Source organism: Adiantum capillus-veneris, chromosome 22 (assembly GCF_014529385.1).
Source record: "Adiantum capillus-veneris isolate H3 chromosome 22, ASM1452938v2, whole genome shotgun sequence".
Classification (NCBI taxonomy): domain Eukaryota; kingdom Viridiplantae; phylum Streptophyta; class Polypodiopsida; order Polypodiales; family Pteridaceae; genus Adiantum; species Adiantum capillus-veneris.
The window spans coordinates 107987801-108059889 of NC_140952.1; the positions used below are offsets into that span (position 1 = coordinate 107987801).

At 43.3% G+C, this 72089-nt stretch overlaps 1 protein-coding gene and 2 pseudogenes across 2 annotated transcripts; 2 read left to right on the top strand and 1 right to left on the bottom strand.

Annotated features, from left to right (window-relative positions):
• Positions 1-3862: 3862 nt before the first annotated feature.
• On the bottom strand, positions 3863-35393 carry LOC147429989 (uncharacterized). Of its 2 annotated transcripts, none has more exons than XM_086496177.1 (5): positions 35019-35393; positions 34719-34936; positions 31740-31868; positions 4314-4445; positions 3863-4221 (listed from the first exon to the last, which is right to left on the bottom strand). In XM_086496177.1, exons 1-5 carry the CDS (start codon positions 35335-35337, stop codon positions 4108-4110), a joined length of 912 nt encoding a protein of 303 aa, XP_086352303.1. In that variant the 5' UTR covers positions 35338-35393; the 3' UTR covers positions 3863-4107. The 2 variants fall into 2 exon arrangements, with proteins under 2 accessions (XP_086352303.1, XP_086352304.1); XM_086496178.1 differs by having other exon boundaries at positions 3882-4221; positions 34719-34919; positions 35019-35202.
• A 1180-nt stretch (positions 35394-36573) lies between these two features.
• LOC147429990 (uncharacterized) lies at positions 36574-37535 on the top strand (annotated as a pseudogene).
• A 233-nt stretch (positions 37536-37768) lies between these two features.
• On the top strand, positions 37769-38409 carry LOC147429991 (uncharacterized; annotated as a pseudogene).
• Positions 38410-72089: the final 33680 nt, after the last annotated feature.

Sequence of the window (72089 nt, forward strand, 5' to 3'; positions counted from 1 at the left end):
TGTTATGAGTCTCTCACAGTGAGATCAAGAGGCCATTACCCCTCCTTATCAAGTGTAAAGTGTGTTTCTTTTTTAAAAAAAATCCTTTTACGCTTATGATTAAAAGGCCATCAATCTTTCTGATCCAAGTCGAATCTTTATAGTAGGTTGTAAAAGTAAGTAGTTACCCCATTTTTGTAAAAGAAAGTATATATATTAATTAAATTTAGTTCTGATTAAAAGACCACCCCTTTTGATCCAAGTGTTTTACCCATTTTTATCCCATGGTGCCTTTTTGTCAAACTACTTCATGTTTGATGTTCTTGTTTCCAATGAAATCTTAAGGTCAAAAAATGGTTATTCACTTCTTAGTCAAACATCTGTGGTTTAATCACTTCTTAGTTTAAAAATGGTTTTTATGCAATACAATTGACTAGTTTTCATAAATATAGTTCAAAAGTTACAAATGTTAAATCATTCCTAATCAATAACATATGTACAAGCTAGGTAGCAAAAGGATTATCAACCAAGTAATTTGCAAGTTATGAATTAGCAATCATTAAAGTAATATCATGTCTAACATCAAAAGACTACCGAGTGGGAAGCCTAACAACCCCAAATCAGCCAAGTATTCGAAGCCATGAAGTGGCCATCAACAAGTATCCCAAACCAGCAAGTGGCATTATTTCCATCTTTTACTCAATCAACCCCATTAGTAAGGTCCACTCTCAGTGTTAACCAAAAGGTATGCCAATCCACTACCCAGTAGTTTAGCCAATAGTTATGCCAAGCAAAACCTACATGTGAAGTAGAAATCTCCCATTTTAGAGTCAGTAAAACTATATGCTAACAGCCAACATGCACCAACTAATTAATGCAATTATGCAATACACCTAAAAGTTTTAAAAAATAAACTTATGAGTTAAATCATTCCTAGTCAAATCATCGGTATATATAGTAAAATAACCATGAGATCATCGGCCAGAAGTATAAAGGTGTTATTATCTTGTCATTAGGCAAGTTATGAGCCATCAATCACCAAAGTATGTGCTATTGGTTAACATACCCTTTAAATCCTCTCTTTTTTTTGACAAATATGAGTCTTGTAAGCTTTGACAACCACCTGGCAAGGTTTAGTTAAACCCAAACCACATCCATACTTATCAACCACATCACAACTAGCCAGCATCTCAAGTATTATCCCCAAGGGAATGAGAGTATCCACCAAAAGATCAAACCATATCATGTTTTAAAGACCATATTACAATGTAAAGAGAATATCACAGCAACCATTCCTCAAGTGTAAGTCACCATTCCTCAAGTGTAAGTCTGGCTTCACTAAAAGAGACCAATAGAGTATAAACTCAGCAAAAGAGACCAATAAACCAAAGTATAAGGAGAATCATTTAAGTATAAACCAAGAACCAGTAAAGCCTTTCATTGATTTTAGATCCTATCCATCCTAGTTTGATCAAAGCAAACCTTAGAGTGCAAACTCTAGATCAAACTAGTGCTACCAAGATGATTTATAATTCAACTAAGCTCAGAAATAAAACCATAATGTCTATTTGTATGAGCCAACAAAGGAAACCAACTATTCTCAAAACATCAATATAAGCCAAAGTTCTGACCGTGAGTCATAATCCTAGCTATTCAAACCTATAGCCAGATTGAATTTCTTCAATGTCATAACCTATGAAGACGAGAATCGACTCTCGATAATGTCCTGCCATAGCAATCATTGTCCATGTAAGCTTCGACAACCAGCTAGCAAAGTTTAGTTAAACCAAAACCAAAACCAACCTCATTAACCACAGCCAAACTAGCCAACCATCCCCAAGTGTAACCGCTACAAGAGTGAGAGTATGCAAAATCAAGCCTATTGTCAAATGAAGGAGAAGCTTATCCCATAATAACTAAAATGTAAATTCGAGGACTAGTCGAGATTCCTAGTAGCTATCAGATCAGCAATATAGAAGGGAAAATTGGATCAAATTACAATTATAGTACAAGTGTCATAATCAGCAGCATGGGAAGCAATAGTCAAGCCATGATCTTTACCTATACATTAGAAGTAATAACCATCAAAGATATGCTAAGTAATTGCAACCAATCGCAAGAGTAGGGCCTAAGACTGTAGTACAAAACTCGGAAAAATAAATCTCATTCACATAAGATGAGCACATTCCAATATCAACAATATAAGTGATCCCCGGTTTTGTTATGCAATCTAAAACAGCAATATCAACCCGAGTTCAGTTTATCCCAAAGTCCTAATGCACCTTGCATATTTCCAAAGTAAACCTAGCCCTAGATAGGTTTTGAAATAAATGTCACCAAGGTATGCAACACGGGTAAGCCATGAGTGTTGGTAAGCAAGTAAAACAATCCAAGCCAACAATTGGTCAGCATCATAGAGAGAAGTATTTGAATTTTTCAATTAATCACAACCACTACGACTGTATATCAAATCGAGAACTGCCCAAAGTAATCCCAAGGGAGTAAATGATCCAAGCAGACCACAACCACATCAGCATGAACTTCGCCTTAAAAAGTGGAAAATTTTACCCAAATCTGAGAGGGATCAATGGGAAGGAGGCAACATTGTTCAATCAATCCAAAAAAAAATGTGTTAAAGTAATCAAACCGCAAGTCTCCTTGTCGTGGTAAGTGCAAAACCAAAAGATAACAGAGATTATAACTTTCTAAACAGCAGCATGCGGACAGTATACAACCCAAAGATGCCCAGAAGCATTCCCTCAAAGCGGCCATGACATCGTCACCAACCAATCCAAGCAACAACCATCAAAAGCACAGCCAAGAATGGTGTTAAAAAAAAAAACAGACCAAAACAAAGAGATCAGTTCAACCTCAACCAGTAGAGAAAATGCATCAGCACAGAAGTCAAATCAATGTGGGGAATCATTTAATGCTAAATAAATCAAATCACAGCTGCCATGGTAAAAAAACAACAGTATAAAGAAATTTTGGCACCAACCTAAGAAGAATCTCCCTACTCAAAGATCTCCATAGCAAACGAGTACACGGCGACCCTCTCTCATAAAATGCAACATAAAGCAATCATTCAAGGCTAAATGAGGGGAGAAAGCCCTCACCTTTGGTTGAATAGGTAACTTATCCACCCTCACAATTTCGAGACCAGGAAAGCACCCAGGAATCTAGTAGGGCAACATAAATAATGTTCCAGATCCGACGAATCTAGCAACATTGCAAGCATCGACTGTGTGAGTAATGCCAAAGCTTCGGTACAAGAGAGACAACCCATATGCAGGGCCTGACACGAGTATAGAGTCTCAATCCGTCACACGGCATCTGAAGATGCTATGCATAGAGGGGAAAAGGAGGGTGGTACAAAAAAATGCTACAGATCTCGTCATCAAGCAAAATAGCGCAGCAAGCAGTATTACGGGTGCACAATGAAAGGCATGAGGAAGCGGACGGTAATGAACGCTCTATTTAGCATAATGCCACCAAATGCTAGGTGTAAAAACTCTTGGTATCACACCCAATGGAAATGTTAATTGTTAAGGGAAGGTCAAATATGTGCTTAAAGTTAATAGTCGGCGGGGTACCATCAAGCACTGCTTAAAATTGACTATAGCTTAAGCTACTATATAATCATGCAAGGTCGTTAGGTGCAAAAGCTGACAGGCAGCTTAGATAGACCAAGCTCAGGATAGGGCCCACTAGAGGTGAGAGATTTTAAGGCCTTTAAAAGCACCAAGTGGGTCATACTTAGTACTGGGGGAATCCAAAGTATAGGGTATGTCATTATTAAGCCACACATGCCAGTGACCTGTGGGTGTGTGTGTGTGTGTGTGTGTGTGTGTGAGAGAGAGAGAGAGAGAGAGAGAGAGAGAGAGAGAGAGATTCCACGTTACTTTATTAAGTCTGAAAATTCTTTTGATTCCATGAAGAACTCGTGACACAGCACTCAAGTATGTGTCGCTAGATACATGATGAACCAACTTTGCCCTTGTAGCTGAAGCCTCAGATTTTTCCACAGTTCTGGCACAAACAACCTGAAGTCTGAGTGGCATTTATAATGACGTCTTTACACTCATGCAAAAAGGACTGCAGAGAAGCTCGACAAAAACAAGAGTTCCCTTAAATAGCTCCTAATTCCTTAAGCAATGAAGTATGCAAAGGGCATGGATCACTTAAGCCAGAATTTAATGCCTTCTTTGAAAGCTCGTAAAACCAACCGTTCCTCCACTCAAACTGCAAAAGAAAGCCTCATTCATGTTAACCACTATCACAGTTCTCGACACAGCATTAACCCGTAGAAACCGAGTACAACCAGAAAAGCTCACCTCTTTCAAAGCAGTTGGAAAATGAGCTACTGAGCGAGCATACGCACATAACCTCGCTTCCACTCCGGCATCAAACGTCAGACTTTTAGCACTGGCTGCTGCTTCAGCAAGCTCCTTAATGAGAGCAACCACCTGGAGATGAAACAAATGAGATAAGTACTTGTTTACCAATAGTTAATTTTATGCAAACACTGTTCCTGTTCTCGAAACAGGAAATCTTATCCGATGGGAAAATTAGTTTGCCTCTCTCTCATGAATCAAACTTGCCAGCAGAATGGTAGCTCAGCTGATATGGTGCGTTCAAGTTGTGGGTTCTCATGCTAGAGTTTTGGAGGTCATCTTTGGAGGTCATCCAGCTGGGATTTTGTCCCGGTAGGCCACTTGCAGGCCTACTGGGTTCTCATGATAGAGTTTTGGAGGTCATGCGTCTAGATCAAGTGACTGAGGGCTTCTTTATCGCTGTGCCCACCCTTGTAAGGCTTTTCTAGGCATGTGGGAGGATTTTCCAAAGTTTATCCCAGTAGGCCACTTGTAGGCCTTCATGTTGGGAGCCCTATTTTATGCTTTTTAACTTCATATTCCAATTTATTTGGCATGGGGTATTTGTAGGTAGTCGGCCATTTTGTCTAGACCCCTATTATAGGGAGGGCACCCCCATTCTGGCAGAGTTATACAGCCTTGTATCTCTCTCTCTCTTAAATGCAGAGTTTGCTCAGCGGGGCTTGTCTTCTCTATCTCTTTCCTCCCCCCCCCCCCCCCCCCCCTCTCTCTCTCTCTCTCTCTCTCTCTCTCTCTCTCTCTCTCTCTCTCTCTCTAAGGTCTCTTGGGATAGTTTCCTACGACATTAAAACTCTCTTCTTCTTCTTCTTCTTCTTCTTCTCTTGTCACCACAGCTTGACATCTGAACCCCCGGCTGGCCAGCTCCTATTGCCTTTCAACATTGTGGCTGGCAAACCAGCACTACTAAAAGAGGGAGCCTTGCTTCGAAAGTAAAGCCTCAGCCACTGCAAAGTTTCACAGTGTTTTGTATAAGTCATGTTTGTTCCTTGCCAGACACAATGTGCTTTGAACTCCGACCCACGGGTCCAAATCAAGTATTGGAAGCACCACTTGCCCCTCTCTACTGCTCACATTCCTCTCTTTGGCTAAAGCATGTTGCATCACCCACCAACAAACTAGAAGGATGCAACTTTTGCCAGTGTAGACTGTGCCGCACCGGCAAACTTCGTTGAGTCCTTGGTAGAATCATTGTCACTATTGTCCTTTTCAAGCTTGCCTTTGCCTTTATTCATTTGCAAGCTCTTACCTTTGCCTTTCGATATACATTCCCAAGACAAATGACCACAATTGTAACTCTGGCTCCGAGACTACTTTTTAGCCTCCAATACAGCATGCATTGATTCATCACTTCTCGAAACTTGAAACTTGCCTTGGGAGAGTAAGGTAGCTTCCTTCTCGACGAGAAAAGAGCTAAGATCATCAAAATCCAGCTTTTCCTTCTTGATTTGCAAGCGTAATGCCCATGCACTATCTTTGTCACGTGACACATCCAACCCTATGTGTCCGTGGACAGGCTACACCATAGCAGGGTTCCCGTCAGTCCAGTCACTTTAGATTAGTAGTGATCTGGCACTTTTGTGAGTCTATTCGTAGACCGTGCATGTCCAGTCACTTAGTGTAGATGCATATCCTCTGGTTGCGCACCGCATTAGCATGAGCATTTCCATCAGATTCCATCAGAGTCAAATTGGGGATTTTTCAAGTGACTTTATCCTATTTTTCCTTATATTTAACATTTTTCATTTATTTATTAAGTGACTTTTGTTGGGTACTCAGTAAGGCAAATTGGGTAAGTTAATATATAAGCAAACCCAAGTTAGCACAAATTGGCAGATGAACAAGGAGCACAGCAGGCTTCCCCAAGCAACAAGTGTCGCTCCCTCTCTCAGCAAGACCCTCCCCAAGCCCTTGGCGAGGCCACTCCATCAGCCAGCGTTTTCACCATCGCTTGCCCTCTCCCTCCCTTGGCGCTTCCCAGAATCAGCCCATCGCCATCCATGTCCCCACTTGCCTGGCGTTTTTACCATCAACCGGCAGCAGCTCCCACAGTTTACTAACGCTAGCAACCCTTGCAGATTCTCAGCGAATTCAGCCTCAAAACGCAGCAAAGCTTCAGCCCTTCAGCCTGTGGAAAACCAGCGTTTTTATCTTCAGTTTCAGCCATTGAAAAACGCAGCAGATCCTCAGCGTTTTCAGCCGGCAACAGTCCCATCAAAAACGCAACCTAACCCTTGATCTCCGCGTTTTATTTCAGCCTAGAACCATCGGCCAAAACAGGGATTTTCAGCCACAAGAATCAGTCCCAAGATCACCCAAATCTTCAGCCATCAAGCCTTTGTGGACAGCAGATAAAAGAGCATCGAATTCAGCCCTAAGGTCTTCATCGTCGTCATCGACAGAGCCCCCATTTGCATCAGTCCATTGCATATGCATAGTACACCTTTGTGCAATCAAAGTAGACCACTCTCGCCGGCGAAAGTGGGGCCTTCGGAGGAGGGTTTTACAACCTCTCGGGTGTCGTATCTCTTTTCTCTCCTTCTCTCAGTCTCATTCACTGGCACGCACAATATCCACTCACTTTGTTCGTGATCATAGCACTCTCCATAAAGACGGAAGGCTCTCTCCTTCCCTAAGAACTAAAAGGAACCTTGAGCAAATATAGATCACTAATCTTGAGAAAATACAACATTCATTCCGCTGCACCTTACATTGGTATCAGAGCTTTGGAAGTGTTATGCATTACTCAAGAAAGAACCACAAGAATATTTTTTTTTCTTGTTACGGTCGCACGAACCCAAGTTTACTTGGGCGTGGCGATTCCTAATCGTGTTTTGTTGAAGAGTGACAGGAATCCCAAGAAAGAAGGGCTTGTCCAGCCTCCCCTTGTGTCTCCTTTCACTCGTTGAGAGCGGACCGTGCACTTAGCGGCCGGCCAATCTACGTGAGGTGGGAAAAAGCAACCTTGGTGTGAGCGCAAGGCCGCCAAGGGGTACGCCCGCAGAAAGGAGTAGAACTCAGGTGAAGAGAAGATCCTTCTCCAACGCGATTTGCAAGCAAAAGAACACCTCAAGAACCTCAAGAACCTCAAGATCCTCAAGAACCCAAGATTCTCACGAATCAAGGACCTCAAGAACCTCAAGACCCTCAAGAACCCAAGTTCCTCGCGAGCTTAAGACCCCAAGATCATAGTGCATGGTCGTCACCCGAAGCGGAATGGATACTTCGCATACAGGTGATGAGCATGAGAGAGGCGACGAAAACTCGTCCCCACCCGGAGATGATTTCTTCAACCCTCCCCCTTCGCCATCTATGCCACCAAGTGCACCAAACCCTATGGAGGCAATGGTCAAGCACATGATGGCCATGATGGATAGACAATAAGCAAATCGCCTTGCTCAGGAACGTGAGCGCGATGAAAGAAACGCAAAACTTGCCGCAAAACAAGAAGAAAATCGACTTGCTTTCGAACGCGAGCGCGATGAACGAGAAGCTCGAAGGGAGATTCGCAATCAAGAATTTATTTCCCACATGCTAGCCTCGAAGACCGAACCACCCAAAGATCGTGGGAGTTCCTCTAGTGGTGCAAGCCACGATGCGGATTCCAACAACCCAGTCACCGAAAAGTTGACTTTCAGTAAGTATGATGGTAAGATGGATGCTACGGTGATTCATTCTTGGTTGCATCAATTTAATGTTTATTTTGCGACAACTAAGAGAACAAGAAATAGCAAAGTTTTGACGGCAGCTATGTACCTTGCCGCTGATGCCATCAATTGATACCATGCATGGCAAGAGGCACGGCTAGCCGCGCACCTAGAGGCAGCCGACGATTTCACGCCCCTCTCTTTTAGTTGGGCTGATTTCCAAGACAAGCTCAAGGCGAGGTTTATGCCACCTCAGAACCTCGCACGATTGAAAGAGGATTGGCGTAATCTCAAGCAACATGGTATGCCAGTAATGTCTTTTTCTAACCGTGTTTTGCAGCTAGGCACTCAATTACGCAAGTCGGATGATGAGCACAAAGAGGCTTTTCTCTTTGGGTTAGACGAATACATCAAGTTTGATGTTGAAGTCTTTGACCCTGCAGATCTCAACAAGGCAGTAGCAATCGCTCTCGCCCAAGAGATGAAGCACAACAAGGGAAAGCCTAAGGAGAACAAGTCTTCTCAAGGGACATCTCAGAATTCCCAGAACACACAAAATGGTAAGAACGGTAAGAATGGTAAGAATGGCTAGCCCTTCTTCCTCTAATTCCTCGGAAAAGAACTCTAACAATGAATCTAAGGGTAAAGCTAAAGCACCTGCAAAACCTAAGCTAACCCCTGATGAAAAAGCTTCACAAGGAATTATAGGAGGATACATCACAGCTGAAGAACAAGAGATTTATGCTAAAGAAGGTAGATGTTTTCAATGTCATGTCAAGGGTCACATTAAGAAGGCCTGTCCTAAGACAGTCCCACCTAAGGAACCAAAGGCACCCACAACTACCACAAACTCTGTCACAACACAACTTGCATCTTCTCATGACTCTGACACACACATTGATGAATCTCTCTTGAAGTGTTATGGTCATGTAAAAGGGTAGCGTTTTATCATATTGTTTGATCCAGGCAGTATGCATGATGTGATTAGTCCCCTTCTCATTGAGAGAGCCCGCCTAGAGGTTAGTCAAAAAACTCCTCTCGAGGAGTCTGGCTTCGCTCCTAGTATGGACTCTTTCATCACGAAGGAGTGCCTTGATGTGCTTTTTACCGTTCAACAAGCTTCTTTCCGTAGGAAATTTCTTGTATCTCCTCTCTCAGGATGTGATATGATTTTAGGCATTAAATGGTGTTGAGCGCGCGGCGGTGTGTACAAGTGATAGAGCACGCGAAGATGTGCAGGCCTTGAGGCTTGAAGCAGAGGCACTGTGCTGCAGAAGGGAAGCGCTAGCAGAACGAAGAGGGAGAGAGAGAGAGCTCACGTTTTTGGGGAAAACTCAATAAGTGAGTTTTGGGTTTTCCCACTTTTATTATAAGTGACCTTTAAAAAATGTGTCCAGGTTCAATATGAACCTGGACAATATTGAACCTGGACAAAGTATAAAAATGTACAAAAAGGGGTTATTTAGGCCTTTAACCCAACAACCTCCCACTTAAAGGCATAAATGACGCCTTTAAGTTAACCAACTCCCACCAGCTGTATGCAATGCTCATGTTGAGCCTTAGCAAGACTCTTGGTGAGAACATCTACAGGGTTATCCTGTGTGCGAATCTTAGTCAAGGTGACTAGACCATCCTCCAATACCTGTCGTATGAAGTGGTATCGCACATCAATGTGCTTTGTCCGTGCATGAAACATGGCATTCTTGGCCAAATAGACAGCACTTTGGCTATCACATCCCAAGACAAGAGTACTAGCAGGCATACCAAGCTCTTTGGCAAGTCTACCCAACCATATGGCCTCTTTAGAAGCCTCAATGGCTGAAATATATTCAGCCTCACTAGTACTCAATGCCACAATTTTCTGCAGTCGTGAACACCAAGAGACAACACCACCAACAATAGCAAACACATAGCCACTAGTGGACTTCCTGGTATCCAAGTCACATGCTATATCTGCATCACAATAGCCCTGCAACTTCAGGTCACTTTTGCCATAGCATATACACCTAGATTGTGTACCTGACAAGTATCTCAAAATGCATTTCACAGCTTCCCAATGTGCTTTGCCGGGATTGGACATGTATCTACTAACAATTCCCACCGCATGGGCAATGTCAGGACGAGTGGCAACCATAGCATACATAAGAGAACCACAAGCTGATGCATAAGGGATTCCCTTCATAGCATTCACTGCCACGTCATCCTTTGGGCAATCGGCTTTGCTAAGTTTTGTGTGTGGAAGTAAAGGTACTCCAAGTGACTTAGCTTCAGCCATGTTAAACCTGTCAAGTACTTTAGCAATGTACTTTTCTTGAGATAAGAAGAGCAATTTCAGCTTTCTATCTCTCTTGATTCTCATGCCCAAGATGTGCTCAACATCACCTAAATCCTTCATTGCAAAAGCTGAATTCAGCTGACGTTTAAGAGCATCAATGGTAGACTTATGCTTCCCAGCAATCAACATATCATCTACATATAGCACAAGGATTATAAGACTTCCATCATTATCCTTCTTTGTATACAAACAACGGTCTGAATGGCTGCGTTTAAAGCCTTGAGACGGCATAAATGTATCAAACTTTTTGTACCACTGACGTGATGACTGCCTCAAACCATACAGTGCCCTTCTTAGTTTGCATACAAGTTCCTTTCTATCAGAAACTACAAAACCCTCAGGTTGCTTCATGTAGATATCTTCATCAATGTCACCATGAAGAAAAGTTGTATTTGATTCAATTCTAAGTCGAGCACTGCAACGAGAGCAAAAAGGACACGCAATGTCGTAAGCTTTACAACAGGAGAAAAGATCTCTTGAAAGTCAATCCCCTCTTTCTGTGCATACCCTTTGGCAACTAACCTTGCTTTATACTTGGGCTTTCCATCAACACATTTGACCTTGTAAACCCATTTGTTAGGAAGAGCCTTTCTTCCTTTAGGCAATGGCACAAGATCCCAAGTATTGTTTGCATACAAAGATTTGATTTCCTCTTGCATCGCAAGCTCCCACTTACTGCTTAACTCACATGATTTTGCCTCTTTATATGTAAGAGGCTCTCCCTCATCTCTCAACATAACATGATGCAAAGAGGGGTCAAAGCGTTGTATCAACCTTCTGACACGAGTAGACCTACGTACCCAATGATCTACATTCTCAGGCACAGGTTCTACATCAGGAGGCAACTCATTTTCAGCATGCTCATGCTGCTGAAAATCATTTTCAGCCATGACAGGTGGCTGTCCATCCTCATTTGGGCATCTAAACCATGTCCTACCTCTTCTGGCTCAAGGTTAACCGGCTGATTATCAATTTCAGCTTGCGGTAATGCATCCTGAGGCTCTTTTTCAACATCAATAACTGGCAAGAGAGGCTGAAATTTGACCGATTTCTTGTCAATTTCAGAAGATGTAGCATTTTTCAGCAATTTAGCCTCATTGAACACTACATCTCGGCTGCGTACTACCCTCTTAAACTGAGGCAACCATATCCTGTAGCCCATTTCACCCTCTTCCCCATAACCTAAGAAGAGTCCTTGGATGGACTTGGCATCTAGCTTTGTCCTCAAGTCATTACGAACATGAACAAAAGCCTCACAGCCAAACACTCTCAAATGATCATAAGAGGCACGTTTGCCATACCAAACCTCCTCTAGAATGTCATTTTTTAGCGTACTATTAGGAGAGCGATTGCATACATGAACTGCAGTTTTCAAAGCCTCTCCCCAAAACCCATGAGGGAGATTAGCCGTGGACAACATGCAACGCACTCTCTCACATAAAGTACGGTTATACCTCTCAGCCACACCATTAGAAGATGGATTATAAGGGGCTGTCAACTCCCTTTTAATCCCATATTCTTCGCAATAACGCTGAAATTCAGCAGACGTGTACTCTCCCCATTGTCAGATCTCGGACATTTAAGCTTACTACCCTTTTGCGTGGTCACAAAAGCATGAAACCTCTTAAATGCATTAAATGTCTCACTCTTATTCTTTAACAAATATGCCCAGCCTTTCCTAGTGCAATCATCAATGAATGTAACAAAGTATGATGCACCACCAAAAGACTTAACAGGCATTGAACATACATCGGAGTGAATTAAATCAAGAGCATTAGCTTTGCGCGAGACACCATAATAATAAGAAGACTTCCTTTGTTTACCATACAAACAGTCGTTACAAAAATCTAACTTGGTGCCCTTTACATCAACCCTCTTCAAAAAGAAGAGCACATCAAGTCCCTTCTGGCTCATATGGCCAAGTCTTTTGTGCCACAACTCCAAATGAGAAGCAACTTCGGCCACTGCAAGAAACTTGCCAGGCAAAGCTTTGCCATGTAAATAGTACAATGTACCACTCTTGCATCCCTTGACAATGAGCATTGATCCCTTAAGCAACTTCTATGAACCTCCAACAAAAATGGTTGTATAACCCTGTGCATCCATCTGGCCAACAGACAATAGACTCTTCTTGATGCCTGGTACATACCTTACATCTTTAAGCATAAACTCTTGGCCATTGTTTAATGCCAAGCGCACAGTGTCCATTCCTTCAATGTCACAAGCATGGTTATCCCCAAGGTAAACCTTGCCATACTTGCCTGCATGATAAGAAGCAAAACTCTCCACAGATGGAGTCACATGAAATGAGGCACCCGAGTCTACTATCCAAGACTGTGTAAGGCCATTTGCACTAAGCAATGCATCAATGACATCTCTACGTGAGATAAGCATGTCTTCTGCATTTGCTACAACAAAATCTGAAGAGCATGAAGCTACAACCAAGATCTCCTCACTGTCGGATAACTCTGTGATAACCACACTAGAGGATACATTGACAGTCTCCGAGTCCTTGGAGAAGGTACCTGTTGATTTTTCCCCTTTCTTATCTTCTGTCTTCTTCTTCTCCTGTGATTCCTTCTTTCTTTCCTGCTCTTTCTTGAAATACCTGCAATCTGGCTTCTTATGGCCTTTTCTGCCACACTGGTAACAAGTCACATCCTTATCCCTAGACTTGCTTTTGCTCCTGTTTTGAGTCTTGGTACCTGTATTTTGCTTCTGACTTCTGCCTCTTGCATTGTAAGCAGAATCCAACTTCCCCACCACTACACTTGCGTCTTCCTCATTTAAGATGGAGCCTCGCCGGCATATCCTCAGGCTTTACAGCCAAAAGGCCATCCTCACAATCCTTGAGGAACAAAATCCCCTGCATCCTGTCCTGCCATAGGTCGAAACCTGTACCATCAAATCGCTTGATTTCCATCAAGCTCTTGGTATCAGACGACAAGGAAGTAGAGGCCATTTCCACGGATAAAAATGCAGCAGAAAGTGTCTACACAAAATCAGAAAATTTCCAGTGATCACAATGTACCGCACGTTGCATACAATGTGCTGAAAATTTCAGCGATTAACAAGTATCCCTAATGCGTACTTGCATAAACCCACAAAAGACGTACATAAACCTCAATTTGTGTACATAAAAACAATCCAATTCTGAATTTTCTGCAAATTTACTGTTTTGGCGTATCAATTTGCATCAAATGGACCTATTTTGAGTGGGAAAAGCAAGGGGCATTCACGGGAATCGATTTAGAACACCTGCGTTTTGCTGTTTTGACCTATAATTTTCTGGTTTTTACATGTTTTGACCTAATTTCAGCCTGTTTTAGGCTGTTTTGGAAACCCTAATCACCCTAGGTGACACCGGAAGCTAGGGGCTTCACGATGAAAGCGGAAATTTGACGCGAGAGAAGCCTTTCGCCTGCTGTCCAGCCACCTGCGCAAAGCTTCTGAAACCCTAATCTGGCTCTGATACCAGTATTTGAGCGCGTGGCGGTGTGTGCAAGTGATAGAGCGCGCGAAGATGTGCAGGCCTTGAGGCTTGAAGCGAAGGCACTCTGCTGCAGAAGGGAAGCGCTAGCAGAACGAAGAGGAAGAGAGAGAGAGCTCACGTTTTCGGGGAAAACTCAATAAGTGAGTTTTGGGTTTTCCCACTTTTATTATAAGTGACCTTTAAAAAATGTGTCCACGTTCATACAAAGTATAAAAATGTACAAAAAGGGGTTCTTTAGGCCTTTAACCCAACAAATGGTTTCATGAACTTGATCCTCACATTAAATTTGGTGCTAACACGATCACTTTACATTCCGATACTGATTCCCCCCTCATTATTCGTGTTGAGGAGGGCTTGCATTCTTTGTCTCTCATCTCGCATGTACAGGTAAAGTGTGAATTACAACGAGGAGCGCAAGCGGCATTCATTTATGCTGCTCCAGTTTCCCAAAGCGTTCACGCTCCCGGTAAGTATTCGGAGTTGTTTACGAAGTTTAAACATCTCTTTTTGCATGATGATCTTCCACCTCGTCTCTCACCCGAGCGGCCGGAGGACCATCGCATCGAGCTTATGGAGGGAGCACAGCCTGTAAGTAAGGCTCCCTACAGTTTGAACAAGTCAAAGGAGGAAGAGTTAGAGGGACAACTCACGGAGTTGGTGGCTAGAGGATTCATACATCCTAGTGTAAGTCCTTTTGCTCCCCCTATTTTGTTTGTTCGCAAGAAAGATGGTTCGTCTCGTTTGTGTGTTGATTACAGGGCATTAAACAAGATGACCGTCAAGAACAAGTTTCCGATGCCTCGCATTGAGTATATCCTCGATAAGCTCAATGGGGCAAAGGTTTTCAGCAAGGTCGATCTCAAAAGTGGATACAATCAGATACGGGTATTCAAAGGCGACATTTTCAAGACCGCCTTTCGGCGTTCGCACCGAGCGAGGGCAATGGGAGTATATTATTATGCCTTTTGGATTGACAGGAGCCGTGGGTACGTTCAATCGTCTCATGGTAGGTCGTTTCGGCGATATGGTAGGTGTATGCATGTTCATCTTTTTAGATGACATTCTCATTTTTTCTGCAACGTGGGAGCAACATGAATTAGATGTTGAAAGGGTACTAACTCGTTTGGATGAGTGTCAGTTGTACATTGCAGCTAAGAAGTCGGAATTTTTTCTTACTGAAGTCACTTATCTGGGTTATATCATTTCTAGACCTCGCGAAGGTGGAACGGGTTCGTAATTGGGATTTGCCCAAAACTGCATATGATGTGCGTTCTTTTCTTGGTTCGCACATAGAGAATTTTGCACGCGTTGCTGCACCTATGACTGATGTTTTGAAAGGGATAAAGACTCGTCGTCAGCGCGTAGACTTGCCCCAAGCAGCCATTGAGGCTTTCACAGCTCTCAAGGTTGCGGTGACAGAAGCACCGTGTCTTATCCTTCCCTCTTGGGATGACCCCTTTGAGGTATGGACAGATGCGAGCAATGTCGCCATAGGCGCTGTGCTCCAGCAGCATGGTCGCCCAGTAGCTTTCCTTAGCCGGAAGCTCAATAGTGCGGAAAAGAATTATTCGGTTTATGATAAAGAACTTTTGTTTGTCATTCACTCTCTTAAGCATTGGAAACATTTTTTGTATGGTAGAGAGTTTTCAGTGCGCACAGATCATCAAGCCCCAAGTGGCTCCAGTCTATGCCTAGTGCACATGGGAGTGATCGCCAAGCGCGGTGGTAGCCTCAAGGTTGCGGTGACAGAAGCACCGTGTCTTATCCTTGCCTCTTGGGATGACCCCTTTGAGGTATGCACGAATGCGAGCAACGTCGCCATAGGCGCTGTGCTCCAGCAGCATGGTCACCTAGTAGTTTTTCTTAGCCGGAAGCTCAATAGTGCGGAAAAGAATTATTCAGTTTATGATAAAGAACTTTTGTCTGTCATTCACTCTCTTAAGCATTGGAAGCATTTTTTGTATGGTAGAGAGTTTATAGTGCGCACAGATCATCAAGCCCTCGAGTGGCTCCAGTCTATGCCTAGTGCACATTGGAGTGATCGCCAAGCGCGGTGGTCACAATTTTTTGAGAAATTTGGCGGTTTGATTGAGTATGTGCCTGGCAAAGCTAACCCTGTTGCAGATGCGTTGAGTCGCAAAGGACAGATTTTGTCTGTTGAGTCAAGAACCACATTTTCTATACAGGGTGAGTCTTTTGACAGCATGAAGAATCAGTATGCAGATTCGGAGTTTGGTAAGTATTGATTGCAGGCTCTTGCTTCCCAAGGGCCCAGCAACTATCTCATTCGTGATGGATTGTTATTTTTTCGTCAGCGTCTATGTGTGTTGCCCTCTCTCAGGCCAACCATATTGCATGATGCACATGATTCTCTCACGGGTGGACACAAGGGAATGAACACCACATTGGAAAAGATTGAACGTTTTTTTTATTGGCCTAAAATGCGGAAAGACGTGTTTCGTTATGTCACACAGTGCACCATATGTCAAAAAGTAACCGCTCCTCGGGGTAAGCAGCAAGGCCTCTAGCTTCTGCTGCCTATTCCCAAGGGACCCTTTCAGGATATCTCTATGGATTTTGTGACTAACTTACCACCAAGTCTGCATTCAAGGAACACTCAATGTTTAACAATTGATGATCATTTCAGGAAATTTTGCATGTTGATTCCTTGTAAAGCCACAGTTACTGCACAAGATGTTGCACGATTGTTCATCAAGCATTGGTACCCCCTCTGTGGTTTGCCAAAGTCCATTGTTTCAGATAGGGATGTTAAGTTTACGTCCAACTTTTGGCGTGCACTCTTTGAAAACTTTGGCACAAAGTTGAATTTTTCATCCGCTTTTCATCCACAGTCAGATGGTCAAACCGAAATTTATAGTCAGTTGGCTTTTGATGTGTTAAAATCTTATGTTCATGATTAGCAGTCCCAATGGGAGCTCTATCTCCCATTGGTTCAGGCTATCCTAAATGATTCCTTCTCTTCTGCTATTGGTCGAACTCCGTATGAGGCAGCTTTTGGCTGTCCGTTCCAGTCACTTTTGACTAGATCGATCAGTCAAATGCCTGATGCCAATGCTGAGAGTCAGTCATTGGATGAGATTTCTGAGAGTGTGAAGCTTCGGCTAAGCAAGGCTCAGGAATCTTATTCTAGACAGGCTAACAAGCATCGTCAGGAGGTCTCGAACAAGGAAGGGGATTGGGTGTATCTACGAATTATGAAACAGCGTCTTAAGCAAGTTGGAAAGAAATGTCCTAAGTTATCTTTTCGTATGTATGGTCATTTCCAGTCATCAAAAAGATTAATGAGGTTTCAATGAAATTGAAGTTGCCTAACTCATGGTCAATGCACAACGTTTTCCATGTTTCTTGGTTGAAAGTGTTTCAGGGAACACCTCCAAAGGACGTTTCCGAAGAAGAAGAACCGGAGATCATCGATGAAGCTGAAGTCATGGAGCCGGAGCAAGTCTTGTTGCATCGGTTTCGCCATGTTTCGAAGAAACAAGTACGACAATATTTTTTGAAGTTCAAAGATCGAGGAACCCACGAAGCCGTGTGGGTAGACGAAGAGTTCTTCAAGGATTATCCAGAGTTGTTGGCAAACTACATGGAAGCCATGCAGCTCGGTACCACTACCTCACTTTAAAAAGAAGGGGATGTCACGTGACACATCCAACCCTATGTGTCCGTGGACAAGCTACACCATAGCAAGGTTCCCGTCAGTCCAGTCAGTTTAGATTAGCAGTGATCTGGCACTTTTGTAAGTCTATTCGTAGCCCGTGCATGCCCAGTCACTTAGTGTAGATGCATATCCTCTGGTTGCGCACCGCATTAGCATGAGCATTTCCATCAGAGTCAGATTGGGGATTTTTCTCAAGTGACTTTATCCTATTTTTCCCTATATTTAACATTTTTCACTTGTTTATTTAGTGACTTTTGTTGGGTACTCAGTAGGGCAAATTGGGTAAGTTAATATATAAGCAAACCCAAGTTAGCACAAATTGGTAAATGAGCAAGGAGCACAGCAGGCTTCCCCAAGCAACAGGTGTCCCTCCCTCTCTCAGCAAGACCCTCCCCAAGCCCTTGGCGAGGCCACTCCATCAGCCAGCGTTTTCACCATCGCTTGCCCTCTCCCTCCCTTGGCGTTTCCCAGAATCAGCCCATCGCCATCCATGTCCCCACTTGCCTGGCGTTTTTACCATCAACCGGCAGCAGCTCCCACAGTTCACTAACGCTAGCATCCCTTGCAGATTCTCAGCGAATTCAGCCTCAAAACGCAGCAAAGCTTCAGCCCTTCAGCCTGTGGAAAACCAGAGTTTTTATCTTCAGTTTCACCCATTGAAAAACGCAGCAGATCCTCAGCGTTTTCAGCCGGCAACAGTCCCATCAAGAACACAACCTAACCCTTGATCTCAGCGTTTTATTTCAGCCTAGAACCATCAGCCAAAACAGGGATTTTCAGCCACAAGAATCAGTCCCAAGATCACCCAAATCTTCAGCCATCAAGCCTTTGTGGACAGCAGATAAAAGAGCATCGAATTCAGCCCTAAGGTCTTCATCGTCATCATCGACATAGTCCCCGTTTTCATCAGTCCATTGCATATGCATTGTACACCTTTGTCCAATCAAAGTAGACCACTCTCGCCGACGAGAGTGGGGCCTTCGGAGGAGGGTTTTACAACCTCTCGGGTGTCGTATCTCTTTTCTCTCCTTCTCTCAGTCTCATTCACTGGCACGCACAATATCCACTCACTTTGTTCGTGATCATAGCACTCTCCATAAAGACGGAAGGCTCTCTCCTTCCCTAAGAACTAAAAGGAACCTTGAGCAAATATAGATCACATTCATTCCGCTGCACCTTACAATCTTGTACTCCTCAGGAAACTTCACGAGCACCAAGGCAATTAACTAAGTACTTTCCATAGCCGAGAGTTGGATGACCTTTGCCTTCATCAAAACTAACCGCATGGAAATCCCAGCTTCGGAAAATAATTGTCCAAGAAGGGTGACATCAAATTGTAGAGTCTCGATCAAACATTTCTCTCAGCTTTGACCAGAGTTTACTGGCAAATTCGAGATTCTATACCGCGGGATAAAATTCCTTCCTAAGTGCCTGAAAAATGGCCTATATCGCCTTCGCATTGCTCACATCCCAATCAACGCATGTGTCACAAATTGCTGACGTGTCAAGCCGCTGAAGACCTAGGCTGACTTGCAGATCCCAATCGAGGGGCCTAAACCATAAAAGCAGTAGAAGCAGCAAAAGATCCCACCAACTTACAATTCCTCACCGAGTGGACCAAGCATTTCAAAAGAGTTTCCAAATTACTAAAGTTTTTCTGGGACCCCGTTCGATGGGGCCCAAGTGCCTAGGGACATAATAATAAAATAAAGCAAGACTCACAAACACCAAAATTATTGCGCGAACTGGTGACGTGTCAGCACATGTACGGACTTTCCGTAATCACGCTGACATGCCACATGACAGCAGTACGGACGCTACAGGCAAATGGCGTGGCAAACTTTACGGATTTCCGCGTTGGCATATTTTGGACTTAAAGCTTTGAACTAGCTACATGCTTTTTACTTGATGCTTTTCATGTTTATTGCTTTTCAAGGCCAAGGGCCTTTAAATATGTGCCATGGGCTCATTCTTTGGCACAATTCCCAACGTGGAAGTGCACACCACGGGAATATCGGGTTGTACTAAGTTGAAGCAATATGAAGAAATACCGAAAGGGGCACCAGGGTTTGGGGCCAGTGCTCTCTTGGGGTGGAACCTCATTTTTAAGAGGCATAAGCCATAAAGAACCCAAGACCACTTGTAAGAGGAGGAGGAGATGAAGAAAAAGGAATTGGTCTTGACGAACCCTACGCATAGATGCAAACGAATTTTGATGCCGACAATTTTGAAAAATTAAGGTTTTCAACAGCAAATTAGGAATTTTGCCAAAAAAAATTTGCTTGAAGTATAAATACCTTCCTTTGAAGAGCAACTTCTAGCAGAGTAGAGGACGCTCTGAAATGCTTGCCACAGACACCCTAATGAATTACAACCAGAAATTCCTAGACATCTACTTTTTGGTGTCTCTCCTTAAGCTTATAATATTGGAGGCCCGCTGTGACCTCTATATCATTGGACTACCATTGTCACAAACTGGTGACGTGGATGCCTGGTACACACACCCTCCCCGTATGGACAGCCCTAGGAAATGACCCCTGCTGAATGGCTACGTGGCAAGCACCGTACGAACAGGCCCGCATTTTGCGGCGCATATCACGGAGATCCGTACAGCCGGCGGGCAGCTTTTGCGGCAGATTTGGGTTGCTTTTTGGTCTACGCAGTAGCCTACGCAAGAGAGAGGAAGAGAGCTTCTATTTTTTTTAAGCTTTTGCTTAATTCTCTCAAGAAAGGGGCGCCAGTCTTTGGGGCCAATATCTCTAGGCACGAAACTCTGTCGGACCAATGTCGAATCAATTGTGAACTGAGAACTGTTTTGAAGTGAATTCTTGTGGTGCCGCAGTAGATTCTCGAAGTGTCCAAGTCTATTACAGTGGTATCAGAGCAAGGCCGATTTCTCTCCTACCGGGAAATCCGCTCCTTTTTACGCGGTACTTATGGCTTCAGACAAAGATCAGTCGACTTCCTCTGCATCCGGAGATGCAAGAAGAGATCACAACAAAGATTCACGCGAGGAGTATAGCCCGCCTTGGCCTACTCATGCGGAGATCGAAGAGATGGAGCGTCGACGATTGATCGGCGACGCAACAAAGATGATTCTAAATTTTGCGAAGGACCCGAAATTTGCAAAATTTATGAGTCAGACCTCCTTCGACGAGGTGCATGAACAGTGGCAGCAGACCACAGAACCACCCCTCAAACCCGCACTGAAGAAACCTCCTACTCCAAGGATGTATACAGAGGAAGAATTAGAAGAGGTGGTTGATGCACGAATTGCTCAGCTTTTTGACACGCAGAACAAAGCAGAAAAGCACGACAAAAAGCAGAAGAAAGGAACTGACTTCCCGGGTTATTTGGGTCGTCAATCTAAATTTGCCTCGACAAGAAAGCAAAAGAAGCATGTTCGATTTGAAGGAGTACCCAGTTCTTCTTCTTCTTCTTCTAGTTCCTCTGACTCGAGCGAAGAAGACAGAAAGGGCAAAAAGCGAAGCAAAAAGCAAAGCTTCGGAAGGGGCAAGAAAAGGGCAAAAAAGACTAAAATCTCGCCCAATTGTTGACAGTTCTACAAAGGACTCGTCTTCAGATAGTTCGGACTCTGACGACATCAGCTTTTATCCAAAGAAGAAGAATTTTTATAAAGCCAACCAATATGACTTTTCGGAAGATAAAAGCAATAAAGTCCGAGAGTTCAAAGAAGGTGGACAGTCAACTAAATTTGACACATTTCGAAGGCTTAGTCTTTCATACAGCAATTTGACATAGCTTTCTCTGGAGGGCGTTACTCAGAGCACTCCAAGATTCGAAGGGCTACCTCTTACCAAGGTGGTAAGGTACGTAAGGTACGAACGTATTCGGTACGACCTGTACGTAGTACCGAATGGATAGAGTTGTTAGGTACGTAAAATTCGTAGGTTTTTTTTTTAAATGCCAAAAACCTACAATACGGTCTGTACTTGATAAAAAATTCATAAGTATCACTCCAAGGATGTTAGTTCACTATCCTACAAACCAAGGCAAAGCTTTCATACGAGTTCCTGATGTGCTTGCCCTCCTATATTCACCACCGCAATGACGTTCGTGTGTGCTCTACAAATGCAAGTTGTGTCGAAATGTCTACAAAACTAGGTGTTGGGATAAGACTAAAGAAGGGCAAACCAAAAATTGCTGCCACAATAGGGTTTATTTCCACACATTACCCACAGCACCACCCGACCCCCAAAAAAGAAAAAAGAACGTAGAGTACGAATCCGTATGGTACGGTACCATACGGTACATACGGATCCTACCTTGCCTCTTACTTCAAGGGAAATGCTCGAACTTGGTGGTCCACGCTTTTATTGAGCAAGACAGTGCCAGTTAAATGGCTGAAATTCAAAAGGCTTTTTATTTCTTCTTGGCTGTCTCGAGAGTACGAACGCGACATACGAACTGCTTGGAACCATCTTCGGATGACCAAGAAGGATACTTTGGACACATATTGCAAGAGATTCTGGAGCTCTTTTCTACCAGCCTCTTAAGATCTCGTTCAAGGAACAGATTGAGCGGTTTACCTTGGGTCTTCCTACAAAGATCCGAGATCACTTGTCACAAGACGGTCACCACGTGCCAATAGAAAAGAGCAGACTGAACAGACTTTTAGCACTTCAATAACAACTGAATTGAAAGAGAGAGACGACACGCGACGCGGAGTGGCGAAATTCCACCCCAGAGAGTACTGGCCCCAAACCTTGGCGCCCCTTTCGGTGTTTCTTTATATTGCATCAACACAGTACAAGCCGGTACTCGAGACTCTGCACCTTCTCGAGGAAGCATGCCAGAGAATGAGACCTAACCTCATATTTAAAGGCCCTTGGCCTAAAAAGCAATTACAGTAAAAAGCCTTCAAACTTAAAAGCATCTGGTCCAAAAGCAAAGCCAAAAAGCTGTCAACGTAAATCATGGAAATTCGTACAACCTGCCACGTCATCAGCCTGCGGAATTTTTGAAAATCTCCCTATTGCCCTTAGGGTTAGGGTTAGGGTTTTTGCAATTTTAGGGTTTCTGGCAGCAGAATTAGGGTTTGCAAGTTTTAGGGTTAGGGTTTCCAAAATTAGGGTTTCAACAGTTAGGGTTTCTTGCATAAATTAGGGCTAGGGTTTCTGCTCTCGAGCAGCTACGTCATCACTTTGTGACAGTTTAGGCCCCCCGGCCACATCTATAAGTTAGCTCCATTCTTTAGGCTTTGACACGTCAGCAATTTGTTACATCACTGCTTAGAACAAAAGTCAGATTCCATTCAGGAACTGATGAGTCATGCGCAATGGGGTTTAGTCATTCACTCAGACAGTTTGACCTACCCCACTGATGAAATCATGACGCAAAGGACCGAACAGAGTTCGAAAAATGAAAGTAGAAAGAGGAAGAGTAACCCAGAAAAGAAAGAAAAAGATACACTACCCAAACACACTCCTCAAGAGAGAGCTCTTTACATCAAAGAGGGGAAGTGCTTTGGATGCGGGGAAACTGGCACATATCCGCGAAGTACCCTAAAAAGGCACCGAAAGAACAGAGCGACAAGGATGAAGACAGGCCAGAGAGTTCGAGAGCAGCTGAGGAACGTGGACGAAAAGGCAAGATGAAAACAGGACTAGTTCCAAATTGCGTGGGTACTGACCCCAGCACGATGGACGAGAGTACAAAGTGAAAGACCAAGAAGCCCTGATTTTCTTTGACGGAGGAGCCAAGAGTAACTTCATTTCACCTGAATTGGCGGAGCGGCTCGAGATCACACCCGATCGGATGGGACCACTAGTAGAGGCAATTCTAACGGCACCCGGCAGGAATGTAGCCATTACACCTGTCATTGGCAAACTTCGGTTGCAGTGTCAAGGGTATATGGTGCATGAGACCTTCTACATGATGCCCTTTGGAAGGTTGTGATGTCCTCTTGGGAATTCCCTAGTACCACAAGAACAACGCCATGGTCGACTATCGGGCGAGAAAAGCGACTTTGACTTCAGAGAAGGGCAGAACCATTGTACTTGATGTAAAACTTAAGGGCGAGTCTATCCCTATTGTATCGGCTTCGGCCATTTCAAAACTAATGAAATCCGGTCTGTTTGTTTACTCGATCTTCTTGAGGGAGATGAATGATGAGAATAGGACAAATATGTCTGAACTTGATAAAGAACGCCAAGATTTTCTCCACACTCGTGCCGATTGCTTCTGAGAGGGCCTGCCTGGCGAGTTACCACCCGCTCGTCCAGAGGATCGTACTATTGATCTGATACCTAGAAGCACACCACCGAACCCGCCACCTTACCGTGTGAGCCGAGCCCAAAACAAAGAAATTATGAACCAAGTGAAAGACCTCTTGGAAAAGGGTCTTGTCCAACCTAGTACTTCACCGTTCTGCTCTCCTGTGTTGTTGGTTTTGAAGAAAGACGGATCTTGGAGAATGTGCATTGATTATAGAGCTCTCAACAAAATCACCATCAAGAACAGATTTCCGATTCCTAGAATCGATGATATACTTGACCGACTACAGGGATCCTCGTGCTTTAGCAGGATCGACTTGAAAAGCGGATATCATCAAATCCGAAGATGTCTACAAGACAGCTTTTCGGACGACTTTTGGGTTATTTGAGTTTTTGGTGATGCCTTTTGGCCTAGCCAATGCTCTTGCGACATTTAACCGGATGATGGACAGGATTTTTCGAGAGTATAGACTATTTGTTGGCACTTTCTTTGACGACATCATTGTTTTCTCCAAGGATGAGGTAGAACATAGAGAACATCTGCTTCAAGTCTTTCAAGTATTACGAGATCACAAGTTGGTGATTAATGCGAAGAAAAGTGAATTTTTCCTTCCAAAGATACCCTTTTTGGGACACATTGTCTAGGCAGCAAGAGAGCAGATGGACCCGGCCAAGATAGAGACTATCTGTAGCAGACTTGGACACTCCAAGTCAAGAATCAATCACAACAGCACCAAATAACCACTTCAAAACAAATTCACAGATCACAATAGATTTGCACTGGCCCGACGGAGTTCCATGCCTAGAGATATTGGCCCCAAAGACTAGCGCCCCTTTCGATATTTCTTTATGTATTAATCAATGATCAAAGTACAAGAGAGCGGTTAGGGTTTCACTCTCAGACTCTACGTCCAGATGCTCTGCAGAGTGAGCCCAAACCGCTAATTTAAAGTTTACAAGGGATGCCAAAAGCAAAGCCCCAAAAGCAAAGTGTTCTCTCTCTATATCTCACACAAACTCTCTCTTGAGTTTTGTAAACAAAGCAATCAATTCTCTCTCTCACAAGCTCAAAATTGTGTCGCCAGCATAAAGCAAAAGCTGCCTTTTCCAGCGCCGCAAAATCCGAAAATCCTGCCACGTCATCAGCAGTGCTTTATCCGGAATCATTTCTTGTTGCCTAGGGATAGGGTTAGGGTTTAGGACAGGTTTTAGGGTTAGGGTTTTTGGAAGATTTTAGGGTTTGCAGGTTTTAGGGTTAGGGTTTGCAGAATTAGGGTTCTCAGCAGCAGTCGAGGCTAGGGTTTCCCGCATGCTCTCGGGCAGACACGTCATCACTTTGTGACACTGTCCGTGATTGGCCTGATTTGAAGAATGTCCATGAAGTTAGAAGCTTCTTGGGCTAGGGTTCGTACTACAGGCGGTTCATTAGAAAGTTTGCAGAGGTTGCTTCCCCTTTGCATATCTTGGCACACAAAGGAGTCCCTTTCTCGTGGGGACCCACAGAGGTGACTGCCTTTCAGACATTGAAAGAGAAATTGACTACACAACCAGTTTTGACTTTGTCGAACTTGCAGAAGTCATTTGAAGTATATTGTGATGCTTGTGGTCGTAGTCTGGGTGCGGTCTTAATGCAAGAAGGCCATGTCATTGCCTACAAAAGCCGATTGTTTTCAAGGCCTGAATTGACAGCACAGATTTATGAGAAAGAGCTTTTGGTGGTCACTCACCGTCATCCATCAAAGTTTATGCTACTTCTTGTCACAAAAGCAACTATCGGAAAAGCAGCGGGGTGGGCGAACATCTTGTCACAGTTTCACTTCCAAATTGTCCATGTGCAAGGACAGAAGAATTTGGTGGCAGATTCTTTGTCTCGGAAGCCGTTGGTTCTGGCTATTTCCGCAATTCATCATAGGAGCTTCGAGGATATGGTCGATCAGTATGCCACACATATAGATTTTGCACACATTTTCACACGGATACGGGATGGGAGACAGTAGCGGGATATTCCATTCGGGATGGCTACTTGATGAGGAAAACCATGTTGTGCGTTACACAGCCATTGAGGAAAAAGGTTATGACCGAATGCCACTGTCCACCTTTTACGGGTCACCGCGGCATTGCTACCACCTTGAAAGGGGTAGAGAGATACTTCTTTTGGCCGAGACTCAAGAAGGATGTGCGCAGTTGCTTGGTATGCCAGAAGGTCAAGTTTGACAAGCATAAAGCACGGAGATTGTTACAACCTTTGCCCATACCCACCCGCCCCTGGGAAAGTAATGCAATGGATTTCATTTTTGATCTCCCGAGAACACAGAGTGGTCACGATGGTATCTGGATTGTTATTGACAGATTTAGCAAGCACGCTCACTTCATTCCAGTGAAGAAACCAGTCAAGCCGGATCACTTAGAGGAGACTGTTTGTGGCCCAGTCTTCAAATTACATGGCATGCCCAAGACGATTGTCTCCGATAGGGACCCCACATTCACGAGTTTGTTTTGGAAGGCTATTTGGGAGAACATTGGCATGCGGTTGCAGTTCTCGTCATCTTTCCACCGTCAGACTGACGGGAAATCTGAGATTGCCAATTCAGTGGTACTAGATTTATTGAAGTCTTACATCTCGGATCAGAAGACTCGATGGGAAAAGTACTTACCTTTGGTGGAATTTGCCTACAATAACAAGGTGCACTCTTCAACGGGGAAGGCGCCATTTGAGATTATTGAAGGTGCTACGAAGGTTCCACCCTTCCTAAGCACGAAAGATAAGATTTTTGAAGGCGATGAGTACACACGAGACTTGGACACGGCTTTGGCCAAGGTCCGCAAGGCTTTGCAGAAATCTCAGGAAAGACAGAAAAAGGTAGCAAATCGCCATAATCGCAATTTGAAATTGAAGGAGGATGATTGGGTACTCTTACGTTTTGAGAAAGCACACCTGAGAAAGAAAAAGGGAAAGGAGAGGCTTTTTCCAAAGCTCAGTATGCGGTACTACGAACCTTTCCAAATCTCCGAAAAGATAAATGATGTCTCCTTCTAACTAAAGCTGCCCGACACTGGAGGATTCACAATGCTTTTCATGTGAGTCTCTTGAACCTTTTAAAAGGTGATGTGCCTGAAGATGGGGAGCCTGATGAGCAACCCGAAGTGGAAGAAAATGAGGAGATCCTTGTTCCAGAACAGATATTGGCACATAAGGACAGAAAGATTAAGGGTAAAGTGAGAAGGCGATTCTTGGTTAAATTCAAGAACAATCCTGCTTTGGATGCGAAGTGGATGGAGGAGGAGGACCTAGCAGATACTCCTCAGATTGTGAAACTTTACCTTGAAGCTTTTGGTTTAGCCTAGTCTATTCCAAATAGAACCCCAAATTCACCTTGGCCGGATATCTGGTGAAGTTGGTATGCACAAGAGGGGAGTTACTCCGTTCCTTTGTCAACAGATGCTTCGATTTTTGATACTAGAGTCACTGATGTCTCTTTGAGCTTCAGGGATACTGAGAGCTCACAGTGTGACTTTATGAAATGGAATTCCGGATAATATGATACTGATTTGTTCTTGACTTGTTTAAGTGCAGGAACTGATAGACGAAATGACTGCAACATTTTGGTCTGAATGATCTCGATAGACATGGTTGCAATCGGGATTAGTCAATCGCGCATCTATGAGATCTTGAGTGGATCTAGATGCGATTGCTAATAGCATTGCCAATAAATCATGGTCTCAGATCCGAATTAATGTTGAATGTGATTTGTCATGTGATGTCCTGTGAGGTCAAGTGATGTCTTGTGATATCGTGTGATGTGACTGTCGATTGGTACATGTGCTAGATGTGTGTTCCTAGTGCGTCGGTACTAACAGTCAGTGTCTGCTAAGAAAGTTTATGGCTTCTATCTGTTTTGCAGGCGTACTCGAGGGCGATTACAATGCTTTCAAGAGGGGGGTATGTCACAAATTGGTGACGTGGTTGGCCTGTACACACACCCTCCCCGTATGGACAGCCCCAAGAAATGACCCCCGCTGAATGGCTGACGTGGCAGGCACCGTACGGACAGGCCCGCATTTTGCGGTGCATATCACGGAGATCCGTACAGGTGGCGGGCAGCTTTTGCGTGGGAAGCTTTGGGTTGCTTTTAGGTCTACGCAACAGCCTACGCAAGAGAGAGGAAGAGAGCTTTTAATTTTATTAAGCTTTTGCTTTATTCTCTCAAGAGAAGAGCTTGTGAGAGAGAGACAGCTCTTGATTTTGAAGCTTTTGGCCTCTGCTTTTTGGCATCCCTCGTAACCTTTAAATAAGTAGACAGGCCTCCCACTTCTCAGTGCATCTTGACACAAAGTCTAAGAGGGGGAGCCTCCCACTCACTTGTACTTTTGCAACACATTAATACAAAAGAAATATTGAAAGGGGCGCCAGTCTTTGGGGCCAATATCTCTAAGCACGGAACTCCGCCGGGCCAGTGTCGAATCAGTTGTGAACTGTGAACTGTTTTGAAGTGAATTCTTGTGGTGTCGCGGTAGATTCTCAACTTGGAGTGTCCAAGTCTGTTACAACCATCACCGCTTCAGGCACGCTGTCTGTCCAAGCAAGTTTCGACCAATCCAAAGCTTATGAACCATGTTGCCGCCGGCTACACCCTTATGAAAGAAAACTAACCGTAATTTTGGTACACGTTTCAAGATGAAAAGCCAGTCTTCTTTTTGAGGTCCACTAATGTCGAGAATGCTTTTGAAGTTTAAACTTTGTTTGAAATACTGCTTGGGAAATTGTTTGAAATGGATTGTATCTATTTAAAACCTGTCTTGTGTCGATTTGAATTGTTTGACTTTGGTTTTCATACTGGTTTCAATGCTTGGTGATTTACTGTTGGGTGTAGTAGTGAGAAATACTTTTGATATTGTCTGAACCTCAAAATGAAGCAGACGGGATGTCTAGGGAGCGTTCCATTGTATGCTTGAAAACCTCGGACGACGCAGACGGGATGTTTGGGGAGCGTTTCATTGTCCGCTGAAAAACCTTTGAACGACGCAGATCGGAGCCTTGGGAGCATTTAGTATGCTTGAAACCTCCAAGAAACGCATGGTGCGGTCTCAGGAGCATTTAATTGTATCGGTCCCTTGAGCTCATTTTAGGTTATTTGCGGGTGAGTGACGAGTAGTCATTAAGTAGCTCATACCATAGACCGTTTGTCTGAGGACAATGCTCAAGACCAAGTGCTTAGCGGTGTTGTTTGTTGTGTCTTGTAACATGCATATGTGAGCATTTGTGCGGCATTGTGATGTGTCAACCATTGAATATTCCTAATTGGGTGAGATTGCCTAGGTATGTAATTTTAGTACATCGAGACCGGTTATAGATCAGCGCGGCCTGGGTGTGATGGCTAATTTTGCTACGCCGGAATATCAAGAGCTCCGATCTAGAATGAGAGAATTGATTGTCCCTCAAAATGACCCTCGAAATTTTTTGAGCTAACTTGAGTTCTTTTGCAGATATATTGTAATCGCGGACAATTACTCTCTTTCAAGAAGGGGGATGTCACAAATTGTTGGCGTGTCAAGCAACTGAAGACCTGAGACAACTTGCAGATCCCGGTATGGGTCTAAACCCTAGAGACAGTAGAAGAAGCTAAAGATCCCACGAACTTATAGTTCCTCGCCGAGTGGGCCAAGCATTCTAAAAGAGTTCCAAAATTACTAAAAAAGTTTTTACCAACTTATAGGACCCTGTTCGATAAGGACCCAAGTGCCTAGGGACATAATAATAAAATAAAGCAAGACTCACATCCCAAAATTATTCCGTGGAGAAGTGATGACGTAGCAGCACCTGTACATACTTTCAGCAAATTACGATGACATGCCACGTGGCAGTAGTGCGGATTTCCGCATCTTGCGCTACAGGCTAATGGTGTGGTAGACTGTACCGATTTCCACACTGGCAGCTTTTGCACTTAAAACGCTTTTGGACCCAGTTACATTTTACTTGATGCTTTTCATGTTTACTGCTTTTCAAGGCCAAAGCCTTTATATATGCGCCATGGGTTCATTCTCTGGCACAATTCCCCACGTGGAAGTTCAAAGCAAGGGAGTATCGGCTTGTACTGAGTTGAAGCAATATGAAGAAATATCGAAAGGAGTGCTAGGGTTTGGGGCCAGTGCTCTCTTAGGGTGGTCCACCACTCTCTATCTCATGGTGACGTGCATCTCTTTCAGTTCAGTTGTTAATTGAAGCGCTTAACGTTGTTCAGTCTGTTCTTTTCTGTTAATTGGTGCCCTCCTGTTACAACATGATTGAAGAAACTCGTCATCCTGAAGTCGAGTCCACCTATTCTTGCAACACCTCGCGGGTCTTGCCTCCCAGCCATTGACAATGTCCTACAAGCCTTTGAGTAGAGACCACAGCCTGCATTATCAATTTCGAATGGGCATAGTCGTCTCAGGTAAGTTTGTCGTTGGCGTTCAAACACAAGGGAGCCATCTCAGTAGCAAATTTTGCCAAAAGGAGTAGTTCCAGAAGGTATAGTTACAGGGAATGGCCATTTTCACGTCCCCGTTCCCATCCCAGTTTCCCGTTCCGGATCTCCATTCCGTGTTTCAAACGTGAGTATCCGAAACAGGGAATCGCATTTCATGCATGTTACTGTTCCCCGTTCCCCATTCTGATTTCCCGTTCTGGGTAACTATGCCAGAAGGATTCCCTTGTTGCATGTGATCAGGGGCTTAGAGGTTTTTAATAAAACATTGACTTAGGGCTTCAGGTAAACCATAGCCAGTGTTGCTACCCTCTTAAACAAAAATCCACGTGTGATAGCCATAGTCACCTGGGAAATAACGCTTGGGAAAAAAAAGGGCTTCATCGCTACCGATCAGAAGCTGGCAAAAAACAATGCTGATAACTCTGCTCCTCCACCTGCTCCATGCTGAAAAGAACACTGTCCTTCCTCCTCCTATTCGTGCACACCGCTCTCCCACGATCAGAGCTCTGATGTCATGTCAAAGTCGACAATACAGAAGTGTAGAGAATGCGTGAGAGAGAAAGAGAGACAGTTGCTCGAACCAACTTGCCAAGGCAATGAACTATACAATGGGGGCAAGTAGTACTACCCAAGGGGTCCTCAGTACCCCTCACATGAATTGCCCGACTCAGACCCACGAAAAAAGTCACACTAACAACACATACAAACACGCAAGAGACGAGTAGCCAAAGGAAACCCTGTAACAGTCAAAATAAATGCTCAATAAATTATCATACTAAACGGACAGAAGGCATCTTAGTTTAAGAAAAGGGCACACCGACAATGTCCAATGAGGCACAGCTAGTCAATACGAGAACAATGCATAAAATTATGCAAGCACAGCACACAGTTAGTACCTTCTATCTAACAAGAAACAACCATGAAGAAATGAATACAATTGTAAGCGTAAACAAAACAAAAAACCTAATCATGGCGATCAAAAGTAACAATGTAAACATAAATAAATGTTATTGCATTTGCAATAATCTGCTTAAAAATCGAAAGAAAAAGTTAACAACAAGTGCTAGATATAAAGTCAGCTTGGCATTTGCAACCTGTCTTGAGTCGCAACAGAAAGAGAAACTCGCTTCTGAATTGGAAGTGTGTCCAATACTGAAGTTGTGAATACATCCTTGATTGCATTAAAAGAGACCAAATAGAAGCGTTCATTATCAAAAAGTTGATGAGAGGGTATAAACAAGCATAGACAAAGGGCGGACACAGAGAGAGAAGAGAGCCCAACTTCTTGCGAGCAAAACTTTTACCATTTCTGCACTTAGTAAAACTGTATTGAAGTATGCCATTGTATGGTTTTGGTGATTAAAATGGTTGAAGGTTAGCACAAAAAAAGTGGTTATATAGCCTTTTTCCACCCTCAAGCTTCTAATACACCCGTATCACGCTGTCTCAAAGAGAAGAAATTATGAGTTATAACATCTATGCTATTAGGATAAAGACCAACAAGCACAATACCTCATCATTGTAATCTTTCTCAACCACTCCAACAGTGGATCCTGGGTGGCGAGCTCCTACTAGCATAAAAGCACAAATCCATATAAGCTTTTCCAACATAGGCTTTTGAAATTCGTTGGAACTAAGTACCTACAAACAACAACAAACATAAGCATTCAAAAACAAAAGCAATAAATTGTAACTAGAGGATACAATAACACGTTGCAGGAACTTTTATTTCATGATAAAAAACACAAAGATAAGCCAACTACTACAATTAATAACTTAACATCTCTTACACAAGATTATCATTTGTAAGGGAATTTAATGTCAACTTACTGGTCAATCCACATACAATTTTTAGCAAAGAAGATGTCAATTTTGCTCTCCTTTGTACAACGATTGTAAATCAAGTCATATTCTTCCGGACCGGGACCGGAAGTGTTAGGTGCAGCGGAATGAATGTTTCGCTTTGCTCAAGATGAGTGCTCCGAACTGTGCTCAAGGTTCCTTTTGTTCTTATGGAAGGGAGAGCCTTCCATTCTTAATGAGAGAATGCTATGATCACAAACAAAGTGAATGGACACTGTGCGTGCAAGTGTATGAGACTGAGGGATAAGAGAGAGAAGAGAAATACCACACCAGAAACGTTGTAAAACCCTTCTCCGAAGGCCCCATTCTCGTCGGCGAGAGTGGTCTACTATTGATTTCACAATCTGATACAAATGGTATGCATGAGACTGATGCAAGTCTAGGCTATGTCGACGATGACGACGGGGATGACGAAGTCGACCTAAGGGCTGAAATCTGCAATCTTTCTACTGCTGTCCAAAAACGCTATGGGCTGAAATCTGCAAATCTTAAATCTGCTGAATTTTGACTCTATGTCGATGACGGTGATGCGACGACGACGCGCTGAAAATCTGCGTTTTCCGGGCTGAAACTGTAAACCTTGCAGAAACTGACCGTGCGGCAAGGAACTGCTGCGGGAAGGTGAGATCTGCGAGGTTCGGGACTTGATCTGCGGGTACTAACTGTTGAAAACTGATAACGCTGATGTCCTTGACTTTCCGTCGCGGTGAATCTGTAAAACATTAGGGTGTTTAGCAAATGCAAAAACGCTAGGGCTGAAAATCTGTGCTTCTGTCACCGTGAATCTGCAAATGCAAAAACGCTAGGCTGATATGAGGTGCTGTTGTCGCCGGGATCTGCAAAGGCAAAACACTCGCTGATCTTGTAATGAAAACGCTAGGTGATGCTTGATCTACAAAACGCTAGGTCTCCTGAGGGGGGGGGGGGGTGTCTGCTGAGAAGGTGCCTATTGAGCGTGGAACTCCTGCTGCCTCTTCTGCCAAATAGTGCTAGCTCTAGTTTGCGTATATACAAACTTAGCAAAATTGCCCTTCCTACTTTTGTTGGAAAGTCACTTAAATTAATAAGTGAAAAATGCCAAAAATAGGTAAAATAGGCTAAATGTACTCGAAAATTCCCTGCTGGAATCTGATGGATTCTAGTGGGAATACTGATGATCATGCTATGTGCAACCAGAGGATATGCATCTATACTAAGTGATTGGGCATGCACGGTCTATGAATAGACTCACAAAAGTGCCAGATCACTTCTAATCTAGACTGATTGGACTGACTGAACCCTGATCATGCTGTAGTTTGTCCACAGACACATAGGGCTGGATGTGTCACATGACAGGAAGGGTCTTCAAATCAAGTTTTTTGTGAGTACTAGAGTCAAAGGACTCTAATACTACTTCTATTCAATCACACGGAGCTAAAAAAAGTATTACTTGGGTGTTTTTATGCCTTGCCATTCCCGTTTTGGACCCCTCTGCCGTTCCCCCGTTCCAGGGGGAGCCCGTCACCATTCCCGTTCTGCATTCTAGGTAACTCTAGCCCATTCAAATGGAAAAATCTGAGATTGCTTTTCCAAATTTCCAGCCCTGTTTTTTGCATTGAAAAGTGCCAAACCGAGGATTTTTGAGCACCTGGATTTTAGGGTGATTGCTTTTTATTTTCACCCCATAGGGCCTATAGGAAGAAGGCACATAAAGCCACTTTTGTAACAACAACTATACCTGAGAGGATCGCATGCTCTCGGAGGGTTCCATGCAAATGCACTCAAGTGCTCTCTTGGCTGATATATAAGGACTCAGGAGACCTTAGGGTCAATGCTCTTCCAAGAGGAACTACGCTGGTGAAATTACGTTTCTCCTGATTTCCTCTCGCCTCTAAAATTGAGTTACATGGATCTAAGAGGCCCTCCAAAAATCTGCTCTCCAAAGCCTCCTGCATAGAGGCCTAGGGTCTCCACGAGGCCCTCGCTTCTCCCACCGCGAAACAATGGAGACATGGGAGGAGCACAAGACGTGGCGGCAAGCACAAAGGGGGAGAGAGAGGGAGAACACAACCAAAAACGTGAAGATGAGAGACATCAGGATAAAACTTCCATGGAGTGATGCCATCCAATCGAGTAGATAAACCGATGTCATCACAACTTCATATTTCTTCTAGTATCACGAAAATAATCCAAAATTGAAACCTGATTGACAATCCCTCAATCAGTGAAATAATCTTCCTTTGGATGAGGAGGAATGAGGTTCCAAATACATGAGGAAAACCTATCCTCAGATATAAATCTGCAATATCCGCAACCATTTACTCCCGTTCCTTTGGGTCGATATGCGTTAGCCAAGGCCAGGAAATATTTCTTCAGTTTTGGCTTCTTGTTAATATTAGTAAATGGCAATGTGTAAGCTGACTGTTATGTTAGGAGAGAAAGAGGTTTGTCATCATTAGCTAGCCATGTGGCACCAATCGACAAGCTTTATCCATCGGTCCACAATTGCTCCCAATTTATCCCATGGTTTACTAAGGCCTTATGCAGGCCAAAAACACTCCATGGTTTACTAAGGGCTTATGTAGGCCTTGTGCATGCGAAAGAAGCACAGTAATAAATATACATTCATGAAGTGAAGTTAGGGCTCACCCGGCATGAAAGACCTGCAGAGTGTAAGCGTGCTGCCACAGCAGGCGCCCACTTTCCAGATGCAGCAGTGAGACCCTCTGGGTTGGTATCAGTTTTGCCATCGATGGGCGGATCACCCAGCTTGGCAACAGCAAAGTACACCAAGACTTGAGAAGCATCTGGAATACCTTTACTCTCGAGCCATGGCTCCAGCATGCCATTCTGGACAAAGACCAAGTCTGTTGAAATTCACTCAGAACAGAGAAAAGGAGTAAAAGGGAGCAAAAACACCATGTCTCTTGAGAACCCTAGAGCACCTACCTTTGTAACGATGCGGGGGCGTCGCTTCAAAGACGGCATTGAGGACGTCATTGCGGGTGCAGACAAAGATGGGGCCGGAAGAGTCGAGAGGGACGTTCTCACCACGCCTCACTATAATGTCCTTGCCCCCACCCATCTTCTCAAGAGCGGAACCCACACGCCCCCCGCCCACTATTACTGCTGGCACCATGGCCTGCTCCATGCTTGCTCTGCTGCTGCTGCTGCTGCTGTTCCTCTTCACAATCTTCGGGGTAACTGAGCTCCTACTGAGCCTTTCTGAAGAGACTAAACCTCGGGATTGTGCCCACAGAGTCGCCATGACCGCGCGAAAGAAAGTTGTGGACACAATGTCGTCATCTGTCAACCTTTCTGATCTTGTGCGTTTATGTGGACGTTGTTAGCACCATCGCTAATAACAAACCTTGACTAGGTGGTGGCCTTTTGGCCGAAACCACTTAGGGTGGGTTCAGACTATGCGGCGGAAGAAAAATGCAAAGGGGCGTCCATCCTCCATGGCGAAATTTGATTGGTTGGAGTTGAGACACTCTTATGCAGGGCCCTCCATTTTTCTTCCGACCCCCCCCCCCCCCCCCCCCCTCGGAAGAGTTGATGGCCTCTCTCAGCTCCCTTCACTTTTTCACTTTTCCTCCTCCACACTGTTCACATTAAGCGGCGGCAGATTTGCGAAGGCTTGTTTCTTCCGTCGGTTTAGGGTTTAGGGTTTGAAGCCTTCACACTATCTCGCATGGGTGGCTTCAAATGGGATCTATGGTTGAGGTGATTCGGACTGTGAGATGCACATTTGTAAATTCGGGGAGAAAAGTAAATTCGGGGCAGTACGCACCCCATGTCTTGAACCCGCGACCTCCCCACTGTGAGCCATGTGCACTAACCACTACGCCCGCATGTGTTCGTTGAAATATAGGAGATTCGAGTATGTCATATTGTAAATGTGGGCCGATTAGTAGGGGCAACTATCGAATCTAACGGTCCACGATTGGCGCGCCCCGCGTTTTCCTCCTCCATCATTGATCCCATTTAAGCATGCCCGTGTGATATAGTGATGAGGGCCCGCTAGGGAGTTATGAAACTAGCAATTTTAATTTAAAACGCTTAAAAGCTAGTTACGCTTCGGTTGTCCTGTTTTAGCAAGATTATAACGAAATGCTCGTAAACCATTTCGTTCTTCTTTTTTCGCCAGGATTTTCGATGGCTAACAAATCAAAAAACGCTTGAAGCAGACTTCGGTCGTCACAGCTACCGTCTGACTGCCACTTGAAGTTAAAGCTTCCACAAAATCATTCTCTCTCTCTCTCTCTCTCTCTCTCTCTCTCTCTCTCTCTCTCTCTCTCTCTCTCTCTCTCTCTCTCTCTCTCTCTCTCTCTCTCTCTCTCTCTCTCTCTCTCTGTGTGTGTGTGTGTGTGTGTGTGTGTGTCTCAAGTCTCTGCCTATACACAAAGCACTGATTTTTGCCACAATCGGGGGTGGTTTCATTGGTAGCACACATCCACTGCAATCGCCGTTGGTAGCGCACATTCACTACAAATGATGCCAAAGGTCACCTTCTGCAAAGAGTCACGTCTCACCTCACTAGCATGGAAGGAAGCAATAGGCGATCAACAAGTATGGCATATCTTTGAGTCTCGCTTTTTGCGTGCGCTTCTCTTCGATAAGATCTGGTTTCTTTCTCTCCTGCTCCTCCAATCTGAGATGCCTCACATTCAGTGTCAGTCCATGCAAAGAGATCCAGTTTTGATAGCTTGAGCCAGAGACAGGACTGAGATAGTCCATATATGATCCTGCCACTCTAGAAATGCTGTAACATAATTTATAGGTCATCTATTTCGGGATTGTAGTTGAATATATGTTGATCATTGGTCATTTTGTTTCGAAGCGTTTTGCTACAATTCAATTTTTGCACTGCTCTGTCGTTCTTTTGTGATGGCATGAGCTTGAACTCTATGGCATAGTCCACATTTGATTTTGTCATTCCGTAATTAAAAGACGTAAATGATGCCCTGCTCTCATAAGGCCTTTCTCTCTTCATTTTGGACTTGTAGGTGCAGGAACATTTTTCCCCCCCTTCACGTTTGCGGGTTCGCCCATCATTATGCGTCCCTTGCGGCCGAGATAGCCAGCAAAGGCTCAGTATGGGTCTATATCAACCATTTTGCAACAATGCAACCCTCTCACTTCTCCAACAAGCCAGCACAACTTGCAATCACTGATTGATTCCGAGGAAGTTGTCTATGACTCGCATCCTTGTACGAACTTAGCTTTTGATCTCAACTCTCAAGATCCATCCCCAATGGCTTTATCTGTTGTGGATCCCAGGACCCCCATTACAAGCTCTCCCTTGTTGGCTGAAGGAAGTCGTGGACTTCAAGCAAACAATGCACCTACTCCATCTACACAAGTTCCAGTTCCAAAGTGTAGAGGACGGTCCCCCAGTAAGCCATCAAACAAAGGAGAAGCCTTCTACAGGGCATTTCCATTGGGACATTCGAAATACAATAGTTCTTATTGAGACAAAAAAACAGTACAATGACAAGAGATTTCATTCAGGGATAGCTGAAAAGTCAAATACTATTGAGGAGTGGTGGAAAGACATTGTTGCCTTGTGCGCTCAATGCCACTTCCATGTTGATTGGAAGACCGCATACGAGAAGTGGTGTCGCATGTATCAATGCTACAAGGACATAAGCGACTGGGAGAGAAATCCTCCATTGGGCAAGTGTAGCTATTGGGCCATGTCACCCAAAGAGAGGGCAATCGAGAAAAAGTTCTCACATAACAGTTTTGAAGCTGAGTTGTTTGAGATCGTGGAAAGATGCATGGGATACGATCCTGTGTTAGACCCCCCCCCCCCCCCCCCCCCGCTTCCATCATGGATACTTCCAATGGTATGTCAAATGCCTTTCTGGTTATCTCATCTTGTCTTTAAATATCAAGTCTTCAAAACATATTTTTTGCTAGTAATCCCAATGTGTTGTCATGCAGTGACCTCTGGAAGACAAGCTGCTCCAACTACACCTACTGCAGATGCATCTCCTCACCCATCACCCTCTATGAATGCATCCGAGGAGAACTCTACATTTGATAGGACCCCTATAAATGGTGGAGTGCCCAAGAAAGCTTGAAGGAGAACACATATGTTGGATGTAGGGTTGCAGGAAGCTACAAGGGACATGACCAAGGTAATGGAAGAGGCTGAACATGGAAGAAGGGCAAGACACGGGGAGTCTTTGCAAGTAGCAAACCTATTTGTGAACGCTATGGACGGCATCTCCAGCGCGCTATCGAAGATAGCGAACAAAATTTAGTTGTCCCAAACATTTTAGAAGAGCCATATTCAAGAGTAACAGGACCATTGTCAGTAATTGTTTCGTAGTGTAGTCGATGCCCCTGATTTGGGAGCAACAACTCTAGTGTATTTGCAAATCATTGATTCCTGCATTTATAGGTTATGTTTCCTTGTTGTGCTCATTGAACATATGTGCAATGCTGTAACAATCCTGGGAGTTATTTAAGGTTGTCACAACCACTATTGTTACTAGTGGATTGAAATGAATACTACATGTTCTACAAACAATTGAATTTCATTGGTAATTCATACTATTTCCTTCTGCACATGTACGATGATGGTTGATTAAATTCTCCTCCCGTTGTCCAGTCAAGCTAATCTTCTCGTTGTATGTAGACCAAATAGTCCATCGAAAGCTGTATCAGGAGCCAGAGTCCACTCAAACACTGGATTCACCATGTTCTTTGCAAGTCAAGCTTCATAGACAAATGAGATCAATTTCTCCACAACTGATGAATTCAATAGCCAGCAAAGAACACCTTCTTGTTACTATAAGAGGTTGTATTTTTGCGACAGAATGACACAACATCCAATACAACGATATTACGATCCCGAGAGTTCTCAGAACCAAATCGTTGCCATAGCATACACACAAACTACAGTAAAGAACAACTATGCAGATCAGCTTGAAAGACATGATTGAGATTCAAAACTGAGTTTCAAAGTATAGTTCCACTTCCACAAATTGCTCAAATAGAAAAATCCAATGAAGACAAAAATTATATTGCATTGTTCATTCAAACATGAGGCTCGGTATGGGTCGATCTATAAATGAAAGCATTATAAGAGAAGTAGTGTCTTCCTTCATACACATTGCATGTCTATGTATTCCATCAATTCACTTCTGGCCTTCTCTCCTTCCAATGTATCTAAAAGGTCAGCTCTCTCCGCTTGAACAAAGTGATTGTCCACGAGAGGGCGTTCACATCCAACACTCCTTGATCCATATATGGCTCATCATTGATGGTCATGTGCAGGTTATAGAGTATGCAACAGGCATGTATCACGAATGGTAGTGTTGCCAAGTTAGGGGATCGTATGGTCCGCCCCAAAAGCTTCCATGTCTCCTTCAATCGACCAAAATCTCTCTCAACGACCATTCTGGTCGAAGATTGCATGAAATTGTATCTTTTATGTTGTGTGGATGTCAACATCGCCCTTGGGAATGGAATCATCATCCACTTCACAAGCACATAACCACCATCTGCAACAATGTACTCTGGTATAGACAAGTCTAAGAATTGAAATGTTGGCCCTGATAACCGCTCTCTTGATTGAGCCATCCTATAGAAGCCATTGTTGCGCAATATCCTCTTATCATTGCATGAACCCGACCATCCGATATTCACATCCATAAAATACATCTTGTGGTCCACAATGCCTTGCATTGTCATATTGTAGTTTCCCTTTCTGTCAAACCAAGCTTCATTCCTCTCATTCAAGGGAAAAGTCATATTGAAGTGTGTCGCATCCATTGCCCCACAACAATTTGGAAGCCCTCGAAATGATTGAAACCCATCTTTGACTTCCTGTATCTCACCTTAGATCTCTAGCCAGCGTAATAGACGGCAAGAGTTCCTGCAAAGCGAACCAACAAATTGATGCAAGAACTTGATAATGTGGATCTTTCACAGCCGAAGGTGTTTGTTGTCATAAAATATAATACCTAACTTTACCAAATGATTTTCTCATATTAAACTGATCATTTAATACAAGAAGATAAAAGGGGAACAAGAGTTAGGATATAGATATGTGATTCTAGACCTATCTCAACAGGGGACCAAAAAGAGAAATGGTTGCATCTCAACAAGGGTCCAAAAGGAGACGGTCTACCAAAGAGCAATGTGCAATAAGTGCTTCTAGATTTACCTCAGTAAAGGACCAAGAGGAGAGATAGTTACATCTCAATAGGGGTCCAAAAGGAGGTACTCTATCAAAGAGCAACGTGCATCTAATGGAGCTTAAAATACCTTAGGGTTAGCTTCATTAAAGACCTCCAAAAGTTAGTGTTAAAAAGTCCTTTGACCTTAGGTAAGCTAGGGCTGACCTTGAGGTGGGAATCCTACCCAAGTATGAGGTGCTTGTAGGCTTGCTAAGTGTTTGTGGGAACCTTGCCCAAAGCTTGAGGCGACTTTTATGCTTAAATGGCTAAGGTTCTTGAAGTGTTCAATTCAAAGATAAACTCTGAAGAGGCATAAAACGTTTCCATGCTTGATTGACTAAGTGCTTGAAGTATTCAATCCAAACTAAATGTCTTAGGAAGCATAAAAGACACATGTTCAAATGATCCTCCACATATGGCCCTCATGATGTGCTTGAATCCTATTGGATAGGTTTTAAACGGGTTCAATGAGAATTTAGACGCATAAAAATACATAATAAAGTTCTTTCTCTCAAAGAGGAAAAAGAGGACACGTGTCCAAATGAAATAATACGAGAGAGAGAGAGAGGTGTGGACCAAGTATGAGAGGGGAGTATACTCTCCTACACACACACACACACACACACACACATTCACTCATTGTGTGGAGTGCAAAGTGCAAGAGCTCCATCTCCTTCTCCAAGCTTGTTGAGAAGTGGAGAGCCTACACCAACACTCTTGGCTACGGAATGCAAATCCAACCAAGAGCCATGCTTCAATGCTTAAGCTTGCCATCTTCATTACTATGCTATTATGCTATGCTAAACAAGAAGAGTGATGATAAGTGAGGAACTATTTCTTTCTCCTATGAATGATTCTTCTTCATCTTCCCTACCCTCATTCCCCGCTAGCTCTCTCCACCTTCGAAGGTATTTGAGGCCTTGGGACTGAGGCTTGGCATAGTGAATGATTTTTAAAAAGTTTATGCTATGCTCGTGATGCATGAAGCTTTCCATCTTCATAGCATCACAAAGGTCACGAGGAACACAAATATTGTATTGTACCAAGTCTCTCTTGATGGGAGAATCTATAATACAAACGCCTTTTGGAGGGAGACCGGCTCCAAGTAAATTTGGTCCTCAATTATTGTCATGTTCTCTAATACTCTCTCTCTTGCAAAAGTATTGTTCATGCCAAGTTAATTAAGTACTATGTTCATGTTGCTACCATCAATTAAGTTCACCCTCTATGTTCTCAAAGTAACCTCATAAAAATGCTCACTCTAATTCTCTTAATTTCACTATTCTCAAAGTTCATAGGCCATTCCCATTACATTTGCAATGTGGTATTGGTTGTTTCCATATGCACGAACCATAATTGCAATTCCCACCTTCTTCTCCACTGAGAAAATTCTTCCTGGAAGTTGACCTAGCTGTTGTGGGATGTCCCTTTGTTGAAGGTCTTCACAAACCATGTTGACCACTTCCTGGAATAATTGATAAGGCAATCGAAAGATCTCTCTCCAATGCTTGTCATCTTCTCGAGCGTAGAATACAAAATGATGCCACCATAGGATGGACGAACTTGGCTTGATGTACCACTGAACACAACTCATTGCGAATTGGGTTTGGGAATGTGGCACCTTGCGTGTTGAACCAGCACCCCATTGGAGAAGAAGGAAAGGTGAGAAGCTTTCTTGCAGGTCATGCTCTTCACCATCGATGTCACCATCTTCCAACAAAGCGAAGAATGTCTCCCACATCCGCATGATTGTCACAATGATACATGTCATTGATGCAAGTAACAGTTGAGTATGTCGAGGATTCATGGTCTATCCAAAAAGCAACAAGAATTGTGTTAGTCAGGATGATTGTTCCTGATATGCATTTTGCTGCTCCTAGATCATTATTGACCTACACACACACACGTACTTTGATGCCCATATATATTTTCATGTACAAGTGTTGCCCCATATCTCTCTCTCTCACACACACACCTTTTGTCTGCTCAACGCCATTTCATGAAGTGAAAATTTGTTCAAAACTCTGTGTGTGTGTGAAACACACACACACACACACATAAAAAAGAATTTGCAAAGGACTCACCGCCATCAATGAACTGGGCTTGATGTTGATGTTGAGTGAGAGAGCAATAAAAAATGGCTTCGCTGAGCAGGGTAGTCTGTGTGCAACCAGTTTCATGTGGAAGGCATCGATACCGATTGAAAGATCTCAATAGAAATCACACATTTTTTTGCAATTGGCGATGCTTGATGGAGGGAATGGGGTGTGTTGATTGGAGGGAAGAGAGCAACGGGAGACCTTTGAATTTTGGAGCAGCTGGCTGCTTCTCGTGACTCGTCGACTGTCTATGGGCAGCATGACCACTGTTTTAAAAAAGTAACGTTTAATACGACTAAACATTTTATGCGCATGCGGGACCTGGCTCTTACACTCTTGGTCCGGAGCGTTTGAACTAAATCAAGTGCTCTCTAAAATAAGTTACTTGGTGGAGGAAAGTGCAAAGGGAAGGCCAAAGCAAGTTCCACAGTACTTGGACCTCTGACCTGGTCGTTGTCACGCCCATTTCTTTTTAGCAAGATGGGTCTCTCAAGGGCTCTATTCTAAGAGAGTAGATAATCCTGGCCTCTTGGGGAAGCGAAGCCTCATGTAGTCTAAGAGAAACTAGTGACAAAAGCATCTGCCCTAGGAGCGTGGATGCAATTGAAGCCTTTGTCGTCTCTTTCCCTTTTGTTTATTTTGTACATACATATTTTTTATGTTTTGTTTTGGAGAGACTACAAAGGGTACCCATCCCCAACTCCCAAAACAAATAAGTTGGCCAATGGTGTGCCATGCTTCTCTTGTGATGCTACTCTCATTGAAAGGCCTGTAGAGGGTGAACGCTCTAAACCCATCGGGAGCTTGCACATATACAGGGTAGCAATCCAGTTTTTCCTCCTCCTATAAGTAGGCTCCATAGCTTTTGGACGTGTGAATGGCTACCCACCATTGTGAATGTTAAGATGGGTCACGTGACTTTGTGGTGTCATCGATGAACGCCTTGGTGGTTGGGTACAGGGTCATGGTGCGCCTCTGTGGGCTCACTACACTTTTCAATCGAAACTTCCTAGGTGACGGCTTGCATGTGCGCAGCCTATCTTGTGCAAGGATTGAAGGCTGAAGGTTGATTGGGTGTGATTTTTTTTTTCAATCAAAAACAAAATGTGTGTCCCTTTTGGAGGCAAGTGAAAAGGGCTTCTCTAAAGTTCCTAAACTCCCCTTGAATGATGATCCTTTGTTGGCAGTAGTTTGTAAAATGAGGTAGATAGCGCTCACATGTCCCTTCCAATGGTTTGATCCAAGTTCAAAAGCAAGCAACCGGTCTGCCCCAAGCTAGACCAACCGATAACTATTGCCACCTTTGGCAGGAGTTTGTAAACTAGAAAGCCAGTGCACATGTGTCCTTTCTAATGGTTTATCATGTGAAGCATGGTGGCCCCAGTTTTTGAGCACATCCCACAATGATCATTGCTTGTGGGCATCCTGGGCACAACATACAAGAAAGCTAGCGAGCATAGGTGCTCTTAAAGGCACTAAGCAAGTTGGCTTCACACTGAGTTTAGGGAGAATCTCTCCAAACGGCTTCCCGCCGGGTGCAAACAACAAGGATACTACTCACTTTTTGATTTGTTGGGTGGAGAAGTGATTAAAAAACAATGCACAAAGGTCCAAGAATTTGGTGGGCCACCAGCGTAGGAATCAAGGTGCATGTGCGCAGAGAGAGAGAGAGAGAGAGAGAGAGAGAGAGAGAGAGAGAGAGAGAGAGAGAGAGAGAGAGAGAGAGAGAGAGAGAGGGATTGCACCGTAAGTTCAAAATTAAGACCCTGCACATGCAAAGAAAGATTCTTTGCTACACCCACGAGCAAAAAGTGGGGAGCATTATGCACCCCATGTGAAATCTTTTGAGCATGTAAGGGCTTACTAATTGCCTTGCTTCCCTGAGCAAGGTTGATGACATGCTGCATTTCACGATTAGGGGGCGACCAGTTGAAAAGTCTTGAGGAAAAATCACTTGAAATTACTTAAGTATGTACTAAAATTTTGCATTCATAGAAGGAAGAGAGAGAGAGAGAGAGAGAGAGAGAGAGAGAGAGAGAGAGAGAGAGAGAGAGAGAGAGAGAGAGAGAGAGATAGATTTTATTATCGTCCTCGGAGGTCAAATATGACCTATGGGACCAAAGTTACATGTGATGTAGTATGTGTATGGCTGATGAGTGACTCTCGATGCTCCAAAATTGTAGTGATGAGAGTCGCAATGGAGAGCCCACACTTTGGCTGGGAGAGGAAAGTGTGTAGGTCTAAGTTATGGCTGAAAATGTGAGAGAAGCAAGTTCGGATGTGATCAAAAGCTGAGCACTCTAGTAGTGTGTGGTACTCAGACTCTCGAACTTGCAGTGAGCATAATGTGCACAATCGATTTGACTCTTCTCCATTGCCTCAACGCCCTATCTCGCATCGAAGGAAATGGGAGCTAAGCCGAATTACTGCGATAGTGCGTATCGCGGACAAGGGAATAGGCTCAAGCATGTAAGTGTGAGTACGGTTTCCTCTCTCAGCGAAGAACATGGTTTTGTAGTTGGGGGCAATATAGGTGGTGTAATGTATGAAGCGTGACCCACCGGATTTCTCCCAAGCCGTAATACATTGGCGTTGTAGAAAAGCTTCATTCACTTGAGAGTCAATTGAAGCATCATGTAGCAAGTGTAATGCATCCCATCTCCCAAACCACTTCTTTATGTCTTGCATCCATCCCGTGCTCAAGATCTTGCTTTTATGCGTCTTTTGAACTTTTTTGCTTGCTTCCCATGCAATTGTAGGAAGTCAATGTGAGGGGTTTTGACGCATCTTTATCATGTACTCCACAACCCTTTCCATGCCCATAACCTCAATTGGAAGAGATCCCGACTCAAGAAGTAGGAGCATATATGGTGTTTGTGTCTTAACTTGGAGAAAGTTTGTAAGAAAACACTTTTGGACATTCTCAAACTCTTTCCAAGTAGACTTTGAGATGCTCCCGCCCCACACTTCAACTCCATAAAGAAGAACCGGTGTCACCAATGCATCAAAAAGATACTTCTTGAGAACCCAACACTTGATGTTTCCCGCATTACACATGTTCTCAAATGCATAATATGCTCTATTTTCTGCTTCCAAACGACGCATAACACATTCATGCCACTTGTGATTGGATGGAACCTCAAGGCCAAGGTACTTAAAGCTCTCAACAACTTCAAGTGTCTCGTTGTTGTACACAATGCATGGCTTCTCCTTATGGTTGGTTTTCACAAGCACAACCTTTGTTTTGGATTCATTTACAATCAGCCCACTATGCAAGCAAAAGTTCTCAAGGACAACCATAAGCTTTTGTGCATCTTCTAAAGTGTGTGCTAGAAGCACTACATCATCCGCATACAACAAAAGCATGATTACCGCATTGCAAATAGTGACCTCTTCAATGCCTTCTTCTTGCATAAAGTCAAGTACCATTTGTTCCAATTGATCGATGCATAGACCAAAGAGAGTTGGTGACAATGGACATCCTTGTTTAACCCCAATAGTGCTTACAAAAATTTCTGAAATTTCTCTTTCCATGCGCAATTGACAAATCACCTTCTCATAGATTCGAGAAACCGCAAGCATAAACTCACTTGGCACTTGGAGTTCTTCCATCCTTCTCCACAAATTGTTACGTGGAATCATATCAAAGGCTTTCTTAAAGTCCACAAAACAACAATACAATCGCTTGCCTTTCAACCGACTTTCCTCCATGAGAACACGAAGAGTGACAAGATGATCAATGGTGCTATGGCATCGACGAAAACCCGCTTGTCCCTGTGCACGCTTGTCATTCTCTTCAGCCCAATCACTCAATTTCATCTCCATTATGCACCCAAACAACTTTGCCATAAGAGACCCAATCATTATAGTCCGGTAGTTGCTTACATTCTTTACATCCCCTCCTTTATGCAAAGGCTTAACCCAATTAGTACTCCAATCATAAGGCATACCATGTTGAAGTGCAAGGTTGAACATATCACACATCAACTCATGGGTAAAATCTCCCGTCCATTTGATCATCTCCGGCTTGATACCTTGAAGATCTCCCGCTTTGCGAGTGGCCAACTTTTCAAGCCCACCGCATACATCCTCAATAGTAAAAAAAGACGGCATACATGGGAGTGAACCATAAAATGGCATTTTTTTAGTATTTGCTTGCTTATATAATTGCCTACAATGTGTGTACATATCCACTAGACTCAAGTTACCAAAATTCTCAACCCGCTTGCCTCTCAAGTTTCTCCAAAATCTTCCACATGCATGTGCCTTTTCTTGGACTTGAAATTCTTGTTGCTTTACTTCCCATCTTCTTCTCTTCTTTTGAATCAATGCCTTGTATGTATGCAAATGACTTTGATAGTTGTCTTTGTCCATAGTTGCATCAAGCTTTATCAAGGACTTTCGAGCATCTTGACATTCTTTATCAAACCACCTTTTGCGTTATCTATCTTTGTTGATACCATGGAGATGCTTTATGGCAAAGCATTCTTCCGCACAAGAACAAATAGCTTTCTTGAAATCTTCCCATTTAGTTTCCAATGGTGCATCACATTGAAGTTTTGTCATCCATAATTTTTTCTCAACCATTTCAATGTACATTGGTGCCCGTTTGAAATCCATACATAGTGATAACTTCTCTTTCCTTTGGCTGAGATTATCATGCTTAGTTGCTTCTCCACATGAAAGGTCAATACATAAGGTGCGATGGTCGGATTCCGGGGTCCATTGACCAAACATAAAACTCTTTATGCGATACATGATGGCTTCAGAGAGTAGCATATAGTCAATCACACTATCCCCATTATGTCTCCTACATGTAAATCCATTGGTTCCACTCCACAAAGATACACCATTGGCAATGAGCATACCCGTGCTATTACACATGTGTAAAAGTAACTTTCCATAGTGATCCGGCTCTTTCTCATCCATTGAAGTACGATCATACAAGTGAACTTCCTCCAACTCCCTTGAAATGTATGGCATATCAAATTGTTGAGTATCATGCTGCAATGTTTTTGTGCGAGCATTCATATCCCCAAATACAATAACATCACCTTCACCTTTGAAATAAGCAATGTCCTCTTCCAAATCAGAAAATGGTTGATCTCTATCCATGCAAGCATAAAAGAGAGAATCATGATGAGGAATGTAGCAACCGGCTACAAAAATGGGTGCTCTTTTTGGTGTCATAATTTTCAGCCATACATAACGTTTGTACTTGTCATCTTTCACAATTGATACAAAATCTTCCAATCCTTTCTTAACCATACATGCTAACCCTCCTTATCCTCTTCGTTGCTTGAGATTCTTTGACCACATCAATGAATGTACATTGTAATCCTCCAAGCCGTTAATCCTTTGTGTATCATGCTCCCAAGTTTCAACAAGAAGTACAACATCGTCTTTGCTTGTTAGTTCATCAATGCCAACCCCCGCATTCCATGGGTATCCATTACAATTCCAAAAGCATATTTTCAATTGTAACTCGGTCTCATAGGTCATGCATCCCTATTTGCTTGAGAGACTTGCCTCCTCCTTGGGCACATTTTCTTCATGAGAGATCTCCTTGTTTTTATTATTCTTTTCCTCGTATGCCTTGCGACGCATATTTTGTTGCTTAATAGTGCGATCTTCACATACAAAACATTTTGTATCCCTCAAATAGATCCAACTATTATCAAGGATAATCTTTCGCTTGGTCTCATCCGGCATGGTGCATACAATTGGCCGTTCTCCCGAGCGAGGAGCTCCTCGCTTTCCCACTCTATGTGCTCCATAGACCATAACTCCAGACATGCCAAAGTGGGTTTTGAAGAAATCTTCAATAACAATGGCAAGAGAAGGAGGTGTCTCTAACTTCTCTTCGGGAATTCCACGAATAACAATGTTCTTGGAACGTCGCTCCCGTTCCTTCAACTCCTCCACATCCACATTCTCAACATTCTTTGTTTGAACCATAGCTTGCATGAGTGAGGAATTAGAAACCACATTGCTACCACATACATCAGCCCAAGACTTGTTTGTGCATAGATTTTTCATGTCGCATACATCCCGGCTCATAGTGTCAAATTTCTCCTCTTTCAATACGTGGTCATGCTCTACTTTGCTCATCCGCTCCTTCAAAGCATTCAAGTCCACAAGAGAGCGTTTACATGCCTTGACTTCCTCTTCAAGTTGCATCAAACGTGTTGTTTGCATCTCAAGTGTCCTCTTGAGATTCTCATTCTCAACCACAAGTACCCTTAGTGTGCCATTCTCCATTGTTAGTGCTTGTAAGTCTTCGCCTTGTTTGTTTACGGTCTCTTGCAATGATACCAAGTACGCCATGATCATGGGTTTCGATGTCGTTGGTTGGGTGGTTGTGTTGCTATCTCCACACTTAGGAGATTTTGGATCATTTTCCACAATGGTTGTGGACCTTGTTGAAGAAGAAGAACCCTTGCGAGTGCCGGAAGACATTGTATGTAAAATAGGAGATGAGAACCAATTTTGTTGAACCTGTTCACTTCGGAAATGCTGCTACAGAAACGCCTTCCATAACTCTGAAAATTTTTGTCTTTACATCAATGCCTAGAGGACTTCGTGCTCTTCGATTGAGGCTATAGATCACCCAAATCGGAGTTCGGATGAAGAAGTTATGATCAAAAGAGTGGACTGCTGTCTACTAGGTCAAAAAACGGCTATGTTTTTTGAGATTGAGAGAGAGAGAGAGAGAGAGAGAGAGAGAGAGAGAGAGAGAGAGAGAGAGAGAGAGAGAGAGAAGAAGAAGAAGAAGGCAAGCATTTTCTAGCGAGCGCTTTTTGGAATCCGAAAAGCAAATTCCAAAAAGATTCTGAAGAGAGAATGTGAGAGAGGGGGGGGGGGAGAGAGAGAGAGAGAATGCATATCACAAAGACCTATTCGACCTCTTTCCTTCACTCTCCCTCCCTCTCTCTCCATCTCCATTGAGAGAGAATGGGAGAGAGAGAGAGAGAGAGAGAGAGAGAGAGAGAGAGAGAGAGAGAGAGAGAGAGAGAGATCCTCTCTCTTTGTCTGGCTAACCCTCCCTCTATCTCTCCCTCTCTCCCACGTGTGTAAATTAAACAAATAGCTGATAAGTAGTTCACTGTGGTGAGAATAATAGCTTGCAGAAGAGGGAGAGAGAGGGAGGGGGCGGATACATCGTGTGAGAGATAGACATACATATCATAAGTCACAAAATACATCATCGTTCAGATCATGGACAACAAAAACAAAGCTTCAAAATATGAACATCCATTTTGTATTATGTGTAGGGCATAAGGCGGCACTCTATATGTTGTGATCGCATTTGATTTCTTCAAGGCCCGGCCTATATGGGCAAGAGATTATTCACCACATGCTCTAGATGCTCCTTTAGTCTTCCCTCATCATCCTCCATGATAATCCCAATTGTCTTCCAATAGGAGATGGTGAATTGGCTCTTCATTCAAGTTTAACAACATGCATGTCTTGAGCTCTATGTGCATTCGATAAAGTCCATACATTTTTACTATTGCCTTGACCACCTGCTTGACCCATTGGGTTCCATGTATTGCTTTGTTGTTGGTGATGGCCTCCACGGCATCCCAAAGCAGTCTTGATAAATGTCTCAAGCTCTTCAAACATTGTAAAGAAAAGTTATTGCTCAACACAAGCTAATGGGTGTAGAGTTCAAAAAAAGTGAAGATAATATCATTTTATAGCGCTTGATAAGCTACTACTTTAATATTAACATGAATAGATGGCTCATGTGACATGCCAATAACCTCATACCCTAAGGCATAATGTAAAAAGGCATCACAAGACATTTCACTATAATGTCAACAATCCAAAGAAGATACATTCCAAAATCATATAAATTTTTTGGAACTATTGATAATCCTTCATCATTGGGATTCCAAGACTGCAAATACTTGGAGAGACAGCTGACAATAAAATATACCTTGCAGAATATGTTTCATTGTTGAGGAAATTAAATTATAACCATGTTACTGTGAGAGTGCACGTGTGCAGAAGCGTGAGAGAGAGAGAGAGAGAGAGAGAGAGAGAGAGAGAGAGAGAGAGAGAGAGAGAGAGAGAGAGAGAGAATAAACACAAACGCCAGAGATGTTGAAGAGGGGGCGATCAACCCCCATGACTACCATGAGCAGAAGACCCAATACACAATAACCAGATGATGGAAGTGGGTACCACCTGGCTCCATAAGTAGGTGCCCAAGGGGAGGTAGGGCAAAGCCTGGAAAAATCCCCCACGACCCAACAAGAAATAAGTGAAATATGAGGGCGGCTGCACAATGCAGCCCAAATGCAAATGCGAAGGGTGACCAGTTCGGAGGCACACTAGCTGCCTGTTGGAATTAGGGTTGCAGAGAAACACACACAGCTTGGAGAAGATGAAGGAAGCTCAAGGCACACAATAGAGAGTGTGTTACTTAGTGTGCAATGGAAAGATAGATAGCCCTAGAGTGATGGGCGTGTATACAATGCTCCGGGGAAAAAACCTCCTAAAGAGAGAAAAAATGCTCCAACGGTCCTAGTGTGTTCACACACATCACTACCACATGTATATGGTAACAAATCCCCCCTGGAGTGATGCGATGAACGAGAGCTGGCACATGAGTAAAGGGAAGTGCCATGCCTTGAGGACATGATCAGTCCACAAAGGGGAGTAAGCCCAAAGCTTTGCGGAAAGCTTCAAGCTTCTCACGAGACAATGCCTTTGTGAAAAGATCTGCAAGGTTGTCATGTGTTGGCACATAAGCCAAGCTGATCTCTCCTGTTGAGAGCCTCTCCCTGACATAGTGGTAATGCACCTCAATGTGCTTTGTGCGAGCATGAAAAACCGGGTTCCTCGCAACTGCCAATGCACTCTGACTGTTAGTGTAGATAGTGAAGTGTCATGTCCAACACCCAAATTAGCCATAAGGCGTCTGAGCCATACACACTCAACCGTAGCTGTGAAGATTGCCCTGTACTTAGCCTCACAACTCGAAGTGGCCACAGTAGGTTGCTTCTTGCTCAACCATGATATACATGAAGTGCCAAGCATGAAACAAAAACCACTTGTGGACACTCGCGTGTCAAAACAACCAGCCCAATCTGAGTCCGAAAAAGCATGTAAGTCTGGCGGCAATGTAAAGTGCCACTAAGGTAGCGGAAAATCCTCTTGACAGCCTGCCAATGCTTAGACCCTGGGCTATGCATAAACCTGCTGACCTATGAGATTGCAAACTGAATATCCGGCCTCGTGTTGCTTACCTAAATGAGGCAGCCAACAACAGTTTGATAAAGAGTGACATCAGCAGGATTGCCAGCATCATGTAGACTCAACTTCAAACCTGTTTCCATGGGAGTGGCAATAGGTTTGCAATCCTCAAGTCCAAACTTACATAGCAATGTCTCTATGTAACTTTTTTGACACAAGGCAATACCACCATCACACTGCTTAAACTGCATACCCAAGTAATGATGCAACATCCCCAAATCTTTCATCTTGAAATTAGCATTCAAATCAGCCTTAAATTCAACAATATGTCTCTCATTTGGTCCAGTGATCAGCAAATCATCGACATAAAGAACCACAATGAGAAATACATCATCCTCATGCTTTACATACAATGTGCTTTCTGTTGGACTGTTACGAAAGCCTTGTTTGACCAAATGAGTGTCAGCTTTCTAATACCAAGCACGAGGAGATTGCTTCAACCCATACAAAGCCTTCTTACATCTTCACACTTTGTCCTCTTGTCCTTTTATGACAAAACCACGAGGTTGCATTAGATAAACTTCCTCAAATATGTCACCATTCAAGAAAGCAGTAACAATGTCTGATTGATGTACATCCCAACCAAAATGAGCTACCAATGCACATAGAAAACGCACAGTAGTCATCCGACAAGTGGGAGCAAAAGTCTCTTCATAATCTACGCCTTTTTGCTGTGCATAACCTTTTGCAACAAGTTGAGCCCTTATGGCGATCGATCTCACCATATGGCTTGCGTTTCAACTTGTAAACCCACTTCGTACCAATGGCCTTTCTGCCAGGAGGCAAATTTTATGACTTCTGTGCGTCATCAAAAGAGAGAGGCTCCTCAACATCATGTAAGCTAGACACATTCAAAGCATAACAATCTGATGCATAAGATGCATGGAGAGAGCCTAAACGAGTACGACTAGACAAAGGTGCATCCAATTTATTGTCACGCAAAGTGTGCACTAGCCATTTTGGCATACCTCTAGCCTGCTCATTTTCAGCCCTTTCCTTATCAAGTACATCATGTACATCTGCATGAGTAATAGGCTGATCTATAACATTTTCAAAAACCCCCATAGGCTGTATATTTGCCTCATTGGAAATTACATTGTATTTCCACCACTGAAAAGAGGCAACAAAGTGTTATAAATGTCCTGTGAGCTTACATTACTATCTCTAGTACATGATAGCAAGGGCTGAACAGAATCTTCCACAAACACTACATCCTGTGAAACCAGAATATGCTTTGTTTGCGGATGATATAACCTGTATCCTTTGCTTTCAGCACTATAACCAACAAAAATACATTTGACAGCCTTATCATCCAATTTTCTGTGTTGTCTTTGTGGCACCGAAGCATATGCCAAACATCCAAAAACACACACGTGCTCAATAGAAGGCTTTCTATCATGCCATGCTTCATATGGATTAATAGACTGCAAAGGTTTCGTAGGACACCTGTTAAGTACATAAGTGACACACATGATGGCCTCAAGCCAAAAAGAATGCGGCAAAGCTTGACTTTTGACGATACATCGTGCCATTTCCGTCAGCGACCTGTTTTTCCTCTCAACAACACCATTTTGCTGAGGTGTATAAGGCAATGTACATTGGTGTTTTATCCCACGACTAGCCAGAAATGCATTAAATTCATGAGACATATACTCCCCCCCTCGATCGAAGCGGAGGGTGCCCATAGTACATTTCGAGACATTTTCAGCTATAACCAGAAATTGTTTGAAGCACATCAGACTTTGCTTTAGGCGGAAATACCCATGCACTGGAGTAATCATCAATGAAAGTCACGAAGTAAAGGTAATTGCCCAAGGACGGAGTTTGCATGGGCCCACAAACATCACTATGCACAAGCTGCAACCTGCATGTGGCCCGAACTGAACCATCCTTTGGAAACTTAGAACGCGCATTTTACCTAAATACAGCCTTCACAAACATGTTTGACAGGCGCTTCAAGAGGCGGCAAAGAAGCAACCATATCAGATTTCTGCAAACACAACAAACTGGCAAAATTCAGATGACCAAAACATGCATGCCAAAGTTTTGCATCTGAAATAGCCCTTGAATCTGCAACAACATTTGCAAAATTTTGTCCACACTAGTCATACAAAGTGAGCTTATACAGCCCACGGCACAAAAGGCTAGATGCAACAATTTCATCACCAAAACTGAGATCATGAACTGTACATCTATCATCCACAAATTTGACTACAAGTCCAAGTCTAGCAAGTGCGGATACAGATAAGAGATTCTTCTTGATCCCAAGTACATAAAGTGTATCAACAACTGTGAAAGAACAGCCATTTGTAGCAGTAAGCACAATCTTTCCAACTCCCTGAACAGAATAAGAGGCATTGTTGGCACAAGTGACATAATTCCGATGAGGGACAGAATTGAGAGAGGTGAACAATTCACGATGTGAGGTAATGTGCTTTGTAGCACCACTGTCAAAATACCATGTGAATCTGCAGCAACTGCCAAGCATGCATCATGGACAACAGGATTGTAAGTGCACTCTGCGCTAGAAGCCCATCCTGCATCAACATCAACAACACAGTCTCCTTTCACAGAAGACTCAACAATGGATGCATTTGTAGTGGAACCAACATTTGCAATGGAACCACCCTCTTTCTTCTTAGCCTCTTTGGCCTTCAACTTAGGACACGACTTGATCAAGTGATCATTAGCTTTATAATAATGGCAACGCATCTTCTTTTTGCCCTTATCACTAGAATTGCCAGACGAAGTGCTGCCAACAGATGCATTGCCACTCGCAGCAGAACCATAAGAAGTGGCTGCATTGCTGCTACCACCCTTTCTTTGAGAAGCAATAAAAGCCTGTTCAACTGCACGCTATCTAGTCCTGTTTTTTCTGGAAAGTGACTCTTGCAACAGCAATGTGCATAATGCATCAAGCTTGACAACTTCTGGATTTCCTTGGGTCATAAATCTCCAAGTACTAGCAAAAGTCGGGTAAGAATCTGGTAAGGCATCAAGAACAGTTTGCACAAGGGAACTGTCCGAAATGACTTCACCTGCAGAAATAAGCTGCTCATTGATATCCTTGACACTAGCAAGGAAAGTGTCCATATCATCTTCCTCATGCATAATCTTCGACTCTAGCTCTTTACGCAGCAAAGCAATTTTAGCCTCATTGCGACTTGCATAAAGACCGCTAGAATATCCCAAGCCTGTTTTGCAGGTTTTGCTGAATGAATGTGAGGAACAATGGTGTGCTTCACAGACAATGCAATCAATGCATGAGCGTGCGCATCCTTTACATCCCAATGAGCTTGTTCTGCCGTAGGCAAAACAACTCTAATAGCAGCAATCCTTGCAGCAAGACCTGCAACATCCTCAACATCCCCTACATCCTCAGAACCAGCATGTACATCAATGCCCTACACAATGTTCCAGACGCCCTTTGACACAAGAACATGTTGCATCATATAAGCCCACATAGAGTAGTTGTCCCCATCCAACCTGTCCTCAGCAGCAAACATCTTGAACACATCTGTGTTGTTGTCAGCCATGGTAAATGTTGCACCTGATGTGGAAACTGCCCAAAAATAGATGAAACGGAGCGGGAACAACACGTGCTATATAGCACAAATCGTAGAAGACTATGAGGCACCTGTTATGCACAAAACGACACTGACAGAAATTTCGCACAAAATGACAAAATAGCGTGTGCAGTACTGCCTGTAGTGGAAATGGAGGCCGAAATCAGCCCGAATAAAAAATATGAGCAAACGCTTGCCAAACCTATGAATGCTTGCCAAACCTCATTGTAATCGAAGAAAGTGAGCAGGCGTGTGCTGGAGCAGCTGGCGACTAAGCCCGGGAGGACGTAACCTGCTCTGATACCAATTGTTGGAATTAGGGTTGCAGAGAAACGCACACAGCTTGGAGAAGACAAAGAAAGCTCAAGGCGCACAATAGAGAGAGTGTTACTTAGTGTGCCAATGGAAAGATAGATAGACCTAGAGTGATGGGCTTATATACAATGCTCAGGGGAGAAAACCTCCTAAAGAGGGAAAAAATGCCTCGGCGGTCCTAGTGTGTTCACACACATCACTACCACATGTATATAGTAACACTGCCCTAGACCTTTGAAGCAGTAGAGTGGTGTAAGTCTAACACTCCCTCTCAGCACCTGATGCTGAACAAACCGCATGAAGTCGAAGATGTGAGGAAAATGATGAAGATGCCTCTTGTAATGTCCATTGAAGGACAATATTCTAGCGAACTCGATGAGTGTAGTAGCAGTCTTGGGTGTCCCAATCTCCGAGAGATCTTTATGGTAAAGTATCGTCACGAGGAGTGTAGCAAACTGCTGTACTCCGCCAATGCACGGTGAAGATACTGCGTGAAGGTCCAAAACTGAGTGTGAAGACAACTCTTTGTCGTAAAAGAAGTGCCAATAGACATGCAAGTGTCCTGCCCAATAGGACATGTGGTGTTTATAGTCAAACCAATCTGGAGAAAATAGGGAAGCCCATGAACCATCATGAGAATGACTGGAAGCCTGTCAATGCATGAACATGCAACCCAAGGTGTGTCCAGGTGGCTAAGTTGTAAAAAACTCCAGGAAGGCGAGATGTAGCAATCTGCGTCGTAAATGTGCACCGAATCAAGGAAAGCCAGACTAAACAATCTGCACTGTAGAAGCTACCGTAAGCTACAACAGTCACCGAGAGACCGCACAGACCACCACCAGATGGTGTCCTGTCAGTAGGTAGGGTAATCCAAGATGAGTGGAAAGCCAGACTAAACAGTCTGCACTGTGAAGAGCCTTCGAGAAGAGGTGTGGTCAGACCAAGCTGTCTACACCGTAATCATCTTGTAGAAGTAGGGAAGCCAGAGTAAGCAGTCTGCACTGTGAAGTGAAGTGGCCAAACCAAGATGTCTGCGCTGTCTTGCCTGTATCTCTTGCCTCCAATCCTCCTGTGTCAACCAAAATAGATTCCGTGCCAACAATGCCACCAAACCGCAACTCGATGTGGCTCTCAATGTGAATGAGTTGGGAGTGGCCTGCTGCCCATGTCAGGGGGTGGGTCTTCTGTAAGGTTACCGAGGGTGAGTGTAAGCAACTCTAAAGGTAATAATCCAAATGATCAGGAGTATAGAAGAGCAACTGCACTGCCATCCAAGCCAAGCTCCGGGTGACTCCGGATGTAGTCGTGTGATGATGCCTGATCTCCTGCATCTCAAGGGTAAACTCTCCAAGAGAGTTCAAAGCACTGAAGTCCCACTCCAGTCTGTGAATCCAAGCAATGAACTTATCCAAGAAGAGATCCAAGATCCTCTCCTTAAGTCCATGTAGATGCTCTTGTGTAAGCAAATGATCTGACATGTCGAGGTCAAGTGGTCAGTGTCTGCCCACACAAGATGGTGGTGTCTTCTCTGGGAATGTCGGAATCCCATATGCCATGATCATGGCCATATCTCAAGTGAACTCCTTTGATGAGTGCAAAGGTGTGCCCATTGCAAACCACAAGTCACCACCCCCTCTGGAGTGTGAAATCATCGAATGATGGCTGGAGTGAATGGATCTTCCAAGGATCTGATGCCCGTGTATAATCAAGTCGATGTTGAAGCTACCGTGTGTTGTAGAAGTCATCGAGAGACCGCAAGGACCACCACCGTATGGTGTCTGGATAGGAGGCAACTCCATCCTCTGTGAAAAATGCAAGCCAAGTGTCTGCTGTCCACCCAAAAACGCAACTACGAGGTGATGAAAACGTTGTTGTCTAGCGATTTTTAGCATGCTCATATGCTCCTGGCAGGGTCCAGAGTGGTGGAGAGGGTGTAGGGAAAGGTGGTTAATCACCATCACTGCCCCAGATGGGCTAAAAACAGAGAAAACAATAAGGGACAATGGTTGAAATCTAATGAAGACGGAGAGGATACTTGTCGGCAATGCACCAGATGCAAAGCCGGGTAGGCGGTGGCGAGATTCGGGGTCCAGAAGCTGAGCGCTGTCCTCCTACTGCAAAAATGCAGGTCAATTTGCAGCCCACTTTTTGGCACCAAAAACCTTCTATTTGCTGAAAAAACAAAGGCTTAATGGGTACCCTAGGTGCCCATCAACTTGTGGAAGGTGTCAACGACACAAAATGACCAATAAAACCACTGAAAATGGGTTGAAAACCCAAAAATGCAGATTTGGCTTAAACACGTAGATGGAGCAGAGGAGGTTTCCGACGATGAAATGATCCTAGAAGTGAAGTGCTAACAACTTGATGCAAAAATGCTGACCTGATCTGCAAAAACGCAAGTGGAAGGGGATCCTCCGCGATCGGAAAAATGCAATTCTCATCGTGCGCTTCGTTGCTTGCAAAATGCTGGCAAAACTTGCATGAAAACGCTGGTTATGCTGAACTTGGGAGGATAAACTGATGCAAAGATGCGTTGTCCAAGGCCATGGAAAGCCTAAGCTCTTGATACCATGTGAGAGTGCATGTGTGCAGAAGCGCGTGCGCACGTGTGTGTGTGTGTGTGTGTGTGTGTGAGAGAGAGAGAGAGAGAGAGAGAGAGAGAGAGAGAGAGAGAGAGAGAGAGAGAGAGAGAGAGAGAGAGAGAGAGAGAGAGTAGACACAAACGCAAGAGATGGTGAAGAGGGGGCGATCAACCCCCATCAAGAAGGGAAGGATTTGTCATTTATTGCACTAACAAATCCTAGGGTAGTAGAGGGGTAGTAAATGCAAATGGAGCCAGTGGTTCCAAGGACAATGAGACCAATACAAGTACTAGTACTGGTAGGAGCAGATACCAAGGGGGTACTGTTTGAGGCAAGGGCAAAGGTGACTTTGCAAAGAGAAGCTTGAACTGTTGCACATACAAAAAATACGGTCACTTTGTAGTCCAATGCCCATATGCTGCGAAACATGAGCACTACAAGAGCTCGCTTAAATTTTGACATCAAATTACCGACGTCAATGGCAGGCGTCGGTATATGTGTAGGTAAATCTAAAAGGAGATCAAGTTTTAAAAAAAATTAATTTTAAATTTTCGATGCTCCTAGTGGCGCTCATATCGATGACTATACTGATGCGCATATCAATGCTTATACCGACGCGTATACCGACATCGTACCAACGGACCCTACGAAAAATAGAACCGCGGGTCTTTCCTGTGAATTTCCCTCCTTTCTTCTCTTCTTCTCTTGCCCTCCTCCTCCTCACTTGGTACAGATCTGCTGCCTCACGACTTGCCGGATCTGAGATTTTCACTTGTGGACTACTCCCCATCAACAAGGTGAGATTCTTTTCAAGTTTCCTTGTAGATTTGTGCACTTTAGTGTATGTGTGTGTAACATAGCATGTGTGTGTGCGTTTTTGCAGGTTTGAGGACATCTTTCCAACTCTTTCTTGCTCAAATAGGTCGCATGTGAGTGCTCTAATATTCTTGTTTGTTACATACACACACATTCACATAAACATGCACACAAGTAAATAAAAATGCACACTAAACAATATAAACACACTATATACAATACAAACATATATTTTTCAATTAAAGAAAGATAAAATGTTATTCTATAAGTAATATTAATTAAAAATCATCATTAACTAAGAAAGATAACTACATTTTATCATTAAAAGAAAGATTTATTTTAATTTATGTTATTTTCTAATTAGTTTTATTATTTTTGTGTAAATAAGTTTAGAGATTTAAAAAATATATTATTATTTTTGTGATTGTGACTTATCGTAGGCTATTTGCATAATTAGGTTTAGTCATTTAACACTAACCGGTTTAGATAATAAGTGGTTTTATCGCTTAGGACTGATCCTCAGTTAGATCGGTGAAGGTTAGGTGCTTAATTAGAGAGTGTAGCTGTTTATGTATTGAATCGTTTAGTTGAGCCCGCTTAGTTTTACATGCAGCTCGGCTAGTTTCGTTATTTAGTCACTTGGCGACTTAGGGCTAGTCATGTAGGTTTAATTCAATATTCAAACGGTTTATGAGGACTTGTCGTTTATAGGTACCAATTAGGTATCTAGTCGCTTATCGATCTGGAAGGACTACTCCGTATTTAGGCTGTTGAAGGCTACACCCTTAGGGCTAGCCACTCAATGTTAGCTGCAAAAGAAATTTGACAAACGGAGTAAACTAACGCAATTGGACTTCAATAGCTGCACACAAACTACAAAAGCGCAAAAAAGATTTAAAAAATAGACTTATGTCATGGCTAGATAATGTGAGGTTGTTAGAGCTAGCAATAAATAGTAGAAGAACGGCAAACGAACTTCAAAACGTAAAAGTCTTTAGAAATGACTTGTGTACTTCAAAAATACAAACGAACTTTGACAAATGAAGTAAAATAACGCAATCGGACTTCAATAGCGCACACAGACTTCAAAAACCATAATATATAGTCATTGACCAATAAAGACGAGATTATTACCCTGTGGTCCTGATCTCCGTGCACCTCTAGACCGAGGTGTGTGGAGATCGTACATGGCTAGAGAATGTGAGGTTGTTAGAGCTAGCGGCAAATAGTAGAAGAACGATATAGAGGACGTTGGAAACACAAAAGTCTTTAGAAATGACTTCTGTATTTTAAAAACGCAAATGGACTATGACAAACGAAGTAAAATAATGCAATCGGACTTCAACAACGCACACAGACTTCAAGAACCCTAATATATAGTCATTGACAAATAAAGATGAGATTATTACCCTGTGGTCTTGATCTCTGTGCTCCTCTAGACCGAGGTGTACGGAGATTGGACATGGTTAGAGAATGTGAGGTTGTTAGAGCTAGCGGAAAATAGTAGAAAACCCGCAAACGGACTTCGAAAATGACTTGTGTACTTCAAAAATGCAAACAAAATTTGACAAACAAAGTAAAATAACCGGATGAGATTATTACCATGTGGTCCTGATCTTCGTGCACCTCTAGACCGAGGTGTGAGGGGTTCGGGCATGGGTAGAGAATGTGAGGCTGTTAGAGCTAGCGGCAAATAGTAGAAAACCCAGAAACGGACTTTGAAAATGACTTGTGTACTTCAAAAGTGCAAATGGACTTTGATAAACGAAGTAAAATAACACAATTAGACTTCAATAACGTACACAGACTTCAAAAACCCTAATATATAGTTATTGACCAATAAAGAAGAGATTATTACCCTGTGGTCCTGATCTCCGTGTACCTCTAGGGCAAGGTGTACGGGGATCAGGCATGGCTAGAGAATGTGAGGTTGTCATGTATTGTCATGTGGTTAGTAGTGTGTACTTATAACAAGAATGATTTAATTATTTGTTGCATCATTGGTAGATAAAGTATGAACAATAGGATGGCGTGTCCTTGTGCGCATTTCAAGCATCAGATCTTTCAAAAACGAAAAATCTACGATCAACACATATGCAATAACGGTCTCTTTCCCATAAAGCAACTACAAGACCTACGTTATCGATCTCATGGTCCGGAGGTAGTACATAAACCTCCAGGAGTAGATATTGCTCCAACTTCATCCCAGAGAAGATGATTAACATAGAAGATGACAACATTCGAGGCAATACTGTAAAGCATCCTCATTCATCCCGTCCATGTCGATGGCATAATAGCAACCATAAAGAGGATGAAATGATGCAAACTCTTACACGTATTCCGCTTTACAATGGTGCAAAAATCTCACGTACCGCTTTGGCGATGCTTAATTTGCAGTCTCTATCTATGCGTGGTCTGACACCTCTGTCATATAGCTTTTCAAGTAAATACATTGTATCCTAAGCATGCAAAAGTGCAAATTACAGTTCAATAATGTGATCAAGGGGTTGACTTGTTCATGTAACGACAGGTTGCTCAACGAGCAAATCTTGTTGGAAGGCAATCATATGTCCCTACCTGTCCAACCGCTAAAAAGCTTCTTACTAACTTGGGTTTGGATTATCCTAATGATTGTATACTTTTTTGCAATGAGTATGCAAATTTGGAACAATGTCCCAATTGTGGATCAAACAGGTATAGAGAGGACACACAAGGAAAATTTGTCCCTGCAAAGGTCCTTCGACACTTTCCTATCATTTCAAGAATAAAGAGCATGTTCAGGTGCAAGTCTATAGCCGCTTTGATGACATGGCACTCAAATACTAGATCGACAGATGATATGATGCAGGTACCTGCTGAATCTCATGCATGGAAGCACATACAGGAAAGTTGGCCTACATTTAAGGATGAGCCTCGATGTATCCACTTTGGTCTGGCAATGGATAGAGTAAACCCATTTGGATTACAAAGTTCGTCATGGAGCACGTGACCTATTTGCTTGGTTAATTATAATCTTTCACCATGGCTAGCTATCAAGAAGGGCCATCTATTGTGCACTAATCGTCCCAGAAAAGTACAAAGCAAAGAACATAGACGTCTATCTGGCACCACTTATAGAAGAGCTCCAAATCTTGTGGACAGGGATCGATGTGGTTGATATGTCCCAACCAATGGGATGACAAAAAATACATGTGCAAGGCATTCTCATGTGGACTATACTCGATTGGCCAGGCTTCGGTGAGTGTTTAGGTAAGTGCCTTTGAAACCCTCACATACATGTTAGTCTTGGCTATGCCTACGCTTTTATATTATTAATTTTATGATTTTCCAGGCTTGAGTTACTCGGGCAATCATGCATGTCCGAAATGTGGTCCTCAACTTGGCTTCCGCCGCTCTAATCATTTGAGTAAGATAGTTTACGAGGAGCATGGTAGATTTTTGCATGAAGAACATGAGCTACGTGGACCAAACATATGCAAACATGACATGCATCCACTGAAAGCGAGCGATTGGAAAAACATGTGGTTGGAGAGGGGAGATTTCATGCCACCCAGAATAAAAAGACTTTCTATTTTCCATGAACTCCCATACTGGAGTGACCTGCTGATTAATCATCTGCTCGACCCAATGCACATCTTCAAGAATCTGGGGGAGATCATATGGAAAACCATCTCTGGAAAAAGGGAGAGCAAGGCCCAAAGAGATGACCCACAAGTTGTGGGTCAAATGCCAGAGATGTGGCCTTGACTTAAACCCAATGGAAAGTTTGCTATACCAAAAGGTCCATAGGTTTTGAGTTGCGCACAAGAGCAACAAGTGAAGAAGACTATATCTTCATTCAAGACTCCCACTGGGTGCATGCAATGTTTGAAAATGGCTTTTACAAGAGATGGCAATCTTAGAGGTCTGAAGTTCCACGATTGGCACAAGTTTATCTTACCAATTTCCATAAAGGATTGTTTGATAGATGACCTTAGAAGAACAATCCATAAAATCAATGAGTTGGTACGCTGGATCAACTCAAAAGAGAAAACAAAAGATAGCATCGATGTAGCACGCTTAAATGCTATTGAAACAGTGTGTATGGTGGAGAAGTACTTTCCAACAAACATTCTTACCATCCTGAAGACTTTAAAGGGATTTGTTCGTCAAAGGGCTCGTCTCAAGGGTAGCATGGTTGAAGGATGGCTCATACAAGAGTCTCTTGTCCTCATCAATGAATTTTTGGGCTCAATTGATCCAGAGATGCCCCGAATATGGACTACTAAGGTCAATGTCAAGGTGACAGGGGATGAGCCACAAGGACAAGACATCATTAGAAAGATGGATATCACAATGCGAGAAAAGGTTATGAGATTTTGTCTTCTCAACTCAGACATCATGCAAAAGTGGCTAGAGATGTTACCATATACATGTGGTAGTGATGTGTGTGAACACACTAGGACCGCCGGGGCATTTTTTCCCGCCGTGCATTGTATATACGCCCATCACTCTAGGGCTATCTATCTTTCCATTGCACACTAAGTAAGGTTTTCCCCCCGTGCATTGTATATACGCCCATCACTCTAGGGCTATCTATCTTTCCATTGCACACTAAGTAATACACTCTCTATTGTGTGCCTTGAGATTCCTTTGTCTTCTCCAAGCTGTGTGTGTTTCTCTGCAACCCTAATTCCAACAATCGGTATCAGAGCAGGTCACGTCCTCCCGGGCTTAGTCGCCAGCTGCTCCAGCACATGCGTGCTCAGTTTCTCTGATTTCAATGAGCTTTGGCAAGTGTTCGCCGGTCGACAAAATTTTTGGGTAAGCTCGATGAGCTTGGTCTGCTCAGAATTTTGATTTGGGCTCATTTCGGCCTCCGTTTCCACTACAGGCAGTACTGCACACGCTATTTCGTCATTTTGTGCAGAATTTCTGTCAGTGCCATTTTCTGCATAACAGGTGCCTTATAGTCTTCTACGGTTTGTGCTATATAGCACAGGTTGTTCCTGCTCCGTTTCTCCTATTTTCGGGCAGTTTTCACATCAGGTGCAACATTTACCATGGCTGACAACAACAACACAGATGTGTTCAAGATGTTTGCTGCTGAGGACAGGTTGGATGGGGACAACTACCCTATGTGGGCTTATATGATGCAACATGTTCTTGTGTCAAAGGTGTCTGGAACATTGTGCAGGGCATTGATGTACGTCGTGGTTCTGAGGATGTAGGCGATGTTCAGGATGTTGCAGGTCTTGCTGCAAGGATTGCAATTGTTAGAGTTGTTTTGCCTACGGCAGAACAAGCTCATTGGGATGTTAAGGATGCGCAGGCTCATGCATTGATTGCGTTGTCTGTGAAGCGCACCATTGTTCCTCACATCCATTCAACAAAATCTGCAAAACAGGCTTGGGATATTTTAGCAGGTCTTTATGCAAGCCGCAATGAGGATAAAATTGCTTTGCTGCGTAAAGAGCTGGAGTCAAAGATTATGCATGAGGAAGATGATATGGACACTTTCCTTGCTAGTGTCAAGGATATCAATGAGCAGCTTATTTCTGCAGGTGAAGTCATTTCAGATAGTTCCCTTGTGCAGACTGTTCTTGATGCCTTACCAAATTCCTACCAGACTTTTGCTAGTACTTGGAGACTTATGACCCAAGGAAATCCTGAAGTTGTCAAGTTTGATGCATTATGCACATTGCTATTGCAAGAGTCACTTTCCAGAAACAACAGGACTAGGCAGCGTGCAGTTGAACAGGCTTTTATTGCTTCTCAAAGAAAGGGTGGTAACAGTAATGCAGCCACTTTTTATGGTTCTGCCGCGAGTGGCAAAAATTCTGTTCGTAATGCTTCTGCTGGCAGCACTTCTTCTGGCAATTCTGGTGATAAGGGCAAAAAGAAGATGCATTGCCATTATTGTAAAGCCAATGATCACTTGATCCAGTCGTGTCCTAAGTTGAAGGCCAAAGAGGCTAAGAAGAAAGAGGGTGGTTCCACTGCAAATGCTGGTTCCACTACAAATGCAGCCATTGTTGAGTCTTCTATGAAAGGAGACTGTGTTGCTAATGTTGATGCAGAATGGGCTTTTAGCGCAGAGTGCACTTACAATCCTTCTATCCATGATGCATGCTTGTGAGTTGCTGTAGATTCACATGTGTGGTATTTCGACAGTGGTGCTACAAAGCACATTACCTCACATCGTGAATTGTTTACCTCTCTCGAGTCTGTCCCTCATGGGAATTCAGTCACTTGTGCCAACAACGCCTCTTATCGAGTTCAGGGAGTTGGAAAGATTGTGCTCACTGCTGCTAATGGCAGTTCCTTCACACTTGTTGATGCACTTTATGTACCTGGGATCAAGAAGAATCTCTTGTCTGTATCCGCACTTGCTAGACTTGGACTTGTAGTCAAATTTGTGGATGAAAGATGTACAGTTCATGATCTCAGTTTTTGTGATGAAATTGATGCATCTGGCCTTTTGTGTCGTGGGCTGTATAAGATCACTTTGTATAACAAGTGTGGACAAAAATTTGCAAATGTTGTTGCAGATTCAAGGGCTATTTCAGATGCAAAACTTTGGCATGCACGTTTTGGTCATCTGAATTTTGCCAGTTTGCTGCGTTTGCAGAAATCTGATATGGTTGCTTCTTTGCCACCTCTTGAAGCACCTGTCAAACATGTTTGTGAAGGCTGTATTTTGGGTAAGATGCAGCGTTCTAAATTTCCAAAGGATGGTTCAGTTCGGGCCACATGCAGGTTGCAGCTTGTGCATAGTGATGTTTGTGGGCCCATGCAAACTCCGTCCTTGGGCAATTTCCTGTACTTCGTGACTTTCATTGATGATTACTCCAGGCATGCATGGGTATTTCCGCTTAAAGCGAAGTCCGAAGTTTTTATGTGCTTCAAACAATTTTTGGCTATGGCTGAAAATGTCTCGAAATGTACTATGGGCACCCTCCATTCCGATCGAGGGGGGGAGTATATGTCTCATGAATTTAATGCATTTCTGGCTAGTCGTGGGATAAAACACCAATGTACAGTGCCTTATACACCTCAGCAAAATGGTGTTGCTAAAAGGAAAAACAGGTCACTGACGGAAATGGCACGATGTATGGTCAAAAGTCAAGCTTTGCCGCATTCTTTTTGGCTTGAGGCCATCATGCATGTTTTTGGCTGCTTGGCATATGCTTTGGTGCCACAAGTGCAACGCAGAAAATTGGATGATAAGGCTGTCAAATGTATTTTTGTTGGTTATAGTGCTGAAAGCAAAGGTTACAGGTTGTATCATCCGCAAACAAAATGTATTCTGGTTTCTCGAGATGTAGTGTTTGTGGAAGATTCTGTTCGGCCCTTGCTGTCATGTACTAGAGACGATAATGTAAGCTCACAGGACATTTATGACACTTTGTTGCCTCTTTTCAGTGGTGGAAATACGAATGTAAGTTCCAATGAGGCAAATGTACAGCCTATGGGGGTTTCTGAAAATGTTTTAGATCAGCCTATTACTGATGCAGATGTACATGATGTACTTGATGAGAAAAGGGCTAAAAATGAGCAGGCTAGAGGTATGCCAAAATGGCTGGTGCACACTTTGCGTGACAGTAAATTGGATGCATCTTTGTCTAGTCATACTCGTTCAGGCTCTCACCATGCATCTTATGCATCAGATTGTTATGCTTTGGCTGTGTCTAGTTTACATGATGTTGAGGAGCCTCCGTCTTTTGATGAAGCACAGAATTCAAAAAATTGGATGTCTGCCATGCAATCAGAATATGATGCACTTATAGAAAATGACACATGGACTTTATGTGATTTGCCTCCTGGCAAAAAGGCCATTGGTACGAAGTGGGTTTACAAGTTGAAACGCAAGCCGGATGGTGAGATCGATTGCCATAAGGCTCGACTTGTTGCAAAGGGTTATGCACAGCAAAAAGACATAGATTATGAAGAGACTTTTGCTCCCACTTGTCGTATGACTACTGTGCGTTTTCTATGTGCATTGGCAGCTCATTTTGGTTGGGATGTACATCAATCAGACATTGTTACTGCTTTCTTGAACGGTGACATATTTGAGGAAGTTTATGTAATGCAGCCTCGCGGTTTTGTCATAAAAGGACAAGAGGACAAAGTGTGCAAATGTAACAAGGCTTTGTATGGGTTGAAGCAATCTCCTCGTGCTTGGTATGAGAAAGCTGACACTCATTTGGTCAAACAAGGCTTTCGTAACAGTCCAACAGAAAGCACATTGTATGTAAAGCATGAGGGTGATGTACTTCTTATTGTGGTTCTTTATGTTGATGATTTGCTGATCACTGAACCAAATGAGAGACATATTGCTGAATTTAAGGCTGATTTGAATGCTATTTTCAAGATGAAAGATTTGGGGCTGTTGCATCATTATTTGGGTATACAGTTGAAGCAGTGTGATGGTGGTATTGCCTTGTGTCAAAAAAGTTACATAGAGACATTGCCATGTAAGTTTGGACTTGAGGATTGCAAACCTATTGCCACTCCCATGGAAACAGGTTTGAAGTTGAGTCTACATGATGCTGGTGATCCTGCTGATGTCACTCTTTACCAAACTGCTGTTGGCTGACTCATTTATGTATGTAACACGAGGCCGTATATTCAGTTTGCAGTCTCACAGGTAGCAAATTTATGCATCGCCTAGGGTCTAAGCATTTTGGCAGGCTGTCAAGAGAATTTTCCGCTACCTTAGTGGCACTTTACATCTTGGCTTGTTTTATCCCAAGGGGGGATCATTGCCGCCAGACTTACATGCTTTTTCGGACTCAGATTGGGCTGGTTGTTTTGACACGCGAGTGTCCACAAGTGGTTTTTGTTTCATGCTTGGCAGTTCATGTATATCATGGTTGAGCAAGAAGCAACCTACTGTGGCCACTTCGAGTTGTGAGGCTGAGTACAGGGCAGTCTTCACAGCTACGGTTGAGTGTGTATGGCTCAGACGCCTTATGGCTGATTTGGGTGTTGGACAGGATACTGCCAACACTATCTACACTGACAGTCAGAGCGCATTGGCAGTTGTGAGGAACCCAGTTTTTCATGCTCGCACAAAGCACATTGAGGTGCATTACCACTATGTCAGGGAGAGGCTCTCAGCAGGAGAGATCAGCTTGGCTTATGTGCCAACACATGACAACCTTGCAGATCTTTTCACAAAGGCATTGTCTCGTGAGAAGCTTGAAGCTTTCCGCAAAGCTTTGGGCTTACTCCCCTTTGTGGACTGATCCTGTCCTCAGGGCATGGCACTTCCCTTTACTCATGTGCCAGCTCTCGTTCACCGCATCACTCCAGGGGGGATTTGTTACCATATACATGTGGTAGTGATGTGTGTGAACACACTAGGACCGCCGGGGCATTTTTTCCCTCTTTTGGAGGTTTTTTCCCCCGTGCATCGTATATACGCCCATCACTCTAGGGCTATCTATCTTTCCATTGCACACTAAGTAATACACTCTCTATTGTGTGCCTTGAGCTTCCTTTGTCTTCTCCAAGCTGTGTGTGTTTCTCTGCAACCCTAATTCCAACAAGAGAGGTACGAAGGGAAAAAGCAACAACGCTTGACAGCTCGCTTGCAATTCAAGTGCAGCAGTGCCACTAGAAACCTTCCTTTTCTAGATCATCTTTAAAAATTGCATGACTTTCCAACTGGCGTTGGTTAGATGCGACAATTTTAGAGGCAAAGAGGAATGAAGTGTTGATTACTAAAGAGGAAGAGGAGATGTCAAGGGGTTGCAATTGGCATGTAAATTTTCACAACTTCCTTTTTGAGCTCCACATGATCACATTACTTTTGTAACTTTAAGTTTGTTTCAGTTTTGTGGCTGCAGTATCATAAATATGGAGCTTTCTAGTCGCATGAGAGACACTTTAGAGTGCAACGGATAGACGAACAAAGGGTCACCTTCGATAGTGGTGTTAGGGTAAGCTTCGTCCAAGAAAGTAGGAGTAGTGCCATGGATGAGAACGCAGAGACTAGCCAGCTTGAATACTTTGGCTACATCCAAGACATCTTGAAGATCAGCTTTAGAAAGTTTGATATTTTCGGGTGTGGAAAAATGCACGGGATATGTTCGTACTTTCGTAGCATTGTGAACAAGTTGTGTACACACCAGATCCACTATGGAGAGAAATTGATGAAAAAGATCTTTCTAAACTACATTGGAGCAAGCAAGTGTGTGAAGGATTGGAAGTTGAGGTCGAAGAGCTTCATGAACAAAGCGCAGGGCTGACGGATAATGTAAGTTTGGATTTTGAGCTGGAGGTCAGTGGTGAGCGGATTCCTGAACCTAAAATTGAGCTTTCAAATACTCCGCCCAAAGACCACGCACCATATCTGCGGTCATACACCATACCATGGTGGCTTCACAAATCAATTTCCAACAAGGGGCTAAGAGAAATCCTAAGCCCACGGAAAACAAGGACCGTAACGAGCCTAAGGGGGGGAAGAAAAATGTCCAAAAGTCTCCTAAAGGCAACGCCAACAACAACAAAGCTAAGGAGAAGGGAGTTTATAAAGGCAAAAATAAACTCTCTCCTGAAGAACTAGAGCGTTATCGTAAAGATAATCGCTGTTTCAAGTGCGGGGAGCAAGGGCATGCCTATCATGCTTGTCCCCACAAGAGTACATGAAATGAGCCTCCTAGAGCTACCTTGGTCGAAATCCAAGAAGAGGATGCTCACCACAATCCTCTATGCCATGCTTGGGGAAAGGTAAGAGAACATGATGCTTTCATTCTCTTTGACCCTGGTTCTACTCACAATTTCATATCCACAGAGTTGGCCACCAAGCTAGGCATCCAAGCCTATGAGATGGGAGATGTCCGACATGCCGATGGTGCTTTCAAGGGGCAAGAAGCCTCATTCACTCCCTTAATTGGGAAATTGATGCTCCATGTCCAAAGCTATGTGGACAAGGAGGACTTCTTTATCTCTCCTCTCAAGCACGAGGATGTAATCCTAGGGGCACCACGGTTTGATTGCATGGCTGCCAATGTTAAATTCCCTAAAAGGCAAATCTACTTTAGGTTCAGGGAAAAAGATATGTACATAGATGCTAAGGAGTTGGGTAACACCATACCCATTGTACATAGGCAAGCTTTCAATATATAAAGAGCTCTATTTCCGTGTACATGATTTTTGTTAAAGATTCTCAAAATGAACCTAATGCTTTAGCAAAAGAAAATATAAACAATCAAAAGGAATTAGAGTTATCCAATTTCCTCAAGGGGTTTCAAGATGTTTTCATTCACGATATCCCTTGTGAACTACGTCCAAAACGAGGCAACGATGACCATGCAATTGAACTTCTTCTAGGAAGTTCACCGCCTAATAAACCTCCTTATAGGGTTTCTCAAGATGAATAAGAGGAGATTATGCGGAAAGTGCACGAGTTAGTTGAGAAGGGAATGGTTAGGCCTAGCTCATCTCCATTTTGTTCACTAGTGTTAAAAGAAAGACAACACATATCGTATGTGTGTCAACTATAGAGCACTAAATGGGATCACTATCAAAAATAGGTATCCCGTTCCACGGGTAGAAGATATATTTGATAAGCTACAAGGGTCGACCTACTTCAGTAGGATTGACTTGAAAAGTGGCTACCATCAAATAAGGATAGTTGATCAAGACATTGTAAAGACCGCATTTCGTACCGTGTTTGGTCTTTACGAGTACATTGTCATGCCTTTCGGCTCGATCAACGCACCAACCACATTTAACCGCTTGATGGAGAAACTATTCAGGCCTCACCGAACCTTTACTGAAGTGTTATTTGATGATATAATCATCTACTCTAACTCACTAGACGAGCACAAGCAACACCTCTAGGTAATATTTCAAGTCTTACGAGAGAATAAACTTTATATTAATCGAAAGAAAAGTGAGTTTTTCTTACAAGAGATGCAGTATCTAGGTCACATTATCTCTCAAGATGGCATCCAAATGGGTCCATCAAAGCTAGAGGTAATAAAAGGATGGCCTAATCCAAGAAATCTACATGAACTAAGAAGCTTTATAGGTATGTGTGCATACTATAGACGCTTCATAGAAAAGTTCTCACAAATCGTGGGACCATTACATGACCTAACAAAGAAAAACGTTAGGTATATATGGTCCACCAAGGAGAACAATGCTTTCAAAAATCTTAAAGAAAAGCTTATCTCTCAAACTGTGCTTACACTACCGGATCTCTCAAAGCCATTTGAGGTCCAATGCGACGCCTGTGGTGATTGCCTTGGAGCTGTTTTGCTCCAAGAAGGGCATGCCATAGCCAACGACAGTCGAAGGCTCGACCCTATTGAGTAAGCTCTAGGCATATATGAGAAGGAACTCTTAGTAGTTCTACATGCTCTAGACTCGTGGAAGCACTATTTATTGGGGCTCCTTTCATTCTACGGACGGATCACCAAATCCTTAAGTACTTCATGATGCAGACCAAGCTCTCCGACAAACAAATGAGGTGGGCAAATTTCCTTTCACAATTTCATTTTCATATTGCTCACATTGCTGGCAAGCATAATCAAGCAGCCAATGTACTCTCAAGACGGTCGAGAGTGAATGCGGTATCCATAGCAACTCACAATGATCTATCTTCTATGAGTACGCTATTGATCCCGATTTTAGAGATGTGATTTCAGGCCTTGCACTAGAGAAGAAAGAAGAACCATTTACCCTACAAGATGGATATCTTCTCTATGGCAATAGGCTATGCGTTACTAGCTCACTAAATGACAGAATGATGTATGAATCTCATGCTCCTCCTTATGTGGGGCATAGAAACCTACTTCTATTGGCCTACCATGAAAGCAAACATGCAAGAGTATGTCCCAAAATGCGTGGTTTGTCAAAAGATGAAGTTTGATAGGGGGAAGCAACCCAGTTTGCTTCAACCTTTGCCAATCCCTAATTCATCATGGGAGAGCATATCCATGTATTTCATCTTTGGATTACCCAAGTCTATCCATGGGAATATGGATGATAGTAGACAGGTTTAGCAAACAAGCACATTTCATACCTATCAAAAAGACTATCAAAGCCCATCAAATGGCAACCCTCTTTATATCACAAATCTTCAATTACCATGGCTTGCCAATGTCCATAGTGTCAGATAGAGATCCTAGAATGACTAGTAATTTTTGGAAGGGTCTCTTTGAGAATTCAGGTATAAAGCTAAACT

Coding starts and splice junctions, on each gene's coding strand:
- LOC147429989 (XM_086496177.1), bottom strand. CDS start 35,337: ATGGCGACTCTGTGGGCACAATCCCGAGGTTTAGTCTCTTCAGAAAGG. Junction 4,446..31,739: donor AGAAAGATTACAATGATGAG/GTATTGTGCTTG, acceptor TTTCATCTCCAG/GTGGTTGCTCTCATTAAGGA. Junction 4,222..4,313: donor TTCCAACTGCTTTGAAAGAG/GTGAGCTTTTCT, acceptor TTTCTTTTGCAG/TTTGAGTGGAGGAACGGTTG.